The 72,089-nt window shown below is 35.1% G+C and overlaps 6 protein-coding genes across 6 annotated transcripts; all 6 read right to left on the bottom strand.

Annotated features, from left to right (window-relative positions):
- Positions 1–578: 578 nt before the first annotated feature.
- On the bottom strand, positions 579–1,082 carry LOC131619723 (AT-hook motif nuclear-localized protein 28-like). Its single transcript, XM_058890790.1, has one exon. The coding sequence runs from the start codon at positions 1,080–1,082 to the stop codon at positions 579–581; it is 504 nt and encodes a 167-aa protein (XP_058746773.1).
- Positions 1,083–26,115: 25,033 nt separating this feature from the next.
- Positions 26,116–26,544, bottom strand: LOC131619722 (AT-hook motif nuclear-localized protein 17-like). Its single transcript, XM_058890789.1, has one exon. It carries the CDS (start codon positions 26,542–26,544, stop codon positions 26,116–26,118), a length of 429 nt encoding a protein of 142 aa, XP_058746772.1.
- A 6,615-nt stretch (positions 26,545–33,159) lies between these two features.
- On the bottom strand, positions 33,160–33,663 carry LOC131619721 (AT-hook motif nuclear-localized protein 17-like). Its single transcript, XM_058890788.1, has one exon. It carries the CDS (start codon positions 33,661–33,663, stop codon positions 33,160–33,162), a length of 504 nt encoding a protein of 167 aa, XP_058746771.1.
- Positions 33,664–41,644: 7,981 nt separating this feature from the next.
- LOC131619720 (AT-hook motif nuclear-localized protein 17-like) lies at positions 41,645–42,148 on the bottom strand. The gene has a single exon (XM_058890787.1). It carries the CDS (start codon positions 42,146–42,148, stop codon positions 41,645–41,647), a length of 504 nt encoding a protein of 167 aa, XP_058746770.1.
- A 9,471-nt stretch (positions 42,149–51,619) lies between these two features.
- On the bottom strand, positions 51,620–52,009 carry LOC131619719 (AT-hook motif nuclear-localized protein 21-like). Its single transcript, XM_058890786.1, has one exon. The coding sequence runs from the start codon at positions 52,007–52,009 to the stop codon at positions 51,620–51,622; it is 390 nt and encodes a 129-aa protein (XP_058746769.1).
- A 5,016-nt stretch (positions 52,010–57,025) lies between these two features.
- LOC131619718 (AT-hook motif nuclear-localized protein 28-like) lies at positions 57,026–57,451 on the bottom strand. Its single transcript, XM_058890784.1, has one exon. The coding sequence runs from the start codon at positions 57,449–57,451 to the stop codon at positions 57,026–57,028; it is 426 nt and encodes a 141-aa protein (XP_058746767.1).
- Positions 57,452–72,089: the final 14,638 nt, after the last annotated feature.

Below are 72,089 nucleotides of genomic sequence, written 5' to 3'. Positions count from 1 at the left end.
ATTAGGTTGGAGCATGTTATTTACAATCTTGCCACCATTTTACTTCAAGCATAATTTACTTTCTCATGAAAGGGAGAATAACGTTTAAGTTTATTTATATTTATATAATAATATAATATAATTGTTGATATTTAAAAATAAACAACTTTAAAAAGAGAAAAAGTACATTTAAAATAAATCTAAACACATAGAATAATTAAAACAACAAATTTAAAATATATAGTTCAGCTTGACTCTCATAAATAAAGTACAATTTTATTTCATTTCATACCATATAATTTCCTTCTCTTAGAAATTGTTCTTATTTTAGTAACAAAAAACAATTGTTTTATATTAGTCTTTTTTTTTCTGTTCAACAAAAAGGTCAATGTATTTTGATCTCTTTCGATATAAGACTTATAACATTGACTACAAAACTCCTCATATTCTAAAATATAATTTTCCATTCAATGCCCAAAGTTTATAACTTTGACTTACAATAGGATCAGACAAGAACATTAAGGACAGAAACAATAGAGATATTAATATCTCTTTATACAATGCTCAAAGTAAATAGAAAAAAACATTGGAAAACAAAACTAATCATAAGTGTTAGTAAAGTTGTTGGACTCGTCTTCTAAACGACCATTATTGATCACTTGCAGCCTATCATTTGGCATCTCGTGAAGACTTCCACCAACATTACCAAACCTATGAAAATTAGGGTTTTTAATAAGAGCCGCGGTAATCAAAACTTTGCTAGCAGCCATAATCTTTCCTTTAACAATTCCACCATAAACGTGTCCCTCGTCACCGTTGGAGACAAAGATAGAGAAATATGAATTAGACGAGGCAATATTCAACAATGAGGGAGAAGCCTGACAAATATAAGGATTTATGTAAGTTCCCGTGAGAGATATTATATTGAATGGTCCTTCAACGGGGAAACCAATAACACGTGTTTCTGGAAAGAGAAAGGTAACATCAGAGACTAAACCAGAGCCACTCAACACGGTGAGTCCTGCTTGTCGAGATCGAGCTAAGTTTATAAGAGACTTCACAACATCTCTTCCTTGAGGGATCTCGATAACAATATGCTCCATTAGAATATTTTCTAGTTTAAATTTTGAGAGAAAGAGAGAGGGGGAGAAAGTGTGTTTTTTTGTGAATAAGATACTCTCAATGTGATAGGGTATTTATAAATGGTTTTGAATGTTGCTAACACACATCCTAGGTTTTGGAGATACTACCAAATGTTTAAGAAAATACTAAAAAAATTTAAAGAAAATGAACACCACAAATATAGCCATTCTGGATTAGGAATTTATTTTATGTCATGATATATTATTAATAATATAAAATGGAATATAATTGGATTTTACATTATCTGGAAAATATATAATAAAGGATAATCATATATTTTCAATGCCTATATGTGAAAGTCAAACCAATTATATTTTTTCTTAATGTTTTGATTATTTTGTGAAATAAGTTAGTCTAAATACATTTAATCTCCAGAAAATGAAATACATTGATTGGTACTCCTACTTTTGAATTTTAACTATACTGAATGAAATAAAGTTTTAACACAAAATAATTATTTATTGTTTTGAATGTGACAACAAAACTCCTCATTTGTAAAATATAATTCTCCATTCAATACCCAAAGTTTAAAACTCTGACTTACAATAGTATCATTCAGACAAGACCATTAAGTGGTTGATATGGGCTTTGGCTAATATGCATAAGGATTTTCCTTATGCACCATGTCTACGTAAGCCATTGGATCATGTTTTTTTAATTCAGTATTGAGTATTGAGTGGTGAGTATTGAGTATTGAGTAATAACAATTGATGTCTAGAATTTGATCCAAGGGTCCATAATAATCTATGCATGGTGCATAGATTTTTATCTATGCACAGTAAATACACCCGTTGATAGGATATCTATAAGTGGTTCCGAATGTTGCTCATGAACACCATTAATAAAGTTGATAGAGAGTAAAATTAGTGGTTCCAAATGTTGCTCATGAACACCATTAATAAAGTTTAATAAAGAGTAAAATTATATAAATTAAGTTAGTTTATTAGTTATTTTATTATGGATTTTTTTGTTTCAGCTTTAAAAAAAATAGATTTTTTCTTTGTAATTTTGAAAATAGATTTTTCAAAACCGTTTTTTAAAATATTACAAGTTTTTTTATATTCGTTTTTTATAAAATGAAACACTAATTTTGACATCTTATAACATAAACATACATTATTGAAGACCAAAAATTAGTCAAAATCGCAATTTTTTCAAAAAATTGTATTTCAAAAATGATTTTTATGAAAATCTATTTGAAATAGCTTCAAAATTAAGTAATTTTTTGAAATTTTGATATCCAAATTTTTTCCCATAAATGGATGAAATACCTAAAATCACATTTTAAGAATAACTATTCAAACAAAAATTTTATTTGAAAAAACTTTTATAAAAAGTTTCTTTGTAAATTTTTTTTTTCACAACATTTAAAATTTCTACACAGCAACAACATTTAAAATTGTTTAGATTATAACATTCTTGCCTTAGTTTTAGTTTTATTACCACACTGCAGAAGAAACAACAACCGATTCAAAAGACTAGCTCCAATAGCTACCTCTCTAGCACTTCCAAAATCACTACAAACAGAAACAATAGAAAGTATCCCAACAGCACTCTCACTTAGGGATGTCAATTGCATCTGTTAATGGGGATTCCTGTGGAGAATATCTGTGCGGAGATCCAAAGTTGGAGATTTTTTTCCCCGTGGGGATGGAGATGAAGAGAAATGTTCCCCCGATAAAACTGTGGGGCGAGGATTGGGAAAGTATCCTCCGCCCCGTGGATTCCCCGACTCCGACCATATATTTTAATTTTTATACTTTATATATTATATATATATTATATAATTTTACATGGAAAATATTAATGTATTAGAAAATGAAGAGTCATTAGAAGTTATAGATTTGTCACACATAATCAACCACTTGCGTTGGACGACATCGGTACTGTGGTAGTAAATTAGTGGAAGCACGGTAGCAAGAAGTTATGTTACTATTTATTTAATTTTTTTACATAAAAAATATTTGCAACATCAAGTTCTTTTGCTTTTTATTTATTTATTAATGATGCAAGATGTATTTTGATCTTTTTATAAAATAAAGATGAAAATATATGCGTTTTAAAAAAACGAAAAAAATAACAAAATACTAGTGTCATAGTTTTGATCGAAAAGTGTAGAAATTTTCTTAAGATTCGATCTTCGTGGATATCCGTGGGGATCTGTGGGGATGGGGATGAGGGGAAATATTCCCCCGTGGCGGGGATTGGGGATGGGGATGCGGAATAAATTTGGGGGTGGGGCGGGGAGCGGAGAATCATCCTCCGAACAATCTCTGCCCCGTTGATATCCCTACTCTCACTACACTCCTCATTACCAATTTACCTAAATACAAATATTGTAGAAATTGAGAAAGTATCCCAACCGCACTCTCACTACACTCCATCAATGCATCATCATTCCACAATTAACCTAAAACAAATATTGCAACAAAAACTCAAAAAGAAATTGAGAATCAGAAATTGGCGAAAGAGAACAGAGCAATAGAAAGATATGAAGCAGAGGAAGAAAGAAGTTGAGAATCAAAAGCAATTATACCTGAACTTTCGCCGCGGATGAAGTAAGAGAAAGAGATGGAAGGAGTAAGCGATGCTCTCTTTCTTTCTGCAAGCTGCAAACCCTATTCCTCTCTTTTTTAATTTATTTTTTTAATATATGGACTAAAACAACTATTGGATGTCGTTCCCCATACTCCATAATGCCCACATTGTAACATCCCAATTTTATTAGCTATTTTATTAATTATCTTATTTGGTGTTTTTAATAATTATTTATTTTATTTAATTATTTGGTATGATAGTTATTTAGTTGGTGTTTTGTGCTAATTAGACCATTTGTAATATGATGAGGTAATATGTTAATGGACTTAATTAGTAGAAATAGAAGGATGGGTAGTAAGTGGGTTAAGCCCAATTAGAAAGAAAAGAGATAGTAAGAGTTGAGTTAGGTCATTTTTCATAAGATTGACTTTGGTAAGAACAAGAGGAATAGAAGATAGTAGAAGAGAGAAGAGGATTTTGTAGAAACTTGAAGATAGAAGGAGATTAACTTGAGGTAAGGGGGAGAATCCCATTATCTCGAACTTATATGTATGCAATGTGATAGTATACTAGTTAATCATCTCAGAATTTCATAAAATTGTTAAATGTTAGGGTTTATGTGAAACCAATGTGATTTTGTGAATGGTTCATGTTCAATGTGTTGTATGGATGACCCATATCTAGAAACATGAATAGGAACCCATAATATGTGATAATTTGTTGTTGGAATGAGTTTTGTTGTGTTAAAATTGGATGTGGGTTAGTGGTTGTTGTATGAGGGGGAATGGGGAAGGAAAATGGTGACTTTTGGGTTTTTATGCAGCATTAGTCGACCTATATAGAAGCCAGGGTCGGCCTGAGCTAACCCGCAAATGCAAAAATCTGAGTTTTTCAGCATGAGTCGACTCATGCGTCGGCCTGAGTAAACCCGCAAGTTATCCAATTTTTGGCAGATATTGTAAAGACCATAACTTTTGACCCATAACTCATTTTTATGCGCCGTTCGAAGTGTTAGGAAGCTAATGTAATTAACTATATGATGGGGATGGAATAATTATCACTTGATGAATTAATTATGATGTTAATATGTGGATAACATGTAATTATGTAGATGTGCGTTATGGATTGATGAATTGCGGCTAAGATTAGGGGATGTGTTATGTGATATGATATTCATGATATGCTTGAATGAATATGTGCCATTCGAAGGTGTTTTATTGGAAATGATTATTTGAAATATGTATGTATCGAGATGTGAATTGATTGATGATAATGCAATGCATGTTATGCTAGTCTTGAATACATGTGATTTATCTATGAGTGTTAAGTGATGCATTGTTTGGTATTGAAGTCGTGTAGTTGTTTACGGTGATTTCCGGTAAACAACCGCTAGTCTTCCAAACTATAATAAATATGATTTGGTTACTCGCAGGATCGACTAGATTGATCCTAGGACACATAGTCAAGAAGATTGTTATCAATGTTTATTCGAACCATATTCATTATTTGTCTTCTTCAATAAGCGTTGTTCGATTAAAGAACAAATAGTCTTGACAATCACTTTGTTATATATAAATGTGACTTCAATGAAAAGATAAGTAACATAACATAGAAAATTAAAAGGACTATTGAAACGTAAAGAATCTTAAACTGCAGAAATGTAAAAGACTTTGAAAGTAAATAGCATGAAAGTAATTCGAAAGTAAGTGACGTTAAAGTAAAGATACAGAAATGTAAATGGCAAGAAGTAAACGAAATGCAGTAATTCTGGAAGATAAAAACAAAAGATAATACACATGTATTAAAATGGTGGTGTCATACGTACATTTTTTCAGCGAACTCTTTCTCTTAACGCTTGATACTTGAGTAAATATGTGAGTGATTTGTACAAAATGAACACACGGAATCCTAACATTAAGACTCCTATTTATACTAGTTTCGACCTTAACGGTCCTATACTAATCTGCTGCCACGTTTCTCATAAAAACTCCTAGCGATGCCATCTGTTACTTGGACAGTTACGAAACCGTCTTCGAATTTCAAATCTTCCCGCCTGAGTCTGTCTTCGACGCGTGGCAGTGTATTAAACAAACACTACGAAAAAACACGCTAAGTAGTAATACTTGAATATATTTACAAATTTGTCTAAGTCCCCGAAGACACATACTTTTCGCTAGCTTTCAGTATTCATTATCTTCATAGTGAACTTAGAAATATTTACTCTCGAAGCATGACCATCAGTAGTCATTCTTTTATTTTTAAGGGATGGCCATCAATAACCATCTTTCCTTCGATTTTCTACCTCTTCGAAGGATAAATACTTCAAAACGAAATCTTCAGCTAACAAATTGCCCCCAATAAATGCCTGTTTCGAGAGTCAACAGAAATAGGCGTTTCTTGTCATTATAAGATTTCGTTCTTTATTGATCTTTGAGAGTTCCAAGACTGCTGACTAACGTCATAATCATTGATGACCCTGTTTCCGAAACGTCTTGTCATTTTCAAAGATGTCTTCTCATAACTTACATTCCCACGTTTTAACCTTACTTCTTGATCATTACTCCTACATACTAGGAGTGAAGCTATCTCTTATTCGACCGCCGTTGGATTAAATCACCAGCCGCCACGTGTTCTTTGGATTTTACCCAAAAGATTTAAAAAAGGTTTCCGTTAAACCTTTAAATACTTGGTCTTATACTTCTACACAACCTTCCACCTCTATTTCTTCATCTTCTTCAAAAGAAAACCAAACATCTTCAATCTCTTCAAAATCTCGTTCTCTTAATCGGAAATTTCTCTATGGCTTCATCTTCAAATGTTCTTCAACCTGCTCTGAAGCTCCAATCAACAATACGGTCTGGGGAACAAGAGCACGTTCAAAACCCTAACACCGAAGAAATATGCGCTATTTACGCTTCCCAGGTAATCATTCCCTTTGAACTTTCTGGAAAATCTCTCGCTTTTATGGGTCCATTACCAGGTGAAAATATCCCATCTCTGAATAAATTCTTCCCTGCTTATTACAAGACTAGACCATTAGTTAGCAAAATTAAGATAGATGAAGATGGTTGTTCTCCCCCAGGAAAATCTGCTAACATGGAAGAAACTCCCACTGAAACCCCTTTAGCTTTAGCGAAAATTAGGGTAAACTATATGACCAACTCTGTAAAAGTGTTTAGATCAATCCCTTTGGCCAAGGATCCTGATTTGTACTATGCCTGGTTAGAAAAAGTAGAGAAACAGAAAGAATCCTTCTGGAAATCGTTAGGAATATACGATTTGATTCAACTGTCCAAGACAGGTTTAGAATACAACCAACCCATGTTAGTAGCAGCGGTTCACTTTTGGGATGCTTCTCACAACACTTTCCATCTCCCCTGCGGAATGGTTACCCCTACTCTTTTTGATGTGGCTGCGATTACAGGACTTCGACCAACTGGCGAAACCTTCGATCCTAACGAAATGGATAATGATACTATTGGTTTTAATGACTCACAAGTCACTTATACTGCATTCATCCAGAAGCATCATATTACCACCGAAACGGCAGTATCCGATGAAGAACATATTGCTTTTCTAGCGCTATGGCTTTCACGATGTGCCTTCTGTTCAAGATCTATTCAAGTTGCAAAGAGATATCTTTGCATGGCTAATCAGTTGCATGCTGGAAAAAAGCTCAACCTCAGCCAACTGCTTTTAGGGTCTCTTTATGAAAACCTCAGCGAAGCTGCATCCCTCACCAAGAATTTCAAATCTGGTAGTTTACTTTATGCTGGCCCTTTCTGGCTATTACAACTGTGGCTTAATGCTACATTCGAAACTCATCTTCCCTTTCGAGGAAACGTCAATGAGGAAGATAGCAAAATCAAGAATCGAACTATAGAAGGAACCAGGTTAGCTTACCTAACTCCAAAAGAAGAAATTGGAAAGCTTCGTGAACACTTCTTGGCGTATTCAATGATGTTTGCCCGGCGTAACCAGTTCGATCCTTCTATGGCCCCCTTTGTACACAGAACAATAGGTCCTGAATGGTTTACTCGAAAATTTCCACCAACATCTCAGGATCAACAAACTGAGTCTATGGAAATTTGGGAAGCCTTTCTGACTCCAAGGTTATTTTCCCATCGTCTTCGACCATCCAAAGGTCAATGCATTCTCATGTGCTACCAACCAAATTTGGTCTCGAGACAGTTTGGGTTGGTTCAAATAAAACCCAAGTGTTTATATGAGAAAAGAAACCATATGTGTTTCCATACCTTGTACTTGACTGAAGAAGAATGTAAAACAAAAATCAACAAATACGTTGGCACCACCAAACTTCCTCCTGTCTCTTTCGAACCTGCTTTTTATTCCACACCAGACTTTCATCAATGGTGGACGGATTATTATAGCTCCCAAATCTTTGATGCTGATAGCCTTGCTCAAGCACTAACTGCAGCTTTTACTGATGTGCAGGAGAATTTTCAAAAAGGTACTTCAACTCATATTAAAGAAATCCAAGCTTTTCAAAAATTCTTTGAAACTATCTACAGGCCTGATGATCTTAGTCGGACCGTTCGTGAGGCTGCAGTCATTTTGCGCGAAAAGTTTTCCGCCAAACTGGATAAGTTGAAATTGCCCTCGTATGTTCGACCAGAACTACGTTATGAAGTGGCTTTCAAACTTAATCCTCCAAAATTCCCTCCACTACCAAGTGCTGATTTTGGTGTGGCTCTAAGTCCTCCTTTCCCAGACTGGTTCGTGTGTGGGAATGCTCTCAAAATTCTTCAAGAGAGTACCAAAAAACGCGCTGAACGAGTGGTTCCGACTAAGCATACCTTGGATACTTTCAAAGGACATCTTCATATAGATCTTAAACATGTTCGTGTCCTGACCCCAATACCTGAAGGTTTGGATTAAGACAATCTTTTCGACTGACTTTTCTTTTCTTTGCTGATATACTGATTTCAGTTTCAACTACAGCTGTTGCACGAAGGAGGAAGATCAAGGAAGCTTCTGCCCAAAAAGATTCTGGGACATCTCAGAGCAACAAACCAAGTGAAAGTGATTCCATCGTTACCGGCAAGAAGCCCACGGTACATACTCATCTCATACTCTTGATTTTGCACAATCTGTGAGTAGTATCCATCTTACTTATTGTCTATTTGCCAGAGCTCGAAACCCCCAACAGGTTCGAAGCGGAAAGCTTCCCCAACAGCTGCCTCAGATGGCGAAGATAAATCTCCTCCCCAAACTAGACAAGGACAAAAGAAGAGACAAAAAGCTGTTACCCCTTCGAGAAAAGGGAAAAGAATAAGCCCTTCTAAAACTGTTTCTCCTGGTGATAAGGCGTCCTCTGAAGAGTCTCCTTTGAAAACTGCTAGCAATGCTTTCGTTGTGGAAAGTCATAATTCAAGTCCAGACAATATCCCAACCAAGGTATTTGGGTTCCACCCCACAGATTATCTTATGATCTTAACCAAATAATTAAACTGACATTTACCTTGTTATTGCAGGAAGACGCTGGCACTGCTACTTCAGGTTTCAAGGACCATGGCTTTACCATTAATGTTGACAAACTTTACAGTAATTGTCAAACTTTAACTTTCGTTAACTAAACTCTTCAAAAGTTTATTTTTATGACTAACTTTGCTCTGTTTAACATAGGTACCTCTCAAAATCAAACTCATGTTCTTTCGCCAGTCTTTGAAGACGTTAGGCCAATTGCTACCATATTGCCTAATGAACCAGTCGAAGAAAGTCACTCTACTGACGAATCCCCACCTACTCATCAAAACAAAAATTTGGAAGAAGATCACCCATTCTCAGGCAGCGACAATGTGAACCCCCAAACACATGACAGTGAAGATACTGCGTCGGAGCGAGATGCTATGGAGGAAATTTCTCAACCAGCAAAACAAGATCCTCAAGGGACTTCGACTCTTGAGACGAAAACCATTCCTGAGACAACTTCGACGCTTGCCCCCATGAAGCCTACTCCTTTGGAGCTGGAACAACTTAAGCAAACTGATCCTCTTAGTTTCTTAAAGGCCATCATGGATGCGAATACTTCTTCGCCTTCGGAGCTTAATGTCTCTCCAGTTGCAACTGTAGAATCTGGTGATAAAGAAGACATTCCTAGCCTCCTCCGACAAATAAAGGAGAGATTCTTTGGGGTCAATCTTGTAGATGTCCTCAACCGGGAACCTATTAAGAGTCACAACTTAAATCAACTTCTAAAGAAGGTAGATTTGCTTCAAGTTTCCACAGAAGTTTCAGAGGTAATTGTTCTGTTAGGCTCTCTACTCGAGCAACTCCAGGCCAACATTCTTCGAAGGCAAAATGTCGAAAAAGAGCTATCTGAGACAAAGGCCTCTCATGACTCTTCATGGAACTCTGCTGTGGACGCAACGAAACAAGGTGAGGCCCTCAAGCTCAAACATTCAGAAAATCAGAAGGCCTTTGATGATTATGAGAAGAACATCAACTCCTGGAAACAAGAGATAAAGGCACTCGAGGGTAAGATAAAAGAAGCTGAACGTTGTCAGGCAGCCATACAAAAATCTAACCAACAAGATTTGCTCGAAGTGGTGCAGTCGGGCATTAGACATTTCGAGACTGCACAGAAATTAGTGCCAAAAATCGAAAGTTTGAAGAAACAACGGGCACTAATCGAGCTTCGTATGTCTTCGTGGGAGACTCAATACTTGAAGATCAAAACGGATCTCCCTGAAGATTTTAACTAGATGTTTTTAATCCTGTTACTTGTTGCACCTTTGTTTTGTAATCGAGACTACTGTAGACTCATAATATTTGTATGCTTGACTCCCATCTATATCTATAATGTTTGCCAGCATTTCTTTTTAGCGAATCTAAACATTTCTGCCAAAATATATCTTTAGATCCTCTACAGTGCTTTTTATTTAATGCAACATGTAGAATCCTGAACATCTTTCGCAGCGTTCTTGCCTCTAGACTTGACGTTTCCACTTCTTCTAGCCATAATCATTATTAAAAAGTGACGTCACTTTCTCCAAAACGTCGGTTTTAAGACGTGCGTGCATCAGTTTAATGATTACTTCTCAACTTCCAAGGGCGGGAAACGGCGGAAGCCATAACTTCTTTCTTTGGAAAACCAACCGCAGTCCAATCACTCATTAACAATTAAAACCCACCCTTCAGTATTCCCAGTCTATATAAAGGGTCAAATATTGGTCTTCATTTCTCCATTCATGCGTTTTCTCTCCAAACCAAACACAGAAAAAAGAAAACACACAACTTCTCTTTCAGAACAACTTTCTTATCTTGCAATGGCTGAACCCCTCTTCTTTAACGACATCAAAGCCCTCATCAGAGGCGAGTTCAGACTCTCTGAGGATGAACTTGTTCGCCATTTCATCAACATCGAAACCCTGTTTGTCAACCAAGAACTGGACTTCTATTTTGAAGAAGTCTTGGAGGGTGCTATTTACCCCAACATGGTGGCGGAATTCTGGATGAATGCGTCTTTACGCATAGATCCTGAAGGTAGGACCACCATTGATTCTGAGATTCGACATGCTCGTCTCAGCATTACTCCCACCACTATTGCCAACCTGATAAAATGCAATAACTCTGGTGAAACTTTTGATGACAACAGTTTCAGCATGACTACTCATCTCATGTTGAGAACTCTCATGGACAACGATCGCTTCAGTGCCAAAGTCATCAGGATCTGGCACCAGATGCTCGTGGGGAACTTCCAACCTCGGCGGATCGATGAAAACAACATCATGGTTGAAGACTTGGAGTTCATCCTCTGTGGTCTTCGAGGGAGGAAAATTAACATTCCTTTAATGATCTTCAAAGGACTTGTTAAAGCTGTCTCTGCCGGTGTTGACCGTCGAGGGAGTGTGACTTGTCTTCCCTACGGGAGACTCCTCAGTTACATTTTTCTGAAGAAAGGTGTAGTGAGGCAGGATGCGAAGCTCTGGAGCCACGGACATGTTCGAGGCTGAACCTTCTCCTGTGTTGTCTTTGGACAATTTAGACCAAAGGATTAACTAGCAAGTTTTTACCTTAGGTTTAATCTTTTTATATATATATGCCTTCCTTTCTTTTTGTAACCTCAGATCCTATTCTTTGGATCTTTTTGTAATGAATGTACTTCTATGCTTGAAATGAAAAGAATATTTTGGTGTCTTCTTTGATTTTTCTTTCCATAATTCTTTCTGATTGTGAAGCCATTTTGATCAATGTGAAGTATATTTTTTGACACATGCCTGACCATTTTGGCTTTTCGTAGTACCCTGAGTATCTACGTCTTTGCAATCCTTACTTCGTGCATACTTGGTTTATATCTCTTCAAATATTTCCCGTTTACTCTCAAGATCCTATGATCTTCTGCTAATTCTTCAATTTCGTAAGCATTGTTCGAGAATACTTTTAAGATTCGAAAGGGTCCTTCCCAATGTGGGGACCATTTACCAAGTGCCTGATTCTTTCGATCTATAGGTAAAATAACTTTCCAGACTAAGTCATTATTAACAAAAGTTTTACCTTTCACCTTTTTATTATAAGCTCTGGACACTCTTTCCTTTTGCCTTTTTATCATTTCCAGTGCTCGAAGTCTGTCTTCGTCCAAATCTACTAACTCATTCATCATTAACTCCCAGTATACGTTGGGAGGAATGTCTGCTTGTCTTTGTATTCTTACTGATTGCAAACATATCTCAATTGGGAGTACTGCATCATGTCCAAACGTCAACTGGAAAGGAGTTGTATTTGTGGCTTCTTTTGGAGATGTCCGACAAGCCCAGAGCGCTTGATCTAAAGTCTTATGCCAATTCTTAGGTTTCTTTCCCACATGTTTCTTAATAAGGCCAATTATTATTTTGTTTGCTGCTTCAACCTGTCCATTTGCTTGGGCGTAATAAGGTGTAGAAGTAAATAACTTGAAACCTATTTCTCTGGCAAAATCTTGCATTTTTCGTCCAGTAAAGACTGATCCCTGATCAGTTGTTATACTTTCTGGGATTCCAAACCTATATATAATGTGTTTCTGAATAAACTCAATCACAGCCTCTTGATCCACATTTACCAGTGGTATTGCTTCGACCCATTTTGTGAAATAGTCTATTCCTACCAAAATGTACCTTTGACCTTTAGATGACTTGGGGTGAATTTCTCCAATCAAATCTAATGCCCATCCCCTGAAAGGCCATGGTTTTACTATTGTACTTAATTCGTTCGCTGGAGCGTGTTGGATACCTGCATGTTCTTGGCACTCTTGGCACCCTTTCGCAAACTCTATGCAATCCTTTAACATCGAAGGCCAATACATCCCATAACGAAACAAGAGCCATTTCATTTTGTGCCCTGCTTGATGTGCACCACATGCCCCACTATGTACGTTCGACAGAGCCAAATATGCTTCTGCTTCACCCAAGCATTTCAACAATACCCCTTCAGGAGTTTTCTTGAATAATTCATTTCCCATCAAAAAATATGACAATGCTCTATACTTGATTCTCCTGTCTGTATCCGTCGAAGGGTCTTTTAGGTAGCTAATAATTGGACTCCTCCAATCTGTGTCTGCCAATGAGTCTATATTTAGTACTTCGAATTGTTCTTTGTTGGCATAACCCAATTGTGAGTTCTCTAGATCACTTGGCAAAAGTTTAGTAAACATTGCTCTTCCTCTTACTTCAATCAATTCCTCCAACTTTTCTTTTGATACTTTATATCCTGAAGCTAATTGTGCCAAGTCGTTTGCTTCCTGGTTATTCACCCTTGATACGTGTTTTAATTCCACATATTCGAATTTCTTGAGTAGCCTATTTGCGATGACAAAATACATGATCAAATTCTCTTTGATACACTTGTACTCCTTTGTCAATTGTTTGATGACCAATTCGGAGTCTCCTTTAATTTCGACTCTGGTTGCCCCCAATTCTAACAAAGCCTCAAGTCCAGCAATTAATGCTTCGTATTCAGCTTCATTGTTGGAGCATAATGGACCTTCGATTTTAAACTTGAGCTTTGTTGGAATTCCATCAGGAGAAATTATCAATATTCCAACCCCAGTACCCTCTCTATGCGTTGAACCATCGAAGTATAACTTCCAAGGTTTTAAGTCCACATAATGCTGATGATTCTCAACCACTGCATGGTCGACAATGAAGTCTGACACAATCTGACCTTTCATTGCCTTGAGAGGCTGAAATATTAATGAATATTCAGTAAGGGCCAAAGCCCATTTGCCAATTCGACTATGTAGTATTGGCTTAGATAACATATGTTTAATAACATCACAATGAGATGAAACGTAAACATCAACTGGCTTTATATAATACTTAAGTTTGATACAGGAGAAATACAAACAAAGGCAGAGTTTTTCTATATCAGTATATCTAGTCTCTGCATCATTGAGTACTCTACTTAAGTAATAAATGGCTCTCTCGATGCCATTCTCATCCTCCTGGGCAAGCATGCTGCCTATTGTTTTATCTGATGCTGAAATGTATAGGCGCATGTGCTTCTTCCCATTTGGGGGAGATAGAATTGGTGGACAAGTCAAGTATTGCTTTATCTGATCGAAAGCTTCTTGATGTTCAGCACGCCATTCGAATTTTCCTTGCTTAAGCCGAAGTAGAGGTGAGAAAGCTTGCGTGCGTCCACTCAAGTTAGAGATAAATCTCCTTAAGAAGTTTATCTTGCCCAATAATGATTGTAGTTCTTTCTTCGTGGATGGGGACTTGGTTTCCCTAATGGCTTTCGTCTTGTTCTGGTTAATTTCTATGCCTTTTTTGTGGACTACGAATCCTAAGAAATCACCTGCCTGCACAAAGAAAGCACATTTAAGGGGATTCATCTTCAAGCCATATTTCCTCATTCTTTCGAATGATTGGCTCAGATGATCGAGATGACTCATACCCGAGGTAGATTTTACCACAATGTCATCTATATATACTTGCATGAATGTTTCTATAAAGTCATGAAATATAGAATTCATTGCTCTTTGATAAGTTGCCCCAGCGTTTTTTAAACCAAAAGGCATCACAACCCATTCGTAAGTGCCTATTGCCCCTGGGCAACGAAATGCTGTTTTGGATACATCATCTTCTGCTATAAAAATTTGATTGTATCCCGAATATCCATCCAACATGCTCAAATACTCAAAACCTGCGGCTGAGTCTACTAGCATTTCTGCTATAGGCATGGGATACTCGTCTTTAGGAGTAGCTGCATTAAGGTCACGAAAGTCTATGCATACTCTTAATGAGCCATTCTTTTTAATTACAGGTACTATATTAGCAATCCACTCAACATACCTTGTAGTTCGGATAAATTTGCACCGTAAGAGTCTTTCGACCTCTGCTTTAATCTTCGAGTGAATCTCTGGCGCGAATCTTCTGGGAGTTTGCTTTATGGGCTTCTTCCCTTCTTTAATTGGTAATTTCAGTTCGACTAAATCCCTTCCTAGACCAGGCATCTCATCATAGTCCCAAGCAAAACAATCTCTGTTTTCTTTCAGCATTTTGATGACCGTTGCTTTCAATTCTGGTTCTAGTTTCGCGCTGATATATGTTATCCTTTTTTGATCACTGTCTCCAAGATTTACTTCTTCAAGTGGATCTTGGGCCAACATCTTTATATTCGACGCCATTGGGTCTTTTTCGAACCCCAAAGGTTCCTCATCGTATATTGCATCCAACCTTTGGTTTGGTTCTTCTCTTATGATCTCTTCGTCTGGAGTCGTGTGTTCAGGGAGTTCGAAACTCGCACGTATCTCCAATTCTGTTATTCCTTCTTTGGTTGAAACTGCATCTATCTTTGTATCTGATAGTTCGGCTTCGAGAGCCGCCTTTCTTTTGTTCTCGGCCACATAGGCCGAAATCTTTTCGAAGAACGAAGACTCAGACATGATTAATGTCATCGTCCCAGCCTGTTGGCCGTACTGTCGGATAATTCTCCAATGGTGCTGTATCTGGTGGACCATCCATGATCTCTCTATCCCATTGGAATCCATTTGGGTGTAAAGTTAAATAGTACAATGCATTTTTATTTGGGGTATACATCTCTTCTGCAGCGTGACAAGGGCCTATGTTTGCCAAGTTCCTGTCGAAGTTGGTTTTGTTCACCTGGTTGACCTCAGCCATGTAGTAACTCTGATCACCTTCGATATTCTCCACTATACCATCTTCTCTCCAAATTGTCACCCTCTGATGCATTGTTGAGGGCACAGCTGCTACCCCATGAATCCATTCCCTACCAAGCAAAAGGTTGTAGTTTGCCTTTGCTGGTATAACCATGAACATGGTTGGCCTGGTAACTGAGCCTACTGTCAAATTGACTTGAACTACTCCCAGTGTTTGTCCTATTTTGCCTTCGTAGTTAGATAAAACCATGTTATGTGGCCTTATATCCGTATCGAACATACCAATTCTTTTTAGCATGTATTGAGGCATTAGGTTCACTGCTGCTCCCCCATCAACTAGGACTTTATTTATGCCCACGTTCTCAATCTTAGCCCTGATATAGAGTGGCTTCAAATGATTTCGCATACCCTCATCAGGCCTTTCGAAGAAAGCATTCTGTTCTTCTACTGCACCATTATTCAGCACATAGTAACACACAGGTTTGTGTTTTGTCATTTCTTCGATATCAGCCTCTTCACAGTCTTCTACTTCAGTTTCCTGATTAAACTCGTGAGGGAGTACAGAGACAACATTGCAATTCAAGTTTATAGATGACACTCCATCAGAGTCAAAATCATTTGTCATTCTATCCTCTTCTTTCCAAGAATTTGAACGCATCTTGTCTTCTTCATCCAAGAGTTTTTCAGCTTCGAACAATCTGCGTTCTACCGGAGGTTTGTTTGACTTTGCCCCCTGGTATGGGACTTGGTTGCTACTAGAGTCTCCAGCTTCTCTTGGCCTGTATTCCTTCTGAGCCTTTTTTATTCTCTGATGCCTTCTCCACTGGGACCGAGACATAGGATTTTTTCCTTTATAATTCTCCAATCGATACGCCTCTCGATTTGATCTTTGAAATTGTTTCCTATATGCCATTGCAGTTCTACCACCTTGGTCCCAACTTCGCCATTTGTTGGTTCTTGCATCAGCTTGTACCCACCTATCCCTTGGCGCATCTGCAGGGATTCTGAAAGTTACCCTTCGAGTTCTGGGGTGTGGGCTATCAGGCCTCTTTGTTGGAGTCCGTATGTCGAAACCGTACAGGTTGGGACGCAACCCCTGAGTTTCTTGACTCATGTAGCAATACACACGTTCGAATGATCGTGCTAGCATTTCGTCATAGACTGCCCCACATCTTGGGCAGAGAGCAACTTCAGTGTTTTCTTTGTGGCATCTGACCAAAAATCCTACCAAGCTTTCCTCCATCTTTGGGTACAGTTGTAGTAGGGGATTTGGCTCTCTTCCTGGGTGTTCCCACCTTTCGCGTCGAACCCTTTCGAAGTTGGCTTCGACCCTTCGATTCAGCATGATCGAACACCTTGGACACATCCATTGCTTACCACCATTTCTCTCGTGGCAATTCCAGAGATATTCTTTGAGGCTTTCGGTTCTTGGAGGAACTTCGATGCCCCCATTTTTCCTCGTCAGCCATGTCTCTAGTTCGCCAAATTCAGACACTGGTCGTCTGGCGCTAACCATGTTAACCGCTGCTGGAGGAACTTCAGAGATCTGGATTTTCTGGAGTTTCATCCTGAGGTCTTCAGTGGCCTCACTGTTTTCTTCAGTTATTTCTGTCTTGGGAGATTCTTCAACAACAGTGTTGAAGACTGTTTCACCTTTTAGGCTTTCAGTAGCCTGCTTTCCATTGAACATTGCTTTAGTCTCCACAACTTCGACTTCAGAAGCCTCCACCATGTTGATATCTTCTACCTCGCAGAGGCTAGCGTCAGCAATGTTTAGGGGATTGGTATCGACCCTCATATGACTCTTGGTCTTGTCAGCAAACTTCAACCTTCCATCATTGAGAGCATTTTGAATTAGATCCCTGAAAAGAAAACATTGAGAAGTTTTATGGCCTAAAAACCCATGATATTTACAAAAACCTCTTTTCTTCCGTTGTTCCAACGGAGGAATTTTTGAATTTGGAGGTAGTATCATTTGGCCATCTTTTACCAATAAATCAAATATTTCATCACACTTGGTAATGTCAAATGTATAAGTTTTCTTAGGGAACCTATCATTCTTATCGTTTTCTACTGGATTTTTTCCATTGGCAGGATTTAGCAATTTGCAGGCGTAAGGTGGCGCTTCTTTCAATTCAGCTAAGTCTATTTCGACTTCTTCAGGGCTATACGAGTCATTGAAAGACTCATCATCAGCGTCCTCGGCTTCGACGTACGCTACTCTTTCTTTCTTATAACTTTTATTCGCCCTAACTTTTTCTGCCTTCAGTCGTTCGACTTGTCGAACCCTGTCTGCTAATTGGGCCATGTCCCTAAGGTACTGGGTATCTAGTTTCTTTCTTATTGAATAATCTAGACCACCTGCAGCCATTTCAACAAGTTCATGCTCTGGGACTGTTGTAAAACACCTTGATTTCAACAGACGGAACCTATTTAAATAATCATCAATTGTTTCTGTGAATTTTCTTTTAACACTGGCCAATTCTTTCAAACTTATCTTAGTTTGACCCATGTAGAATTGCTCATGGAAAAGTCTTTCCAAGTATGCCCATGCATCTATCGAATTTGGTGGCAAAGTAGTAAACCAAATGAAGGCATTTTTTGTCAGCGAACTAGGGAAATACTTGATCCTTAAATCCTCGTTTCCCGCTAAGTCTCCTGCTTCTGTCAAATATCTAGCAATATGTTCCACCGTTGACTCATTAGTTTCGCCTGAAAATTTTGTAAATTTGGGTACCTTAGTGCCCCTAGGCAATTCTGTCTGCATGATATAATCTGATATAGGGGATGTATAGTTTGGACGTCTAAGTCCGGTACTAAGGCCATTATTGGCCATAACCCTTTCTATCATGACAGTTAAGTTATTTTCTGTAGCCAGATTTTCTCTTCTGACTCTTTGAACAACCTCATCTGGGTGTTCGTTCCTACCCACAATCCTTAATCTGGGTCGCTCCTCCTCCGTTTCTTGTCGAACGGGGACGGTTCTTTGATTTGAAGCTTCTAAGTTAATTATTGGAGTTCCTTCGAATATCTCTGTTCTTCGTGAGGGGCCTACATCCCTAGTGGCTGTCCTAGATGACGGGACTATGTCTTGTACACGTTCTAAAATGGGCCTCTCTTCTTGATTCGAAGGCTGTTTGTCTTTCCTTTTAGGTGGCGTTATTCCCATGAATTCTGCCATTCGATTCATTTGAGATGATATCTTTTGGAAAGTCTCCATGTTTTCTCTATTTGTAGTAGTAACATTTGCCATTAGTGGGCTTAAAACTGAAGTCAATTCTCTGGCCAAAACCCCTACCATATCATGGTTGCTTGCATCCATTTCTTGTCGAAATGCTGCTTGGTTGTTTGTGGTAAAGTGAGGCACCTGAGTAGAGAAACCAGTGTTATGTGCACTTCGACCCACTGAACTAACATTCGGTGAAAATGTCGCATTGTTAGTTGGGGCATATATAGATCCTGCCCCTCGTACGCCTGTTCCATATGGGTATGGCATTCCATATGAACTATTTGGCCTCCATTCGAAAGCAGAATTCGTGCCTTGACCATGCAAATTATTTGCAGCATTTGTCGAGGCAAACAATACGTCCTCTGCGCTTGTGGATGAGGGTGCGGTTGTCGACACTGAAACTGGAATAGTCCCTGAAGGCCCTGTATTATTTTCAGGCAAAGCCTGGGAATTATCTGCAGGTCTCGATCCATTTGGACCCGTTGCATCTCGTGTTCCTTGAGTAGAAGTCGAATTTGCCGCTCCTGATCCTGAACCTTGTGGGGGATCTTGATCACCCCCTGCACTGGCCGTAACGACCATTTTCTTGTTGTACCTTCGTTTGGGAATCGGTTGTGCACTGTTCTTTAATTTACCGTTCCTAAGGTTCATACAAGATCTTGATATTGTCTAGACAAAAATAAAGCACTTGATTAAAACAATCTGCTTGACAGCGTCCCACTGGGCGTGCCAATTTGTTTACGGTGATTTCCGGTAAACAACCGCTAGTCTTCCAAACTATAATAAATATGATTTGGTTACTCGCAGGATCGACTAGATTGATCCTAGGACACATAGTCAAGAAGATTGTTATCAATGTTTATTCGAACCATATTCATTATTTGTCTTCTTCAATAAGCGTTGTTCGATTAAAGAACAAATAGTCTTGACAATCACTTTGTTATATATAAATGTGACTTCAATGGAAAGATAAGTAACATAACATAGAAAATTAAAAGGACTATTGAAACGTAAAGAATCTTAAACTGCAGAAATGTAAAAGACTTTGAAAGTAAATAGCATGAAAGTAATTCGAAAGTAAGTGACGTTAAAGTAAAGATACAGAAATGTAAATGGCAAGAAGTAAACGAAATGCAGTAATTCTGGAAGATAAAAACAAAAGATAATACACATGTATTAAAATGGTAGTGTCATACGTACATTTTCTCAGCGAACTCTTTCTCTTAACGCTTGATACTTGAGTAAATATGTGAGTGATTTGTACAAAATGAACACACGGAATCCTAACATTAAGACTCCTATTTATACTAGTTTCGACCTTAACGGTCCTATACTAATCTGCTGCCACGTTTCTCATAAAAACTCCTAGCGATGCCATCTGTTACTTGGACAGTTACGAAACCGTCTTCGAATTTCAAATCTTCCCGCCTGAGTCTGTCTTCGACGCGTGGCAGTGTATTAAACAAACACTACGAAAAAACACGCTAAGTAGTAATACTTGAATATATTTACAAATTTGTCTAAGTCCCCGAAGACACATACTTTTCGCTAGCTTTCAGTATTCATTATCTTCATAGTGAACTTAGAAATATTTACTCTCGAAGCATGACCATCAGTAGTCATTCTTTTATTTTTAAGGGATGGCCATCAGTAACCATCTTTCCTTCGATTTTCTACCTCTTCGAAGGATAAATACTTCAAAACGAAATCTTCAGCTAACAGTAGTGTAAAGTTGTGCACTGCTGGAAAAGATGTGATTATGTAGTTTAAGAGATTGAGGATCGTCTTATTTTCATAAGTCTTGTTTGTGGCACACTTACACTAGCATGAGTCTTTGAAAGAGGCAATGTTGAGTCATCTCGTGGAGATTATTTACTTGTCTCAAACCTAACGAGTATGGGATTTGAAAGCTTAACGAGTATGGGGCTTTGAGGTGGTTATCTAGTTCGAGAGATGGACAATCGGCTTGCCGGAGATGATAATTGAGGGATCCACATGCATATCGCATAGAGTCACACTTGAGTCGCACGTGTCGGTGTGAATTGTTGTTGTGATTGATTATGTGATATGATTAATGGATATGATTTTGGTTGATATGCATATATGTGGTTGTTGTGATTTGATATTTTATTCTTGATTGTATTTCCTCATTGGATTACAATTGTTGATTTCGTAATTGGATATGATTACTTGAATTATGGAATTTATTCAATTATGAAGTGTGATGAAATGATAATGCTATTGTATGCTATGTTCATTGTACACACATATATATATATATATATATATATATATATATATATATATATATATATATATATATATATATATATATATATATTCGTTATGATGCTTGTTCTCACTCTTCTGTTTGAATGATGTTCATTGTGACATCGTGCAGGTTCTGACGAGTAGTGAGCTTGTCCGAGGATTTAGCCGATGAGCTTCTGAGTTTGTTGTTTTTATTTAGGTAGCAAAACATATGCTCTGATCATGTAACACTTGGGGGAATTTTATTTTGAACTTGTGCTTATGTTTGAATATTGCTATGTTGTTTGTATTTGAAACGATAACTTGGATATGTTGTTGAAGGTTATGAAGCCTAGATATTTGGAATTTCAAATAGCATAGTTGATTATGTTATTTTGAATTGGTAAATGAATATAGTATGGGATATATTCATTGAAATTTCTTGATATTTATTACTCTACGTGCGATGTGCATAATTTATAAAAGCATGAAGTATCAAATTGTGTTACAAGATGATTAGTGCATGTTTGGTATGTTTGTTTTGGGTTTTCATTGCGGTGAAAATAGCATGTGATGCCCTTTTTACTTTATGCATGATAATACTCTGAGAATGTTTAACTGTAAATTTGGGGTTAGAAAAGGGGTGTTACACACATTGTGACCAGCCATAACACCAATCTTTTACTTACACAAACTGATCACCCACCCAACACCCTATAAAACTTCATTAAATGTTCTACTACACCATCAATATTTACCAAAACCACATCCAACCAAATTGCTATCTCTTGCCAAACCTTCTTTAAAAACAAACATTGCACCAATAAGTGATCCAACATTCAATATTTGATAAACAAAACAGACAAACCTTGTCATTGCCCTCTGTTATGATTCCTCTTCTAACTAATTATCCTTTGACACAATTCGATTCGTAATGCACCTCCAGCTAAACCGTTGGATTTTTGACGGAACAATCGTCTTCCAAACAGCTTCCAGAGCTTTCAAATTTATGTCCGATAGGGCAACCATAATTCTACTGCATTTGATAACTTTATACCTCTAACTAACCGAATGCATTTGATAACTTTATACCTCTCACTAACCGATTACTTGCCATCTTCAGCTTTGAACCATTTGAACTTATTTGACAAGTGTGGCTCGGGGCATAAGAAACAATTATTTTTAAATAGGACTGACCAAATACATATGAAGATTCAAGGCAAATGAAAGACTGCAATGTTTTTTAAAGTTAATAGTAAAAAACTAGCTAGTAAAATTATTATGTTTTTAATCAAATATTTTTTGAGTAAAATCTCTTAAAATTAATTCAAAGGTGAATTTTAATTTAATTTTTAATAAATAATTAATTTATAATACTAAAAAAGTGAAGAAATATTATATAATATAAAATTAAAAAATATTAAATCCCCATTACAATTTTTATGCTTTTATAAATAGAAAACCATTTATTAAATTAGTATAATGGTTTAAACTTTTAAATTGATGATAAAAATGTGTTTTTTACAAGAAAAAGTACATTTTTATTTATTAATTTGTTGTGATTGATAATATTACGGATTTAAAAAATAGTACATGTTTTCACTTGATGTTCAAGGCTTATTTTTAATCTTTGTCATTATACTATTGGATAAATATATTAGATAAATAAATGAAGAAAATGCTTACTGCCAAATTATTAGAGAATTTTACTTGATACCACCTAAATTAAACCTGGAACCCCTTCCTCTCAAATAGTGTCATTTGACCATATTAATATTAACTTTGGCACAATTATAAAGTCATTTCACTGTTGCATTATAACATTTTGAATTTTTTCAAAAGTTCTCAAACTTTCCAATTTATTTTCTGTTGTATCGGATTTATGAATAGTAAATGTATATTTTTATCGAATTTTAAAAGAAAACACGCATTTTTATAAGGTTTTTTTTTTAAATGTCCGATAAAAACTCATGTGTCTCATACATATTTACCTTTTTTTAAATTGATAAAAATGCATAATTCGTGCCAATTATTTAAAAAAAAGCAGGTAAAAATTCATGTTTTCTACCGACTATTTTAAAAAATCTGATAAAAATGCATGTTTTCAACCGGCAATTTTAAAAAATAAAAATAAAAAATGCATGTTTTCAATTAGTTTTTTATTTTATTTTAAAAATTGATAAAATTACATGCATTTTTATGGGCTATTTTGAAAAATCGATAGTGTAAAATGTATATAAGAGGACCCGGATATTTCAAAAAATCAGAAAAATCTTGATGATCTTTGTTTAAAAAAAAAACAGTTGTACATACTTTATCGTTTTTTGTCTTTTAAGTGAGGGCTAGAGGATCAAACGAGATGATTGCGTCTAGGAACTGTGATAGAGCTGCAACTGCTGCATCGAGGGTTTGTGCGAGGGAAAATGATGTAGAGGACTCGCATATCCATGCAGGGAAAGTAGCCACGACCGGTTCCCACAATAGGCAGTTCGTGACCGAGTAATTTTACGCCCCCTACACTATCCGATGTAGAGGATCTAGAGCTCATGAATGGACCTGAGATACTGATGATGAGCCCAATGTTGTGTTTGTTGAGGATGTTCAGGCACAAGCTGAGGATGACAAACCGATAATGGGCGAGAATACGATGACCCATCATTGTGAGAGGCCTGCTATTGGTGATATGTAGGTTACTCCTTCGACGGATATAGAGGCATCAACTACTAGTGTTATGGAGGTTACTCCTCTTGTTGATACACAAATTACTGATCCTGCTTCAAGGGAGCCACCTATACATACAAATGAAGGGTTTCCTAGAGGGCCTAGTGACATTTTCGTGCTCACTGTATATGTCGATCATGTGGCATGCATATTATGGCAAGGAGAAATATATATTATTGTTATGTTAAACCTGTTCATCGTTATTATTGATACATTGAATATAAATTATACTTTTTTACTTTGTTTCATACATGACTGACTGCCGCTGAAGGTACCCCCACTCACGGGAGGAAGCAGAAGAAGTTCTTAGATGTCTTGATGTCTAATGAGATCAGTGAGATTGTGGATAATTGCGGTCTCATTTCACTGGTGGTATGTTCGCCAACAATACTTTTAAAACAAATTTTTCCATTATATAATTGACACGTCTTAGGTTATTTCAAAGGTAATGTTATAGTCTCAATCACCAAATATCAACATCTTTAAGTCAGATTTCGAGAAATCTTGTTTCCTTATAATGTTTCTAATTTATAAATTCACTCCTTGATTATTCAACACTCTTAAAATAATATTTTAAATTTCATTTCAACACTCTTAGATAACATAATAATTGTAGGTTTGCTTGTTTGTTTTTGGATAAAAACTTTATTTAGTTTTAGCAACTATATATTATTATATATTAATTTAAAAAAATTTATTCTTTTTAGATGGTTTATTAATTTTTAGTTAATACAAATATATTATTTAAATTTTGGTCATTATTCATTTATTTTATTCCTTGCATAATTAATCCATATTTAAGATATTAAAATTTAATATTCCACCAATTATAAGATTCGATATTAATATAAATCAATTTTACAAGTCAAACAAAATAACAATTGTAAATAATAAAATAATATATATTTATAAGACTAAAATAGGATACAATATTAAAAAGACTTGGAATGTTAAGGAAGAAATCATTAGTTAAAAAAAGTTAAAAAGAACTAATGTTTTTCAAAAGTAAAGAATATATTGAGAAAGTCGAGCACAGTATTAAACTTTATTCTTTTTATTTTATTTTTCAATAGATATTTTTCTTTTAAAATATTATTAATTAAGTTCCTTGAGAGTTATTTTTATATAGGCTTAAGAGATCCTAATTAAAAAATATTAAATATTCTATTTTATTATTTAAAGTTTTTTACTAAATTTATTATCATATATATATATATATATATATATATATATATATATATATATATATATATATATATATATATATATATATATATATATATATATATATTCAAAATTCAGAGTAAAGTCAATGTATTTCGTTTTTTTTCTTCAAGATTATATATATTTTTAAAACAATAGTTGAGTTTAAGTGTGTTTGGTTGTGTTGTGAAGAGAATTGATTTTGAATAAATTGATTCTAATTTAAAGTGAGTCAAAAATAAAATAATTTATATTTTGATAAATTCTTGATAAAGTTGGTTGAATATAGAATTTTAATGTAAAATCACTTTTAAATTTAAAAGTTACAAATTCTAATTTTGAATAGAATCAATTTCAAAAAGCATGATCAATTCTATTAGATTACAACCAAAATGTTTAAATCAATTATAAAATTAATAGAATAGAATATTTATTTATCATATAAAATTAAACAGAAACTTAAATAGATATAAATTGTTAGTTTATGGTTCAATTTTCGACATTAGTATTTATTTATATATATAATAATATAAAAAATTATTGATATTAATTTTATTTTATTAAAAACATTATTTTTTATAAGTCATTATCTTCTACTCAACTAAGAAGTCAGTGTATTTTTGATCTCTCTCGAGCTATAGGACTTCTAACTTTAACCACAAAACTTCTCATATTGTAAAATATAATTCTCCATTCAATACCCAAACGTTTATAACTTTGACATCACAATAAGTTGAAACATAGATCATACAGAAACATTAAGGATATTAACAATAAGCATATTAATATCTCTTTATTCAATGTAAAAGTAAATAGAAAACAACATAGGAAGACAAATATTTTTCAAACTAGTTCATAATTAATCATAAGAGCTAGTGAATTTATTGGACTCATGTTCAAAACGATCAGAATTGATCACAGACAATTTATCATCTTACGTCTCGTGATGAATTCCATCGATATTGCCCAACTTATGAAAATCAGGTTTTTTAATAAGAGCTGCAGTAATTTTAACAACGCCTGCAGCTATGATCTTTCCTTGAACAATTCCACCAAAAATGTGTCCTTGGTTTCCGCGGGAAACAGAAATGGAGAAATATGAATTTGACGAGGCAATACTCATCGATGAGGAAGAAGTTTGATCAATATTAGGGTTTATGTAAGTTCCCCTTAGAAATACCATATTGGATGGTCCTTCGATGGGGAAACCAGTGGCCCCTGTCTCTGGAAGGAGAATGGTAACATCAGAGACTAAACCAAAACCACTTAACACAGTGATTCCAGCTTGTCGAGATTGAGCTAAGTTAATGAGATCCTCCACCACATCTCTTCCCGGAAGAATGTCAATAACAATCAACTCCATAAAAAAATTTGTATTTTTTATATTTTTGAAACTTCTAGCTTAACTTTTGAGAAAAAGAGAGAATAGGAGGAGGTTGTTGAAAAAAATATTTTTTGTGTGTAAGATTAACAATGCGATAGAGTATTTATAAGTGGTTTTGAATGTTGCTATCACCGACCCTAGACATCGGAGATAGTAAACAATGTTCAACCAACTTTTTTTTAATTATTTAAGGAAATGAACACCACAAGGATTTTTTTTTTTTAATTTTAATTTATGTCATTAATTATATATAATAATATACATTGAATATAATTGAATTTCTTATTATTTGGAAAATATATAATAAAAGATAATGATATAATGTCTATGCCCATATATGAAAGTCAAACAAATTATTACTTTATTTAAAAAAAATGTTTTGATTATTTTCTGAGGTAAGATAGTTGAAAAACATATAATCTAGACAAAACAAAATAAATAGATGTTGCTCCTACTTTGAATTTTGACTATACTAAATAAAATTAAATTTGTTAAAAAATTATTATTTTCAAAGGAAGTATTTATTTATTTAAAAGTAATAATTTACTTTTTTCTTTAATTTTAACCCTTCTAATACCTTTTTTTCAAACTTTTGTAAAAAAAATTGTTTCTTTAATTTTATCCCTTCTAATATTAATTTATTTTATATTCTTATTATTTTATTTGCCATATAAAACTGATCCTTTTAATATTTATATATTATTTTTAAAAAAATATTAATGATTATAAATTTTAATAATTTATTTAGATTATAAATATGAATAAATATTGACGTTATTTAATTATTGAATTCTGGACCAATACATTCCACTCTTTTAACTCAAGTAGTATATATGTCCTTGATCTACCTACCTTCCGTTACATAGAGTATTTGATTTTTGAACTTTCAATAATTTGAATATTTCATTCATTTTACAAAAAGTAAAACAAAATAATATATAACTTTAAAATTTTAAAGCTTATTTGTTTTAACATTTTAAAATAAATGATTTTTATAGTGTTATATATTCTTATTATAAAAATTGTAAGAATTTTGAAAAACAAAACTTAAAATAAAAAATTGATTTAAACAGTTTTTTATACAATGTTAATTTGAACATTTCATCCTTTTAGTGGAACTGTTGTTGTATATCAATTTTTTAAAAAAAGATTACTTAAATTTAAAAAAATTTAATTAAATTTTGATATTTTTTTTTTTTTAAGAACTCACCAGAGTCACGACAAACCACAAGGTTCAAAGAACAATTACGTAAGTATTTAAGAAATTCCCACCAATACAAAAAATTATTTTTTCGAGATATATCCTTTTAAAATATTACCTAAAAGTTTAGGTATAATTTTAATTTTTATTGTTTTACATTTTTTCAACTTTATTAAAAAATTTACAAAATATTCAAATTAAGAGTTTTGTTTATTTAAAGGCAAAATTTCTAAAAAAATGACAATAAATTTAATTTAATTGTATTTGACCACCATTAATATTTTACTTTTATTTTCTTTTGAAAAAAATCAAACATACCCATTCATTTTAGCATAAATATACAATTTAAAAAATATAAAAATGTAATTAGCAATGAGTTTATTTATACATTGTATTTTATTTCTTATAATAGTTAATTTCTCAATAGGCCAAAAACAAAACATTTTAATAGAGCCTTTTATTTTATTTATTTTTAAAAAAATATCATTCATTCTCATTTTTTTTTATCTCAATGAAAGAAAAAATATAATTATAAAAAAAAGTTAAGCTTAAGAATCTTTTACCTTTGCAATAATCCAATATTTTCTTTCTCATTTGATTTTTTTTTTTTTTTGCCATTAACATCAGCATTAGGCCACCATGTTCTAATATAATTTTTGATTTAGACTTGAATGACAACAAATAATATTCTGTCCCTTCTGAAACCAAGTAATTTTGATATTCACATTACAACATTTGTTTTAAAAAAAAAAAAACCACAAAATACATTTAATTAAAAATGATCAAAATACTTGCATGTTTAATTAACATTCTGGAGGAGTTTTATGTCGATGTCATATTTTCACCTCTAATCAAATGAGGCATAGCTCTTCCTTCCCCTCAAATTTCAGTCCACACCACCAAAAGTGAACATTTTCTTCATTTCTCTATAAATTCTTTATGACCTTGTAATACCTGAAAATTCTAGTAACTCACACGCGATGTCGTACTGGGTGTGATGACATCCACAATCACACTGAATAAAACATTAAAACAGAAGCGCATAAAAACAGTAAAGAACGCAACAAATTGTTCACCCGGTTCGGTATACAACAATACCTACTCTGGGGGCTACCAAGTCATGAAGGGAATCCAATATAAGCAGAATTAATTCGGAGTTAGACTCCCCCGTTTACAACTCCTCACTTAAGACCTACCCAATATAATTCCAATCTATTCATAAACTTGAGTATATCCACTCACCCCCCCTCAATCACAGTAGTGATTACAAACAAACATTAAACAAATTAGAGAGAAGACACACTTCAAAGACACACCTTGATCTGCTTAAAAGCTTCAATCAAGAGACACACACTCGTGCTTAAAAGCTTAGAGTGACAAAGTACATACACTCAAAAACACCCTACTCCAAGAAAAATCATCTACGTGATAATTGCTTGGATCACAAGTAACAAGAAAAACACACACCGTGGAAACACAGAGAGCATAAAGATCTTCGCGCTCAAAACTCTACGGCTGAAAGTAGGATTTGCAGTCTTCTTATAGTCAGCAGGCAGCAGGACTTGGGCCATGGGCCTTCCAAGAACCAAATTAGGGTTAACCAAGTTAACCTAATTTACACGTCATCAGGTTATTAGATAATGTGCTGTTAATGAAATCTACTAGAAGAAATATTCAGCACACAATACAAAGTTTCCTAAATTGTAGATTGAGAGAAATCAGGAAACATAATAATAAAACATAACAGCTCCTGCTATCAGACATATAGATGTCATGACATCAGTCATGACATTGACTAGCAAAACATGTATTAGCTTAACACATATGCAGCCTGCATAACACCATATAAAGCATGTCATGACATTGGTCAAGACATTAAACACCCAGGTATGTTTTACCACAAATGCATCCAACATGAAAACACCTACAATACCCACAAATAACATAGGTCTAAAATAATGTTATACATGAAAGTTGGTTGGTAGTGATACATATAATACAAAAGACGGTGGTACATAAACTATATAAAGGCCCACAAAATAATAAGAATGGCGCAGCAAATACACAAAAGAAACATCATCTACAACAGGCCTTCAGGTCGCTTTACCTTTTTCCTTATCTTGTCTTGAAACTCCTGAAAAGGATAAACAACAATATGGGATGAGATACTAATTTAAGTGGGTTCCCCTATCTTATAGATCCATTTGGCTCTACAAGGATGCTAGTTCTAACATTTCTATACTTGCGTGGTTTTATAAAAAATGGAGTTCAAAGCACAACGACTTCATTTACATGTGGGATTCGACTTCCTACTTAACCTTGGCAGGAGAACCAAGGAGCTATAGATTTAGGCCCGGTAGAATCGAATCTATGAATAACCAATCTACTGCCCGAGGTTGATGTCTAACTTTTAGGACCAATTTCCCTCAGAGAAATAAAAAAAAGATGGTTTTCGGTCCTTCTGCTTTTGGATCTTACTGCCCTCAAGAATTGACTAGGCCGCTTCTGCTTTTGGGTTTTACTACCCTCAGAAGTTGATTGGGAAAAGCGGTGTCTCATTTTTGGAATCAATACCCTCATATAAATAACTTTGGAGGAATAAATGGGGTCTCACTTTTGAGATTAGCTCCCTGAGAGAATTAACTTACACGTTCCCATCCGTCTTACCTTGTGGCTTACTCTCCTATGTTTCAAACTACAAATTTTCTAAAACATAAGAATTGAAATTTCACTTAAAATATCATACGATCTCGGTAGTTTGTCGGTTTATAGCAATTGTGACATTCCACTTTTGTTCGATCTTTTACCTTAAGGTTCCCTCCCACTCTTGCGTTACTTACTTTTTAAGCTTATTTAGACAACATACACACAAGTATTCATCTATTTCAACTAGGGTAACCATGTCGATTGAGCTATCACATTAATAACTGAATAATTATGCTACACTTATCGGATACAATCTCCTCACTTCAAAGATTTCGTATTTCATTTTCCATTAGTGGTGAGTATCCAAGTGTCTTTGTCAACCTCTTTTAACGAAACAACATCTAAAATGCAATGCGTATAACTAGCATCGACGAATTTCTAAAAACCAACTCAAAATGGGACACTTAGGGGGTGCAACACGGCCTGCCCGTGTCAGGTGACACGACACATGTTACCCCTTGGTCATCTCAGATCCCTGACACGACCTGCCTATGTCACATGACACGACTAGTGTCAAATTTAGAGCCCCTCCCCATAGAAAAATATGTGGGCGACACGGCCAATCCATGTCACACGACACTGCCCGTGTTAGGCCTAAATTTTTTGGGGTTTATCATTTTTGAGAATTTTCACACAAAGAATCCCTAAAACCTGCATGAGACTCATTTTACAGCCACCAAACACAAAAATACAGACACAGTCATAAATCAATTAAATTTTATAAATGCTAAAAAAAATCTAGTAAAACACTATAAAATTGTGTAAAAATACACCAATCGAATTCTTCCACACTTATATTTTTGCACTTCGAACAAAATTTGTTCCAACACTAAAAAATTTTAGGAATGAAGAATTGCAAACAAATGCACATCTTAGACATTATGGAGAATTGCAATAATGAATAATATCAAATGAAGTTAAACATGAATAGTAGAGAAAAGAAACCATAAAGTCCATAATAATGGTAGAATTCTTGTAGGATACAAATAAAGTCTTCTCATTTGTTCAAGTGTTTAGGTTATTGTTTGCATACTCAATACTTCACCATCATTCTTATTCTGAGTTCTCCATTTCGCCTTCCCTTTCTCAAGCGCTAAATGTTAACTGAAAAGTCAAGGTTCTTAGTAATATTCATGTATTTGTGTGGAGACTCCTTCTAAAAATATTTCCTCTTTGGTATGAGCTTAAAAAGCACACTATTATTAATGGGTCTCATGATCTTGTTGTCCTTTTTGTTTCCACAATGAAGAATATGTTGCACTTTTTTTTTTTTGTTATGTTCGTCTGCTTCGCGCATTTGGAGTCAGGTGTTGGCTTGGTTGGATTATGATGGCTTTCCTGTTCCTACATCAATTCTAGACTATTTTCACAACTTTGATATTTTGTTCACAGGAAAAATTATCAAGGTTTTGCTTTTCAATTGTTTTGAGTCTTTTAGCAAGGATTGCTATCCGCTTTAAAGAGTCAAATACATAATGAGAATGACTTAGTTAATTTAGTTAAACTTCGCTCATGGGATTGGTTTGGAGTTAGTTGTAATATTTCTATCCACTCTAGTTCATTACATTGATTTGATAACCATTTATTACTTACTAGCTCAATGGGTGTACGTTAATGTTTGCATGATAAATCTTTCTTTCTCTTTGTATTGGGTTGAATATCCTTGTATTCTCTTCAATATATTTTATTTATTATAAAAAGAAAAACTCAAAGACTTCTTTTTATATTTCTTCATAACTTGGAAGGTTGCTTAGCAAAGTAGCTAAACTAGTAATCATCATAGGAGGAATCATAAAGTGTCAATCAACTCATTATTTTAACAATTTTTTTAGCGTTGAACATAAATTAAAAATAATTGACAAATTTACTTTCACATTTGATTGGATCTCCAATATAAATGTCATCCTAGATAATGGAAGAAATATTTTTTTGTATCAAAGATTCTTCTTTAAATGTGAGATTTAGGTCAAGATCCAAACCAACAACCAAAATTGTATTTTGAATTTGATCCAGAATAAAATCATACACTTTATAATTAATATTACTAAAACTATTTTTATGCAAATATTTCAACCTTTTCGTAAGAAGCTTTAACTTTTTATTAAGGACAAACATTGGAAAACCATAAAATTTCATCTTCCAACACTATTTAACAACTCCAATAAAAAAAATTCAAAAAAAAAAATATTCCTACAATATTGGCGCCACCCGAGGTGGCTTATAAAAACCACCATGAACTAAGGCGCCACCCCATGTGGCGCATATGACCATCAACTTGCACTATGGCGCCATGGGATATGGCTCCTATGTGTAGGGCACCTCCCAAACTTAGTTACCAAGATAATTTTTCTCAAAACCTAGATTTTTGGGTAATTATTTTTTTAAACATGGTTATTTGCATTTTTTTTCTCACACATTTGAAGAAATTTAATAGATTAATAGAATCTAGGGTTATTGTCCATAAATTCCGTCGTGATTATTATCAAGTAATGACCACAAATTGTTTTAATAAGAGTGAGTCAAGAAAAGTTATTTCATGCATCAATCTTAATTTAATTTCAAATAGAAACATAGATCAGACAAGAAAACTAAGGGACAACAGCAAGATATTGAATTCACTTTATTCAATGTTAATAAGAAATAGAAAACAACATAGAAAAACAAGACTTTTTAAAACTAGTTAATAATTAATTATTGATGTTGGTAAAGTTTTGGGACTCATGTTCAAGATGATCGGTATTAATTATGGGTAGCCTATCATCTTGCATCTCGTGAGGACTTTCAACCATATTGCCCAACTTATGATATTCAGGATTCTTAAAAAGTGCAGCCGTAATCTTAACAACGCTTGCAGCCATAATCTTTCCTTCAACTTTTCCACCAAAAACTTGTCCTTGGTCGCCGTTGGAAACAAAAATCGAAAAATTTGCATTTGATGAGGCAATACTCAACAATGAGGGAGAAAGCTGATCAATATTAGGATTTATGTAAGTTCCCTTGAGAGATATCATATTAAACTGTCCTTCATCAGGAAAATCAATGACACGTTCTTTCGGAAGGAGAATGGTAACATCGGATACAAGACCCGAACCACTTAAAACGGTGATTCCAACTTGTTGAGATTGAGCGAAATCAATGAGATACTCAACAACATCTCTTCCCGAAGGAATCTCGATAACAATCAGTTCCATATAATTATTCATATTTTCTGTAATAAAAAATGAGTGTTTGGGTCTATTTTTTGAACCCTAGGTAGGACTACTTCTAGATTTTTGAATAAGAATCTAGTTTATATTTTGAGAGAGAAAGGATGGTGCACGATTTTATCAAAAATATGTTTCTTGTGATGAAAACACTATCAACATGATAGGGTATTTATAAGTGGTCTATGTGGTACTTAAATTTTGTCTAACCCAATGAAAAGATTTCTAAACAAATATAGGTATAATTTTAATTTTTATTGTTTTACATTTTTTCAACTTTAGTAAAAATCTCACAAAATAATCAAATTAAGAGTTTTGTTATTTTAAAACCGAATTTCTAAAAAAATTACAATAAATTTAATTTAATTTCATTTGACCACCATTATTATTTTACTTTTATTTTCTTTTTAAAAAACTCAAAAATATCTTTTCATTTTAGTATAAATATTTAATTTTAAAAAACTGAAAATAAGCAATTTATTTATTGTATTTTATTTCTTGCAATAGTTAATGTCTCAATTAATAGAACTTATTTTATTTTATTTATTTGTGATATATAAGTATCATTCCGTTTCATTTTTTATCACAATTTGAAGGGAAAAAAATATTATAAAACAAGTTAAGTTTAAGAATCTTTTTCTTTTATGATAATCCAATATTTGCTTTCTCATTTGATTTTTCATTTTTGCCATTAACATCAGCTTTTGACCACCATGTTCTAATATAATTTATGATCTAGACTTAAATGACAACAAATAATATTCTGTTCCTTCGGAAGCCAAGCAATTTTGATATTCACATTACAACATTTTTTTTGTCAAAAAAAAAAACATACATTTAAGTAAAAATGATCAAAATCATGAATAGGAGAAGAAGACAAGTATGGCTTAACCAAAGTTATTATGAATGGTTTAAACTTCCATTATCCGTTCCTTTTTCCCTCTAGGGCCTCCGGTTTTTTGTAAGGGTTGCACCCCTAGTGCGAGCTTTCAATCAATCAATTGCTTATTAAAAAAAAAAAAAAAGTAGATCCATAAGCTACTAAAGTTTTGAAGTAGAAATATTCATTTCCTAACATTAAATTCTTTAATACAAATTAGAAAAGTCAGCTATAGGACTAAAAGGAGAATTGCAACAGAGATTCAGAAGAGAAGGACACATAAGTTGAAACATAAAGACGTGGAAATATTGGAGAACACAACTTTAGAAAGGGACTAACAAATCCCTAAAAATCCTATAAATACATGTTCAGTTAACATTCAGGAGGAATTTTTTTCTATGTCAGTTTCCCTCTATAATCAAAGAGACATAGCTTCTTCATCTCCCTCAAATTTCAGTCCGCACTACTAAACGTGAACATTTTCTTCATTTCTCTATAAATTCTCTGTTGTGAAAAACGATACCAATAACAAAGTATAATAGGGAATTAGGGAAGAGAATAAGAACACAAGAATTGGTTATAACTGCTATTCTTTTACTTTCTCTTAAAACAAGATTACAAGTTTACAAGAATAACAAATAACCTCTCTCACCCTAAATTAGGATTTGCAGCTTAGCAATGATGAGAGACTAGTATGCTATTTATAATAAAACCTAACATACTAACTAATGGGCTTTTTCCACAAGGCCCATTACACAAGCCAACTTAATAAACAAGCTAACTTAACAAATTAGGGTTTAAACACTAAAACCTAATTTAACATGCTAACAACCCTAGCATCTTCGACACAAGCATGTGAACAACCTTCGACATCACGCTTAACCCTGTCGAACCAAGAAGCTACCATTCGGCCATACTAGAGTTCGATCCAATATCTCACAAATCTCCACCTTGGATCTAACTCTACAACATCAAGGGAACACACTAGCTTTCTTCATGCAGCTTTATCAACTGCATACAGTGGAAAAACTTGCAACTCGGCAATGTCTTGGTGATCATATCAGCAGCATTGTCTTCAGTCGAAACCTTCAGCACTTGGACTTCTCCACGCTCGATTACTCCTCTGACGAAATGCAGCCTCACATCAATGTGCTTAGTTCGCTCATGATAGGCTGAATTCTTCGACAGGTGTATTGCACTCTGACTATCACATTTAACAGTGATACTTCGACCTTGAAGTTTCAGCTCCTTTGCAAAACCTTCAAGCCACAATGCTTCTTTCACAGCTTCAGTTAAGGCAATATACTCCGCTTCAGTGGTTGATAGAGCAACAACCTTCTGAAGTGTTGCTTTCCAACTAATTGTTGTGCCAAACATAGTGAAAACATATCCAGAAATAGATTTTCTGGAATCCATACAACCTGCATAATCAGAGTCGACATATCCTTCGATTACTGCTTTACTATCTTCACCTAAGGCTCCACCATAAATTAGGACTCTATTCAGAGACCCATTTATGTACCTTAAAATCCACTTCAATGCTTGCCAGTGAGCCTTTCCAGGATTCGCCATGTACCTGCTTACAAGACTTACTGCATATGCTATGTCGGGTCTAGTACAGACCATAGCATACATCAAAGAACCAACTATATTAGCATATGGGATGCTATTCATATAGGCTCTTTCGACATCAGTATTGGGACACTGATCAATACTCAACTTAAATTGAGGGTTTGTTGGAGTCACAACTGGCTTCGAATTCGACATACCAAACTTTTCAAGAATCTTCCGTAGATATGCCTCTTGAGATAGGCATAACTTCGACTTCTTTCTATCTCTTCGAATGTCAATTCCAAGAATCCTGGAAGCAGCTCCCAGATCCTTCATATCGAACTCCTTATTGAGTTCAGCCTTCACCCTCATCACATCTTCAACATTGTTGCTTGCTATGAGAATATCATCCACATAAAGCAGCAAAATAACAAATGAATTACCAGGTCGAAATCTGAAGTAAACGCAGTGGTCGAACTGACTTCTAATGAAACTTATGCGTGCCATGAACTTGTCGAATCTCCTATTCCACTGTCGAGGAGATTGTTTCAGCCCATACAAAGATCTCTTTAACTTGCACACATAATCTTCCTTCCCCTTTTCGACATACCCTTCAGGTTGCCTCATCAGGATCGTTTCATCTAGATCACCATACAAGAACGCAGTCTTCACATCCATCTGTTCCAGTTCAAGATCGAACTGTGCCACCATGGCAAGCAACATTCGAATGGACCTATGCTTCACAACAGGAGAGAACACATCATTGAAGTCGACACCTTCTTTCTGAGTGAAACCCCTTGCAACTAACCTTGCCTTGTATCTTTTCGACGTCACTCCTTCAATTCCTTCCTTAACTTTGAAAATCCATTTACAGCTGACTAACCTTGCCCCAACAGGTTTCTTGATCAGTTCCCAAGTATGATTATCATGAAGAGATTTCATCTCATCATCCATTGCCTTTAGCCATTCAGTCTTATTTCGACTCCTCATAACTTCCTTATAGTCTCTAGGTTCTTCGTCTAGAACCTCACTTGCAGAGATTAAGGCATAAGCTATAAGATCTGCATATCCAAGTCTCTGAGGTGGCTTGATGACTCTTCTCGACCTATCTCTCGACAATAGGTAGTCATCGTCAGTTTCCTCAACTTCAGCATCTTCTGCTTCTTCTTCGACTTCATCTGGGATATGCAATTCAGCATCAACATGCTCCACCTCAACAGGAATCTCTACCTGTTCCAGCTCTTCTGCACTTCGATCATCATTATCAGTTTTCTTAAAAGCCATTTCAACTTCATTGAAAACTACATCTCGACTGGTGATACACCTCCTGTGACCTGGCTCTAGGCACCATAGCCTATAAGCTTTGACTCCTTCAGGGTATCCCATGAACATGCATTTCAGAGCTCTAGGTTCGACCTTGTCTTGCCTAATGTGAGCATAGGCTACGCAGCCAAATACTCTTAGTTTGTCGAGATCTGGTGGATGTCCCGACCAAACTTCTTCAGGTGTCTTCATATCTAACGCTGTCGAAGGACATCTGTTTATCAGATATGTTGCTGTCGAAACAGCCTCAGCCCAGAACACCTTTGTTAACCCCGCACTAGTCAACATGCATCTGACTCTCTCCAAAATAGTTCGATTAAACCTTTCAGCCAAACCATTTTGCTGTGGAGTACCTGCAGTAGTTTTATGCCTTGCAATACCAGAGGCAGCACAAAAACTGTCGAATGCCTCATTGCAAAATTCAAGGCCATTGTCGGTTCTCAACCTCTTGACCTTTCTGCCAGTCTGATTTTCAACCAGAGTCTTCCAACTTTTGAAATTCTCAAAAGTTTCATCCTTAGTCTTCTGGATGAATACCCATAATTTTCTGGAATAATCATCTACTATGGATAGAAAATACCTTGCTCCTGAATGTGATGGACACCTTGCAGGCCCCCAAAGATCAGCATGGATGTAATCAAGGGATCCATGTGTTCTTTGTTTGCCTTTGTTGAACTTCATTCTGCAAGATTTTCCAAGTATACAGGGTTCACAAAACTTCAGCTTTTCGATTTTGTCTCCACCAAGCAGATTTTGTTTCCCTAATTCGACCAGACCCCTTTCACTGACATGGCCCAATCTCATGTGCCAGATTTCTGTTTTCGACAAAGGTTTCGTGGATGCAACATTTGTCGAACCACTTACAACTTCAGCCTCAAGGGTATACAAGCCTTGTTTCTTCATGCCTCTCAAGACTTCCTTCGAACCCTTCATGACTCTTAGGATACTTTTCTCTCCTTGGAAAACATATCCTTTCTTGTCGAATTCACCAAGAGAAAGCAAATTTCTCTTCAAATCAGGAACATACCTGACTTCAGTCAACAACCTTATTGACTCATCATGGAGCTTGAATCTCACAGATCCAACACCTGCAATCTTGCAAGCCTTGTTGTTTCCCAGCAATACTGATCCACCATCTTGATCACATAATTCCTCGAACAAGTCTTTGTTTGGAGTCATGTGCCAAGTGCAACCTGAATCCATAATCCACTCCTTCTTAGAGTCACTGCTTGAAACCACAAGAACATCAGATGATTCGAAATCATCTTGAACAATGGCAGCGTTGCCATTATCCTTACCTCCATGATATTTCAAGCGTTCAGGGCACACCTTTCTTGTATGACCCTCCTTCTTACAATGGTAGCATCGAATGCCAGATGCTTCGCCACTGTAAGTCTTCGACTGGCTTTTGCCTTTCTTCTTGTCGAACTTACCATCCTTTCGTAAGAGTTTTCCTTTAACGGCCAAACCTTCGCCAACAGTCGAAGGTTTATGCTCCTTTCGTTCATTCAAGTCCTTAGAGTATAAGGCTGATTGAACTTCTTCAAACGTCAGGGACTCCCTTCCATACAAGAGAGTTTCTTTGAAGTGAGCATGTGATCGAGGCAAAGCGCACAATAGTAACAGCGCTTGATCTTCATCATCAATTTTCACATCAATATTTTCAAGATCAAGAATCAGCTTGTTGAACATATCCAACTGCTCAGCCAACACTTTGTCTTCAATCATCTTGAATGAATACAAAGCTTGCTTCAGGTAGAGTCGATTTACCAGCGATTTGGTCATGTACAAACTTTCAAGTTTCACCCATAACCCTGATGCCGTCGTCTCCTTTGATACCTGCCTGAGAACCTTATCACCAAGGCTCAACAAAATTGCGCTGTGTGCCTTCTCAATCATAGTTGTCTTCTCCGCTGCCGTTAATGCAGCATTCATGGCCGCCTCTCCCTTCAACGCTTCCAAACAACCCTGCTGAACCAGTAGGGCTTTCATCTTCAAGCGCCACAGACCGAAATCATTCACTCCGGTGAACTTTTCAATCTCATACTTTGTTGAAGGCATCTTCTCCACGCTCACCGCACCAATTTGTTGTGAAAAACGATACCAATAACAAAGTATAATAGGGAATTAGGGAAGAGAATAAGAACACAAGAATTGGTTATAACTGCTATTCTTTTACTTTCTCTTAAAACAAGATTACAAGTTTACAAGAATAACAAATAACCTCTCTCACCCTAAATTAGGATTTGCAGCTTAGCAATGATGAGAGACTAGTATGCTATTTATAATAAAACCTAACATACTAACTAATGGGCTTTTTCCACAAGGCCCATTACACAAGCCAACTTAATAAACAAGCTAACTTAACAAATTAGGGTTTAAACACTAAAACCTAATTTAACATGCTAACAACCCTAGCATCTTCGACACAAGCATGTGAACAACCTTCGACATCACGCTTAACCCTGTCGAACCAAGAAGCTACCATTCGGCCATACTAGAGTTCGATCCAATATCTCACATTCTCAATGAATTTGTAACACCCACACATAACTTAAATCTAGAATAATGTCATACATGAAAGTTATAGTTGGTAGTGATACCTAACAAATGCCTAAACGGCAAGGATAGTCATGTTCCATACTAGTTTTAACTTTTTTATACTCGCGTGATTTTATACAAACCGGAGTTCGAAGCTCATCGACTTCATTTTCAAGTGGAACTCGACTTCCCACTTAACCTTGCCAGGAGAACCAAAGAGCTATGAATTTTGGCCAAGTTGAATCAAATCTACGAATAACCATTCCGCTGCTTGAGGATATTGTCTCAATTTTAGGATAACAGAAGGATGGTTCTCGTCACTTGCGTTTTGGGTCTTACATCCCTTAGGAATTGAATAGATCACCTTCGCTTTTGGGTCATATTAATTTTAGAAATTGACTGGAAAAAGTGGTGTCTCACTTTGGAGATCAATATCCTCATAGAAATAACTTAGGGGGAAAAAGTAGTGTCTCTCTTTTTAGATCAATACCCTCCTAGAAATATCTTAGGAGAAATAAGTGGTGTCTTAATTTCTAGCGTCAACAAAATTATCTAAAAAATGACTCGAAACGGGGAACTGATCAGGGGTGCAATGGGGCAATGCCTGTGTCAGGTGACACGACCCGTGTTACATCAAGGTCGTCTCTAACCCCTAACACAGCCTGCCTGTGTTACATGACACAACTATCAAGTATTATTTTTGTGAAAGTCTCGCATTTAAGACCATCTGAACAAGTTAAATGAACGCATTTAGTATGTGATAAGTTAAATTTTATGGTAATTTTTAGTTTTAAATTTATGGCCCTTATTAACTTTTTGTGTGCAAGAAAAGTCCTAATTCATTCTACAAACTAGATAGTTAGGCCTTAAATGAATTAAACTTAGAGATTCTTAATCTGAAAGAAATTTTAAGCTTCCATAAGTATGAGTAGGTAGTTGCTGTCTGTATAAAGATTAGGTGTAGGCAGCTTTGAATATTTTGTCGCCTCTTAGTCTGAATATTAAAGTTTTATCATTGCTTTCTTAGCTTTTCGGTAGATGGTTACACACTCCAATCGAATAAAATCAGTCTAAGACAATACATATGTAGTGAAGACAAGAGATAGACAAAGAAAACTACACTGACTTTCAATGATTTCAACACATAGTCTCATACATACATTATTTTAAAATTCAACCTAACAGATTAGAAATTCAATCCAAAATGAGAGTAAAGTTAATGTATTTCTTTGTCTCAAGATTATATAAATTTAATATAACTCTAATCACATAAAACATATAAAACATCCAATTTCTTTGTCTCATCTTGACTTTTATAAATATAGTTTAATGTTATCTCATTTCATACCATATAATTTCCTTCTAAGTAAAAAAAAAAAAAACAATTATTTCTCATAAGTCATTCTTTTTTATTCAAATAAAATGTCAATGCATTTTATCCTCGAGCTATAAGACTTATAACTTTGATTATAAAACTCCTCATGTTATAAAATGTCTAACACCATTCAGTCCTCCTAAATGTTTATAACTTTGATATGACAATCAATAGAAACAAAGATCAGACAAGAAAACTAAGGGACAATAACAACAATATATTGAACTCACTTTATTTAATGTTAACAAGAAATATAAAACAACATAGAAAAACAAGATTTTTTTTAAACTAGTTAATAATTAATTATTGGTATTGGTGAAGTTTTGGGACTCATGTTCAGAACGATCAGTATTAATTTTGGGCAGTCTATCATCTTTCATCTCGTGAGGACTTCCAACAATATTGCCCAACCTATGATATTCAGGATTCTTAAAAAGAGCAGCAGTAATCTTAACAACGCTTGCGGCCATAATCTTTCCTTTAACTTTTCCACCAAAAACTTGTCCTTGGTTGCCGCTAGAGACAAAAATGGAAAAATTTGCATTTGATGAGGTAATACTCAACAATGAGGGAGAAGGCTGATCAATATTAGGATTTAAGTAAGTTCCCTTGAGAGATATCATATTAAACTGTCCTTCAAGAGGAAAATCGATGACACGTGCTTCTGGAAGGAGAATGGTAACATCGGATACAAGACCAGAACCACTCAACACGGTGATTCCAGCTTGTTGAGATTGAGCCAAGTTAATGAAACTCTCTACAACATCTCTTCCGGGAGAAATCTCGATATCAATTAGTTCCATAAGCCTTCTGTATTTTCTTTAATAATAAAACGAGTTTGAATCTATTTTTTTAACACGAGGACCACTTCTAGATTTTATGATGTTTCTTGTGAGGAAGACACTGTCAACATAATAGGGTATTTTTAAGTGGTGTATGTAGTAGTCAAATTTAGTCTAAGCCATTAAAAAAATTTCTATAAAAATTTAGGTATAATCTTGATTTTTATTGTTTTACATTTTTTTTCAACTATAGTAAAAATCTCACAAAATAATCAAATTAAGAGTTTTGTTTATTTAAAGGTCAAATTTCAAAAAATTAAAATAACAATAAATTTAATTTAATTGTATTTGACCACCATTATTATTTTACTTTTTTTTCCTTTTGAAAAAAATCAAACATATCGGTTCATTTTAGCATAAATATACAAATCCCTAACAATCCTATAAATACATGTAAAATTAACATTTAGGAGAAGTTTTTTTTGGATGTCATTTTCCCTCTATAATCAAAGAGACATAGCCTCTTCCTCTCCCTCAAATTTCAGTCCACACCACTAAAAGTGAACATTTTCTTCATTTCTCTATAAATTTTAAGAATTATTTGTAACTCCCTCAAATTTTTGTCCACACCACTAAAAGTGAACATTTTCTTCATTTCTCTATAAATTCTCAATGAATTTGTATAACCCACACATAACATATATCTAGAATAATGTCATACATAAAAGTTAGTTGGTAGTGATACATAACAAATGCCTAAACGACAAGGATAGTCATGTTCCATAATAAATTATAATACAAAATATGGTACATGAGCTATAAATGTTCACAAAATATTAAGAGTGTCGCAGCGGATACACAAGAGAAACACCATCTACACCAGGCCTTTAAGTTACTTTACCTTTTCCCTTATCTTGTCTCGAACTTTCTAAAAAAGATAAACAATAACATAAGGTACCTCATGCATTTTAGACTTTAGGCAACGAAAAATTAGCCTATGGCTCAAAAACCATAGTCTAAACGTTTAACTGCCACGGTTTTCTGTGTAATGAATAAAAAGAGATTCATAATAAGTAATATAATATAGTTGATTTTATTTAAATTGCATAATAGTCAATAATTTACGATCGGGACTTACAAATATACAAAATGATGATATTGTGTCTTCAAGTTTAGGAAACATTTCACACATGTGGTTTAAAGTAAAAACCAAATGGTTTTGACCAATATAAAAAGTAGTAGCCTGAGGAATAGGCAACACTTATTGCACGTAGCCTTAAAAAACCATCATTGGAAACATGTTTACAGAACCGTGGTTTATTCATATATTTTAGAGGGCGGTTATAGTTATCTGTGGGCGAAAGTGATAAACTGTCGCCTGAAAGAATAAGCAACAACGACATACTTCACGCCGTGAAAACCGTAGTCTAAACGCTTTGGTCGCGGTTTTTCTATATACAACTACGGTTTTTCGTCTTTGTCTAAACTCATTTTTGTTGTAATGGGTGAGATACTAATTATAGTGGATTTCCCTATCTTATGGGTCTATTCGACTCTACAAGGAAGTTTTAACTTTTTTATACTTGCGTGGTTTTATACAAATCGGAGTTCGAAGCTCATCGGCTTCATTTCGAGGTGGAATTTGACTTTCTACTTAACTTTGGCAGGAGGACCAAAAAGCTACGAATTTTGGCCATGTTGAATAAAATCTATGAATAACCATTTCGTTGCTCGAGGATAATGTCTCAATTTTAGGACCATTTTCCCTCAGAGAATTAACAATAGGATACAAGCACAACGTCTAAAACACAATGCGATATAACTAGCATCAGAAGAATTCCAAAATATGACTCGAAAAGGGGAACTCAGGGGTGCAATAGGGCATGCATGTGTAAGGTGTGATGAGATTGATTGAAAATATACATGTTGTACTCTTTATGGTGGAGTATGATTGTCGGTGAATTCAATGAAAGTTTAAGTATTATTTTCAATCAAGATGGAGATTGTTGGGTTTGGATGAAAATATATATGTTGTAGAAGTCCCACATTGCTTCGTTTTGTGAAGAAATAGGGAGTCCAAGGCTATACAAAGGATTCGAGTTATTCGTTACAAGGTGCATTAGTCCAAAGCACTTTAAGCTTGTATTTGACTTTCTTTGCTCTCTTATGCTCTTGGAGTATTGTGAGATGTAGTTAAATATTTGTTTTGGAGAGTGTGGGTGTACTGTGGACCTGGGGTGTTTGAGGGTATATTCTGTGTTGTAAAAACTGTAACACCCCGATATCCGCTGCACGCATCAACCGTGTCGGCCAACCGAGCATGTTACCGACTTAATCAATAATCCCCCCTAGGTCCGCTTACCGGCTGCCCAGGAAATATTGTTTTTGCCTCCCGCAGGAATCGAACCATGTACCTAGGGGTTAAGTACATATTCATAGCAATTCCTGCTACCAATTGAGCTACTAGCTCAAGTGGTAGCAGGAATTGCTATGAATATGTACTTAACCCCTAGGTACATGGTTCGATTCCTGCGGGAGGCAAAAACAATATTTCCTGGGCAGCCGGTAAGCGGACCTAGGGGGGATTATTGATTAAGCCGGTAACATGCTCGGTTGGCCGACACGGTTGATGCGTGCAGCGGATATCGGGGTGTTACAAAAACTTTCACATAGTGTTATTCTCTGGTTTCTATTGACAATGGCCGTGGTTTTTTCTCCATTTGGAGTTTCCACGTTAATCTCTTGTGTTGTTATTTTGTTCATCTTTTTTCTCTATGTTTGTTATTTTCCTAACAACTGGTATCAGAGTTTTTGGTTTGATCCAGTGATAGGAGTTCTTAGTGTTAGATAATTGGTATGATAATCTTGGATATCTTCAAGAATCGTGTTCGTTCACTTTCCGAACAAAGTATTTCGACCCTATTCTTGTCTGGGTTCACGAAATCTTTGCGGGGATAATTCTCGAAGAACAATCTGTTTCTGACAATAGAGAACAGATCAGAATGTAGAGAGGAAGTCTGTAATTTCGTATCTCAAATCGAGACCAAAAGACTCCTTATATAGGAGACCAATAATAGAAACAAACAGACACACCTTTTCGGAAAACAGTTATGTCTGTTGGAACGGGTGCAACTATTCAAACGAATCGTTATGTCCGTTGGGAACGGGTGCAACTATTCAAACGAAACGTTATGCCCGTTTCTATTATTCATATTCAATTACGCGTTTGGCTCGACGAGCGTGCACTCCGCACTACCCTAACTCGTTTCAAACTTAACGCATAATTGCATTGGCCTATAGTAAATCACATTACTACCAAAATGCATTGATGATACTAAAATCACCAACAAACTCCCCCCATTTTAGTATAATCCTTGATTTACTTTACAAGTATAACGATCAAACAAATGCATAGAAGAAAATGTCTTACGATTGAATTTTCATCTTAGTACAAATACACATTCCAAATATTCGAAAATTGGGGTGTCATAATGATTGAACCCGTCAATCCATTTGAATATCTAAAGATATAGTACACATATGTTTCTTACAATATTCTACTATTCATACTTGACACTTTACAAGCCATGTGTCCTTACCCATTAATAAACATATAGGAAGCCAAGTCCAAGCTTATTGAAGCGGCAAAACTTCATGCTTACATAGGTGATCCTTTTAATCTTGCACCTGCATTAGCAATTTTTCAAAAGAACCATTAAGAAGATATACTTCAACCTAGCCATCACTTGCAGGTCTGAGCACATACCTTGGGAATATAAACACAATTGCTCCAATCTTTAACTATGATCTTTCCTCATTGAATTCTGCTTCTAACGTTGTATTAGAAGGGAATTGGGTATACCATAACTAATAGATTTAAATGGACTTTAATCTCATCCCAATTACCGACTTCTTCACTAAGTCTCTTGCCAAACCCTTCGTCAAGTGGTTAGCTAAGTTTTGTTGCGACCGAACAAACTCAATAGATATCACCTCATTCATGATTAATTCCCTAATCATACTATGTCTAATACCCAAATGTCTAGACTTTCCATTGTATATTTGACTATATGCTTTAGCCAGTGTGGCACTACTATCACAACGGATATAAATTGGTGATATCGGTTTAGGCCATATCGGAATCTTATATACCAAGTTCCTTAGCCATTCTGCTTCTTTACCAGCAGCAGCTAATGCTACAAACTCAGATTCCATTGTGGAACTAGTTATACATGTTTTTAATCCCCACTATTTCACTTTGATTTGATCGAAAATGGTGTTTATCATTTCAAGATCTTTTCATCTTGAATGTCGAATCTAGAAACCTCTTTGTTTATAAAGTTCCATTCATCTCATTGATAATGATCAACATATAATTAACATGGAGACAAGAAAATCACAATGTTCTCACACAACTTTGTGTACCAACACTTGTCACAAGAATTAGATGAAGAAATATTTCTTGGTTATGTTCAATTCTCGCAAATTTTCACTTGAATTTCTATGTCGAACCTTCCTGGTCAACTTCATCATTGACATGTATGACAAGTTTGATCATTTTCTTCTTTGATAACCTTTGTCTTCATCAAAACTAGATATAAGATATTCTTCACAATCTCCCCCTTTTTGATGATGACAAATTCTTTGAATCCTTGTTTTGATAAGATTGAAAACTCTCCCCCTAACTTGTGTGTCTCCCTTTAATTGGTGAACTTTGCAATGACAAAGTCAAACTTTGTATGTCATTATTTTGGTACATATTTTAATCCTTACAAGGATTTGACAAACTTGCACACCTTTTGTTCATTGCCACGAGGCAAATAACCTTTCGGTTGTTCCATGTAAAATTCCTCATCGAGATTTTCATTTAGGAATCCTGTTTTGACATAATTCAATTCATTTCATCTTGGATAACATTATTCCAAGAGTCCCTTGAAATTACATCTCCATTGTAAATCTTAGGATCATTTTCCACTTGAAGAATAATAGGAATCTTACAAACAAAATTTTCACTATTTTCTTCTACTAGATAAAAGAAATATGTCAACAATCGATTTTGTTTGGTCCTAAATCCTTAGCCTTTTAGACTTTCTGCTTATTCTATGTTCGATTTGTTTTTCAACAATCATTGATGAACTTTCGGTTTGTATTTCAACAATCCGCGGAGAACCTTCCTCACGAGGTTCTTATTTATATGAATCTCGAATTCCTTATCTTCCGCGATAAGGTTCTCAAAATTCTACATCTCGTTATGAATCATCTTTGAATGATCTTTATATGTCTTATAATAAATTTCATCGAACACAAACAATTAACATAGCATATAGATCATAATTCAATTGTATAATTTAAAATTGTAACTTTAAATGAAAGATTCAATACTGTATATATCACATATTGTACCGATTGAACTCAATACTGTATATATCACATATTGTACCAACTGAACAAATATAATAACAAATTTACACAACATAATAAATTAAGTAACCTCTTTATGGCACTTATAAGAAAATTCATGTTACTGTTTCAACAATTCAAAATTCAAAATAAGAGAACCCTTATTTTGAATCGGTACATGACAATTTATATTGGTTTCAAGTAAAACAACCGTTTTATTTTGAATTGGTACACGACGTTATCATTATGCATAATCTGTATTTAAAGCTATATATATGCATAACATTTATATGGTTGTTCTCTAATATAAAGCTATTCATGCTTTATCTAATATAAATATTTTCTTCTCTGTGTATGAACAAAACAACCATTTGCATGTATATAATTTAACTACTACTTGAAAGAAAACTTTCTGCAACATGTACGGATTTAATTCTGTTAGGACATTTGAGAAGTTAATTTCATAAGATGCATTAAAGCAGAATTATTCAACTATTATTTTCAAACATTTTATACTCTTAAGATATATCGATTTTCTTATATAACATGTATAGGATAAAGTTTTGCACATGCCAGTTCCTTTTACTTAAAACTATCATGTTTTATTGACAATGCATTCATGATTCATGTAATCAGATTCTACTCACAAATTTTAAAACATGATTTCCAATTCACATTTTAAATTTTGATTTAGGATTAAACATTCATTATAAATTATCAGCACACATACATTCAACTTTTCTTCCAAACACATCAACACATGACACTAACTTAATCTATAAAACTAAAATCTATTTTATATTTAAATTTAAACTAGGATTCATGCATGATGCATAGTGAATACTGTCTTTATCAATAAATAGAGTAAGAGGGACTCACCAAATAGAAAAGTGAATAGTAATCACCATGATAAATAATCCGGTTTATGATGTAAATTTTTCGTGTGTTCACCCATATGTAAATTGTCTTTGAAACTTGTCCAATTTTCCGAAACTTTTAGTCATTTCCTTGACGGTGCTTCCTCCTCCAGCCATGATTATCAGAAAAGAGTACTTTGTTCGTTTGTTAGATAATTGGTATGATAATCCTGGATATCTTCAAGAATCGTGTTCGTTCACTTTCCAAACAAAGTATTTCGACCCTATTCTTGTCTGGGTTCACGAAATCTTTGCGGGGATAATTCTCGAAGAACAATCTGTTTCTGACAATAGAGAACAGATCAGAATGTAGAGAGGAAGTCTGTAATTTCTTATCTCAAATCGAGACCAAAAGACTCCTTATATAGGAGACCAATAATAGAAACAAACAGACACACCTTTTCGGAAAACAGTTATGTCTGTTGGAACGGGTGCAACTATTCAAACGAATCGTTATGTCCGTTGGGAACGGGTGCAACTATTCAAACGAAACGTTATGCCCGTTTCTATTATTCATATTCAATTACGCGTTTGGCTCGACGAGCGTGCACTCCGCACTACCCTAACTCGTTTAACTTAACGCATAATTGCATTGGCCTATAGTAAATCACATTACTACCAAAATGCATTGATGATACTAAAATCACCAACACTTAGTATGCTCTGTGATTGCAGCTTTGTCTGATCTTCCACATCAGAAAAGAAAGGTAGCGTTGTGAATGAAATTTATGGCCCTTATTAACTTTTTATGTGCAAAAAAAAGTCCTAATTCATTCTACAAACTAGATAGTTAGGCCTTAAATGAATTGAACTTAAAGATTCTTAATCTGAAAGAAATTTTAAGCTTCCAAAAGTATGAGTAGTTAGCTGCTGTCTGAATATTTTGTCGCCTCTTAGTCTGAATATTAAAGTTTTATCATTGCTTCTTAGCTTTTCGGTAGATGGTTACACACTCCAATCGAATAAAATCAGTCTAAGACAATACATATAGAGTGAAATAAGGTAAAGATAGGGTTGAATTTGAAAAAGACCTAGTATGTTCACTAAAACTCAATCTAGATCCAAAGTTTGTAAACAAGTTTATAGCCAATACTATGCATAGGAAGTGCTAAAAAAACATCTAGTAAAATATATAAAACATCCTATTTCTTTGTCTCATCTTGACTTTTATAAATATAGTTTAATGTTATTTCATTTCATACCATATAATTTCCTTCTAAGTAAAAAAAAACAATTATTTTTCATAAGACATTATTTTTTAATTAAATAAAATGCGTGTCAATGTTATTTTATCTCACGAGCTATAAGACATATAACTTTGATTATAAAACTCCTCATGTTGTAAAATGTATAACACCATTCAGTCCTCCTAAAAGTTTATAACTTTGACATGACAATCAATAAAAACAAAGATCAGACAAGAAAACTAAGGGACAATAACAATAATATATTGAACTCACATTATTCAATGTTAACGAGAAATATAAAACAACATAGAAAAACAAGATTTTTTAAACTATAGCTAGTTAATAATTATTTATTGGTGTTGGTGAAGCTTTGGGACTCATGTTCAGAACGATCAGTATTAATTTTGGGCAGTCTATCATCTTTCATCTCGTGAGGACTTCCAACAATATTGCCAAACCTATGATATTCAGGATTCTTAAAAAGAGTGTTATGAATGAGAGGGACAAAAGAGTCACTGCAGTCAATAAGTCACATGATGAGAAAGGACAGATGACAATTGATCCCTATTGTGAGGAGCCAAGACGTGGAATGAGGCCCAAGATTCCTAACAGAAAATACACTGAGCACTTTGTTAAATAGATCAATCATTGGCAATGATGAGGAGGAAATTAGTGGTGGAAAACCTGACTCTCTTCTCTCTCCAAGCTTCTATGCTTTTCTATCTTTCATTATATTCCTCTATACTGTTACTGCAAATGGCTTAGCCATATTTCTCATTTAAAGTTGTACTGTTGCATTGATTTTAATAGCAGTTTTACAGTACCATTTCCTCTATATTAATCTCTATTTTATCCATACACTACATTTGGTGCTTTCATTGTCCTCCCTATGGCTGAAAACACTCGTAATGGTTCAAAAGTGGTCAAAGTTACTTGTTTGGGCGGAATATTGGTACAACACTGCCTATCAATGCAGCATTGGTATGAATCCATTTAAGGTTGTGTATGGTAGAGACCCTCCGATTCTCATTAAGTATGACTCTGCTGTTGCTGTACCGCCCTCCCTACAAGCCTTGTTAACAGAAAGAGATCAAACCTTACAGCTTGTTAACACCAATTTGCATCGTGCTCAGCAGATAATGAAGAAGTATGCTGATTCAAAAAGAAGATTTGCAGAATTTCAAGTGGGTGATATGGTGTTGGTCAAGCTTCAGCCCTATAGACAACACTCCATAGCCTTGCATCAGAATCAAAAATTGGGACTTAGGTACTTTGGTCCTTTTCTTGTTTTCCAGAAAGTCGGCTCTGTGGCTTATAAATTGTTGTTGCCGCCTTCGGCTAAGATTCATCCTGTATTCCACATTGTCAATTTGAAAGCATGCAAGGGAGATCACTCGATTCAATACATGCCCTTACCTCTATTGACCACTGAAACAGGACCTATCCTACAACCAGAAGACATCCTACAATCTAGGAAATTATTGATAAATGGTAAGGAAGTTTCACAAGTTTTGGTGAAATGGTCTGGTTTATCTACCGCTGAAGCAACATGGGAAAACTGGCAGGAATTTTCCAACAATTACCCAAACTGTAACCTTGAGGACAAGGTTAGTTTTAATGGGGAGGGTAATGTTATGAATGAGAGGGACAAAAGAGTCATTGCAGTCAATAAGTCACATGATGAGAAAGGACAGATGGCAATTGATCCCTATTGTGAGGAGCCAAGACGTGGAATGAGGCCCAAGATTCCTAACAGAAAATACACTGAGCACTTTGTTAAATAGATCAATCATTGGCAATGATGAGGAGGAAATTAGTGGTGGAAAACCTGACTCTCTTCTCTCTCCAAGCTTCTATGCTTTTCTATCTTTCATTATATTCCTCTATATTGTTACTGCAAATGGCTTAGCCATATTTCTCATTTAAAGTTGTACTGTTGCATTGATTTTAATAGCAGTTTTACAGTACCATTTCCTCTATATTAATCTCTATTTTATCCATACACTACAAAGAGCTGCAGTAATCTTAACAGCGCTTGCGGCCATAATCTTTCCTTTAACTTTTCCACCAAAAACTTGTCCTTGGTTGCCGCTAGAGACAAAAATGGAAAAATTTGCATTTGATGAGGCAATACGCATCAATGAGGGAGAAGGCTGATCAATATTAGGATTTAAGTAAGTTCCCTTAAGAGATATCATATTAAACTGTCCTTCAAGAGGAAAATCGATGACACGTGCTTCTGGAAGGAGAATGGTAACATCGGATACAAGACCAGAACCACTCAACACGGTGATTCCAGCTTGTTGAGATTGAGCCAAATTAATGAGACTCTCTACAACATCTCTTCCGGGAGAAATCTCGATATCAATTAGTTCCATAAGCCTTTTGTATTTTCTTTAATAATAAAAAGGGTTTGAATCTAATTTTTTAACACGAGGACCACTTCTAGATTTTTTTGATGTTTCTTGTGAGGAAGACACTGTGAACATAATAGAGTATTTATAATGGTGTATGTAGTACTCAAATTTAGTCTAAGCCATTAAAAAAATTTCTATAAAAATTTAGGTATAATCTTGATTTTTATTGTTTTAAATTTTTTTCAACTTTAGTAAAAATCTCACAAAATAATCAAATTAAGAGTTTTGTTTATTTAAAGGTCAAATTTCAAAAAATTAAAATAACAATAAATTTAATTTAATTGTATTTGACCACCATTATTATTTTACTTTTATTTCCTTTTGAAAAAAAATCAAACATATCGTTCATTTTAGCATAAATATATAATTTAAAATACATAAAACTATAATTCGCAATAAATTTATATATTGTATTTTATTTTTTCTAATAGTTAACTTCTTAATAGGCCAAAAACAAAAAAAACAAAAAATATTTATTTTGAATATAAATATCATTCATTCTATTTTTTTTATCACAATTTGAAAAAAAATTATAAAAAAAAGTTAAGGTTAAGAATCTTTTTCTTTTGCAATAATCCAATATTTGCTTTCTCATTTATTTATCATTTTTGCGATTATCATCAGCATTTGGCCACCATGTTCTAATATAATTTTTGATCTAGATTTAAATGATAGCAAATAATATTATGTCCCTTGTGAAACCAAGCAATTTTGATATTCACATGACAGCATTAGTTTTGTAAGAAAAAAAAGAAGAAGCAACAATATACATTTAATTAAAAATGATCAAAATAATGAATAGGAGAAGAACACAAGTATGGCTTACCCAAAGTACTCTTAGAAAGTAGATCCATAAGCTACTAAAGTTTTGAAGTAGAAATATTCATTTCCTTACATTAAGATTTGTTTTGTTTCTTTAATACAATTTATAAAAGTCAGCTATAGGACTAAAATGAGAATTGCATGCAGAGATTCAGAAGATAGGGACACATAAGTTGAAACATAAAGACGTGAAAATATTGGGAACACAAATTTAGAAAGGGACTAACAAATCCCTAAAAATCCTATAAATACATGTAAAATTAACATTCATGAGAAGTTTTTTTCGATGTCATTTTCCCTCTATAATCAAAGAGACATAGCCTCTTCCTCTCCCTAAAATTTCAGCACACACCACGTGGTATGTTAATTTTTCACATTAGACTTTGGCCCGATGTAAAATGTCTCTGAATTATTACATCGTCTGGCTTTACATCGGGTCCAGACCCGATTAAAAAGTACTTTTCGCCCGATATAAAAAGTACTTTCTGCACTAGTGCACTAAAAGTAAACATTTTTTTCATTTCTCTATAAATTCTCAGAATTATTTGTATCTCCCTCAAATTTCAGTCCACACCACTGAAAGTGAACATTTCTTCATATCTCTATAAATTCTCAATGAATTTGTAACACTCACACATAACATATATCTAGAATAATGTCATATCATACATAAAAGTTAGTTGGTAGTGATATATAACAAATTCCTAAACGGGAAGGATAGTCATGTTCCATAATAAATTATAATACAAAGTATGGTACATGAGCTATAAATGTCCATAAAATATTAAGAGTGTTGCAGCGGATACACAAGAGAAACATCATTTACACCAGGCCTTAAAGTTACTTTACCTTTTCCCTTATCTTGCCTCGAACTTTCTGAAAAAGATAAACAATAACCTAAGGTACCTCATGCATTTTAGACTTTAGGCAACAAAAAATTAGCTTATGGCTCAAAAACCGTAGCCTAGAAGTTTAACTGCCACGATTTTCTATGTGTAATGAATAAAAAGAGATTCGTAATAAGTAATATAATATAGTTGATTTTATTTAAATTGTATAATTGTCAATAATTTACGATCGGGGCTTACAAATATACAAAATGATGATACTTTGTCTTCAAGTTTAGGCAACATTTCACACATGTGGTTTAAATTAAAAACCCAATGATTTTGACCAATATAAAAAGCAACAGCCTAAGGAATAGGCAACACTTATTGCACGTAGCCTTCAAAAACTGTCATTGGAAACAACTTTATAGAACCGTTGTTTATTCACATATTTTAGAGGGCGGTTATAGTTATCTATGGGCGAAAGTGATAAAACTGTCACCTGAAGGAATAGGCAACGACGGCATACTCCACGTCGTGAAAACCGTAGTCTAAACGGTTTGTCCGCGGTTTTTCTATATACAACTACAGTTTTTCCTCTTTGTCTAAGCTCATTTTTGTTGTAGTGGGTGAGATACTAATCATAGTGGATTTCCCTATCTTATGGGTCTATTCAACTCTACAAGGAAGTTTTAACTTTTTTATACTTGCGTGGTTTTATACAAACCGGAGTTCGAAGCTCATCGGCTTCATTTTGAAGTGGAATTCGACTTTCTACTTAACCTTGGCAGGAGAACCAAGGAGCTACGAATTTTGGCCATGTTGAATAGAATCTACGAATAACCATTCCAATACTCAAGGATAATGTCTCAATTTTAGGACCATTAATTTGCCCTCAGAGAATTAACAACAGGATACAAGCACAACGTCTAAAACACAATGCGATATAACTAGCATCAGTAGAATTCCAAAATATCACTCAAAATAGGGAACTCAGGGGTGTAATGGGGCATGTCTGTGTCAGGTGTAATTAGATTGATTGAAATATACATGTTGTACTCTTTATTGTGGAGTATGATTGTTGGTGAATACAATGAAAGTTTACGTATTAATTGCTCTTTGCTTCATAAAATCTGGCAGGCCAGAAACGACTTGTTGTACAAGCATAAAAAGGCTTGGCCTGTGGAAACCGCGACGGAGGCGCTGGATTGGGTGGATGATTTTAGCGAAAGTGTGTCAAGGAAGGGCAGATTGGTGTTGGACACTGGTAATGATGACAAGAATCCTTTGGTAATACAATTCTTCCAGGTTGATGTCGATGTTTTCGAGGAAGGAATTGCATCTTTTGGTTGTGTTATTAAAAATCAGTATAATGTTATTTCCTTGGCTGCCTGTAGTAGAAAATTCATCACGGTGGAGTTGGCCATTGTGGAGGTTTTGGAGATTCGTTGGGGGCTGTCGCTGGCTAAGAGGATGATGATGGATAGTTTTGTGGTTCAATCAGATACTCTTGAGGTTGTGGATTGTATTAATGGAATTAAAGATTATACGGTTATTGAATCGGTGGCCTCGGACTATGGGGATCTGCTTGGTAATTTTAATTTTTCCTCTGTGGTTTTTGTTTCTAGAGATTGTAATATTAATGCCCATAACTTAGTCAAGTGGGGTAAGATGTTAGGGTCTAGAACCTAATTAAGGGGTCTTTCTGATGGGAACCCACCGACGTCTGTTTCGAGTCTTTCTCGTTAATGAAAATTTCTTTCACATAAAAAAAAATTGTCAATCAACTCATTATTTTAACAATTTTTTAACATTAAACATAAATTAAAATAATTGACAAATTTACTTTCACATTCGATTGGATCATCAATAAAAATGTCATCCTAGATAATATATGAAATATTTTTGTTAATTTGACCAACCTTGGTCATCTTTGAAATTTTGTTTATAATTTTATTCACCTTTTGTTATATTTCTTTGTGTGCCATAAAGTTTTGAATTTTGTCTCCAAAACTCTTCTTTAAATTTGAGATTTTGGTCAAGGTCCTAACCAACAACCAGAATGGTATTTTGAATTTGATCCGGAATAAAAGAACTATCACGCACTTTCGAATTAATATTACCTAAACTATTTTTATTCAAACATTTATACCTTTTAAACTTTCTATTAAGTGAAAACATTGGAAAACCATAAAATTTCATTTTCCTAAATTTCTTAACAACCTCAATAAAATTTTGATGAGAATCACACATTTTAAGAAATTTAATAGATAAACATAATCTAGGGTTATGGTCCATAAATTCTATCATTGATTTTTATTTTTTTTAAGCAAAAGGGCTTCAATAAAAAGCACTAGCGATGCTACAACCCAAAAATACGACAAGAGAAAAAATAAGAGGACACAACCCTCAAACAATTTATTTTAGTGAGAGTGAAGCAAAGAAATGTTATTCCATGCATCAATCTTAATTCAATTACAAATAGATCTATCAAGTCTTATTTTAGTGAAGGTGCATTTAAGACCATTCGAATAATTAGTAATTTTTAGTTTATAATTTCTGACCCTTATTAACTTTTTGTTTGCAAGGAAAGTGCTAATTCATTCTACAAACTAGATAGTTAAGCTTTAGTTATGATCGGAGCTACCTTGACGTATTTCTATCTCATGTGATGTGTGATTGATCAATTAAACTTAAATGATTAAACATTAGAGATTCTTAATTTGAGAACAAAATTTAAGCTAGCCATCATAGCGGTAAGAGAATCACAACAAAAGTTTATCAAGAAAAAATAGGATTAGGAAGTTAAGAGTTTTTGAAGAGAAAATTCTTTAAGCAAGCAATGCACTTTGATTCTCATTTGATTTTTCTCTATCGCCATAAACATGCAGCATTTGGCCACCATGTTCTATTATAATTTATGATCTAGACTAAAATGACACCAAATAATATTTTGTCCTCTTCAGAAACTATACATTTTTTATATTCACATTGTAGCATTTGTTTTATCAAAAAAAAAAAAATTAACAACAAAAAATTCAATGTACTTTAAAAGTATTAATCATCATATCGTAAAATGTATTTCACCATTCAATCCTCCTAAAAGTTTATAACTTTGACATGACAATCAATCGAACCATAGATTAAATAAAAAAACTAAGGAACAACAAGAACATGATATTAAACTCACTTTATTCAATGTTAAAAAGAAATAGAAAACAAAATAGAAAAACAAGATTTTTTAAACTAGTCAATAATTAATTATTGGTGTTGGTAAAGCTTTTGGACTCAAGTTCAAAATTGATCACTATTAATTATGAGCAACCTATCATCTTGCAGGACTTCCAACGATATTGTCCAACCTATGAAATTTAGGATTTTTAATAAGAGCAGCAGTAATCTTAACAGTACCTGCAGCCATAATCTTTCCTTCAACAATTCCACCAAAAACCTTTCCATTGTCGTTGTTGGAGACAGAAATGGAAAAATATGAATGTGAAGAAGCAATACTCAACAACGAGGGAGAAGCCTGACCAATATTGGGATTTACATAAGTTTCCGAAAGAGATATCATGTTAAATGGTCCTTCAACGGGAAAACTAATGGCACGTGTTATCGGAAGGAGAATGGTAACATCAGAGACAAGACCAGAACCACTCAACACTGTGATTCCAGCTTGTTGGGATTGAGCAAAATTAATGAGATACTCCACAACATCTCTTCCCGGAGGAATCTCGATAACAATCACTTCCATAATTGTATTCGTATTTTCTTTAATAATAAAAGAGGATGGTTTGAGTCAATTTTTAAACCCTAAGGACTACTTCTAGATATTTTTATAAGAATCTAGTTTAGATTTTGAGAGAGAAAGGATGATGAAAATTCTTATCGAAAATATGTTTTTTTGTGAGGAAAACACTATCTACATTACTGGATATTTATAAGTGGTCTACATTTTATTTACCTCAATTTGGTCTAACCAATTAATAAAATTTCTAAAATAATATAGGTAAGATTTTAATTTTTATTGTTTTGAATTTTTTTTAATTTTAGTAAAAATCTGACGAAATAATCTAATTAAGAATTTTGTTTATTTAAAGGACAAATTTCTAAAAAGTGACGATAAATTTAATTGCATTTGACCACCATTATTATTTTTCTTTTGTTTTCTTAAAAATATCGTTTCATTTGAAAATTTTCTAAAAAAATGACAATAAATTTAATTGCATGTTTCTTTTATTTTTCTAAAAAATATCCATTCATTTATGTATAAATATTTGAATTTTATAAAATGAAAAAATATAAATATGCTTAGCAATAAATTTATTTGTTTATCGTATTTCTGAAAAGTAACTTTATTTCGGAGATGCATCTCCGAAATCAATATTTTATATTTAAAAAAACACGTTTTCGGAGATACATTTTCGAAAACACTTTTTTTTACAAAAAAAATATCTTTTCGGAAATGAACTTCCGAAACAAGGGGTAGTGTGGTAAATTCACCACTAGTGGGCAGGAAGGTTAGGAGGTGAGTGAAGAAATTTTCTTTAATATAAACTTTTTTTTGTTTCATTTATTTTTAATATAAACATCATTCATTCTCATTTCTTATCATAATTTCAAAATAAATATAATTAATATGAGTCTTTTTCTTTTGCAATAATCCAACATTCTCCTTCTCATTTGATTTTTCTTTATTTCCATAAACATGAAGCATTTGGCCACCATGCTCTAATATAATTTATGATCTAGAAAGAAGTTACACCAAAATCAGCCTCAATAAGGTAGTACCTCTGAATTGAAAGATATCTTGAATTAGCTTATGCAGCTATCCATTGCTAATTAGAAAAATACAGATGCGATGCGTCAATCAAGAATCTTGACGCGCGAGTGGGGCAAATCGCGAAGCAGCTTGCTTAACAACAAGGAGGAATGTTTATTGCCAACCAATTCAAAGGAGAATTGCAAATCAATAACAACCAGGAGTGGGAAAGTGATTGAAATAGGAGTTGATGAGAATTTAGAAACTGAAAGAGTTGTTATTGATTCAAAAGAAAAACAATAGCGGGAAAGAAAGCGAGAAGGAAGCTGAAGAAAAAAATAATGAGGAAGAATTAGTTAAAAATAAAAATAAAGAAAAATAAGAGAATGAGAAAAAAGTGAATGATGAGCAGAAGACAAAGACTGAGAAAGTTAGAGATGTGAAAGGAAAGATGACGAATTCGCCAGTGTAACATTTACTGTATCCGCGTGCTCCTACCAATAAAGACAAATAGAGGAAGTTTGCTAGATTTTTGGATATACTCAAGCGATTACAGAAAAATATTCCATTTTCTAAAGCACTTGAACATATGCCAACATATGCTAAGTTCGTGAAGGAGATTCTCGCGAAGAAAAAGAGGTATGCGGGTGAAGAAACCATGATCACTTGGAAGCGAGTTATAGTGCAATTATTCAGAGAATCATTTCGCAAAAAGAAAAATATCATGGGAGAGTTACGTTACCTTATTAGAGTTTGACCTAACTCATCCTTACAAAACGGGCTGGTAAGGTGAGGAGTGTCACTCTATATAAACTCTTTCAAAATTGCTCTATCTCCAACCAATGTGGGACTTTAGATCTTCCTAATACGCCCTTCACGCCTAGTATTATTTTTGGGCTTGGTGCTTGAATATTAACAGTGGGCGGCCCATGGTCTGATTGATAGGCTCTGATACTATATTAGAATGAGTAGTGTCACTCTATATAAACTCTTTCAATGCTCTATCTCCAACCAATGTGGGACTTTAGGATCTTCCAAAAATATACCTGTCACCATAGGAAACATAAATGTTCGAAAAGCAATGATTGATCTTGGTTCAAGCATAAGTAAAACATCACTCTATTAATCAATCTCTCATTGTCTCTTTAACAAAGCATCACTCGATTCTTCCTCACTCACCAAAAACGAACTTCACAAACAAGAAATTTCAAATCTAAAGCAAAGTAAAACCGAAAAATAAAAATAGGGAAAAGGTATTCTACCAATGATGAAAACGGATAGGAGAATTGATGTTTAAGGGGTGATTAATGTGAGATTCATTGGCAGCGGAGACGGTTGCTTCAACGGTTTCCTACGACAACTATGATTTCGACAATAGTGGCTCGTCCGAGCGGTGGTCTAATTTTCGAGGCGTGAGTAGTGGTGGCACGGCAGGGTTTCTTGAGTTCTATTCTTCTTTTAGTTTTTATCTGCTCTTACTTTTTTTTTGTTTTACAGGTTTTGGTTGTTGTTTGGTGTGTGATATAGTGATGATTAACGAATATTGTGACGTGAGTTTCATCTTCATCTTATGTTTTCCATTTTTCTTTTTCTGAATAGTGTTATTGGTTGTTGTTGTTGGATGATTGTTTTGAATAGAAGTTTGAAGAGAAGAAGGTGAATGGAGGTAAAGGTTGAAGATGATGAGTAAAAAAGGGTGGTGATGGTTTTATGATTTTTGTAAGAGTGTCTCAAGGTGTCGATAGCTTATTTTTCGTGTACTTCCTCATTCCATTTACAGAAATTCTATTCTTACACCAAGCCATACACTTACACCATATGTATGGACGATACTGTTCATGTACGGACGACACTAATCATGTACGAACAACTACTATTCATGTACGTACAGGACTGTTCACGTTACTATTCATGAACAGTACTTTACAGTAGTCACCAAATTTGGTTAATGCTGTGTAAAAACTTGGTTAATGCAGTAATGAAGTTGGTTAATGCAACATCCAGGTATTTAAAATAATTTTTAGCTGTCACCAAACTTGGTTAATGCCGTAATAAAGTTGGTTAATGCAACATCCAGGTATTAAAAATAATTTTTAGCAGTCATCAAATTTGGTTAATGCAATTTAAAAACTTGGTTAATGCAGTAATGAAGTTGGTTAATGCATATCCAAGTATTAAAAATAAACGTCCGTACATGAATAGTATTAGCCCGTACATAAATAGTAGTCGTCCGTACATGAACAATGTCGCCCGTACATGAACAGTACCGTCCGTACATACGGTATAGGTGTGTGACTTGGTGTAAGAATAACATTTATGTTCCATTTATTGTGAATTATGATTGTATTTATATATTGGAATTAGCATGTGAGGTGTGATTTATGAGCGTGTGAGGTGATTAGAGGTGAGTGCAAAAAGTGTGATTCAAGGTGATGAAAGTGAGTTTCAAGGAGGGAGGGAAATCGTGTGAATTTTCAGCATGGCATGAGGTGATGATGAAAATGATGATGGCATGGTGCTTGGATGGTATTTTATCTTATTCCATTTGTGTTTTACCTTTGACTTTTATACATGAAGTAATGGTATGTAAAGCATGTAAATGGTGTAGTGGTATGTATTGATTTTGGACTCTTTACTTTCGTGTATGATAACATGTAGAGAATCTCTTTGTCCACTCAAACACCTTCTTATAAAACACTTATGCAAACTCCAAAATACTCCAATATTACGGATATGCACATTCGAATGCATATTTTTTCTATAAAAATAAAAAGAGATTTCGTATATGCATCTTCGAAGTCTATCTTTTTTTTTTGAAAAAAATGTGTCTTCGGAGATGTATATGCGAAGTCACCTTTTTTTTTGGAAAAAAAGTGAATTCGGAGATGCATTTCCGAAGTCACTCCTTTTAGTCCAGCGCTAACAGACCCTTCCCCCACTCTTCATTTGTATTCAAAAACACCCAAAACTCATTTCTTCTCAAAAATTGCATTTTTCCTTATTTTAAGTAATAATCCACTAATTGAAGACACAAAAGCTCCTTTGAAGAATCCTCAACTCATTTCAAGTCATCTTCAAAGCTCTTTCAAAACTCCAACATTGTGTAAGTTTTCAAAATTTTTAATTCATTGCTAAAATTGATTTTTAAGTTAGTTATAATAAATAAAATTGTATATGTTGGTGTTTGGATGTTAAAAAATAAATTTTGGATGAGTTAAGGAAAGAAGTAGAAGCTCTACAAAAATGGTTGTTCTCAAGTGCATATCCAAAATCCCCTCTAACTAGTTTCAGATATGTGTAGCAACCTGCCTAAAATTTAGAGCTTAGAGAGTCGCCACCTATTCTACCAAGGCGAATAGGAAACCTATGCAGTCAAGAGATCAGGGTAAGATACTATATTCAGGTCGAGGGAAGGTGTTAGGCACCCTCAACCCTTTCCTATTGGCTTTGAATCTAAGGTAAAGGTTTGTGGCAAAAATTATCGAAGTTTATAGGTAAGGAAATGAATAAGGGGAAAATTGAGATTTTAGGGAAGGGGACTCGCCTTGTTGCCAAGTGCCTACGTACCTCCTTATGGAGGATCAGAGTCTACGTAGTTCGGGCAGGATTGTACGCCTTAGAATTTGATTTGAATGGTTTGAAGTTGATTTGAAATTGTCTTGAAATGCGAAGTTCGAAGGTATTTTGGATTACCTTATCGTAGTTGTGAACATCGCAATGTTTGCAGGGATAAAAATTCGTAGTAATGTGGTTTAGTGTATTTTGAGTGTTTTAGGATTTTGGGCGTACAACCCTGGTTTGATATGGCACTATTAACCGCAATGATCAATAGATTCGATCACCATAGTTAAAAGATTAGAAAGGAATTGCTGGCAATTTTAATCGATTGATTCGACTATCACTTTTAGCAAATTGAAGTATTTTAATTATTAATGAATTTGTATTTTTATACTGTTACCTCTCATAACCGATTAATACGATTACAAATAATAACAAATTGATAAGGTATGCTAATCATCATAACCAATAAGATGGTTAAAACCATTTAGCAAAATAATGTTTATTTTAATTTATAGGATTTGATTAATTAAATTAATCGATTATTAATCATCGCGACCAATAAATTTAGTCAAAACGAATAATAAGTTGAACCCTAATATCTTTGGCCGAATGGCTAATGGGATTGAGCAAACCCTAATGCACTCGCAATTTTAATAGGGTTTTTATTGTGATTTTATAAGGATAATAATTAATACTAAAATAGATTAAATCGATATAATCGAGATAATCGGGAGGAAATCCTAAACCCTAGTCTAATCCTATTTTATTATTCTAAACCTAAAATAAATTGATTAAATTAAATCTATATTAACATTTTTTACAATTAAATAATCATATAAGTTATATAAAAAAATATAAAGAAAATAAATAAAAAAACCTGGATCGGATCCTGTGTGGCAAGCTTGAGAAGGTCTATGGTATGTGCCTCCATCCTGGTGCGTTAGATATGGATCTGGCATGATCCCGCGGTTGATGTCTAGAGGCGTATGGTAAGCCTGGGTGGCTGCAGTGCACTAAATCTGAAGATCAGGAGACTTAAAGAAAATGAAGAAAATATATGCAGGAGGTGGGATTCGAACCCCCATCCCAAGAGTTACAAGCGCCCCATGTTACCACCCAGGCTACAGTCGTTGGTTGTTCACCTTATGACCTTATGTTTTAATGTACAAAACGAGCGAATAACAACAAATAAAAACAAAGGAGCGCGCAGCCCCTTCTTCTTCCTCTCCGCCATGCTAATCCTCACCCCTGCGAATTTCACTTTTATACAGCACAGCAAATAAATATTAAAAGAAATCATATGATTCATCGCATGAATTTACAGATTCAAGGTTTCAACACCATGGCCAGGGGAGTCCGATTCTGTGCGTTTCGGGCGGAGGTGAGGATCGCGGCCTTGGTTCGTTTGATCAGACGGAAACCGTCGTGGATCCGCAGAGGGTGGAGCGCGGCGGCGGTGAGAAGGGGAGTCCGATGGTGGCGTTTGCGATGGGCGTGCTTTGGTGGTTGTCGCCGGCGATGATAGATTGTTGCTGCAAGCGTTATTGTCTTAGGATTGCCATTGTGATGCTTATCTGTATGTGAAAGTATGTACAATGAGAGTGATAGGCATATCTGTTAAGCACCAACGTGAGAATGTTCCCCTAATGAATAAAAATTCCCCTCCCCGGTGTTAGAAAACTTTTTTCTATTTATGTTAGTTAATTTAGGGTTTTTTCTTTTACACCTAATGGGCATATTGCCCAATTAACCCAATAATTATAAAATTAATAAACCTAAATAGAAAAATACTATTAATCCTAATATTACTAAAGAAACAAATTCTTATATTAAAATTAATAATTTGTTAACAATGGTAATTAGAATTAATAATACTTAACAATCCGATAAAAATAGGTTATGCACCAAGAATTAGCCAATTATTTAAAATGGACTTTCAAACGATCAAACCTTATGGTGGACTGGATTGGGCCAAATGTTTGGGCTCAGATATTCCCCAATCCTAACTCCTATTTTAATTCAGGATATTTCATAAGAGCGCGGGTTTGACAATAGGAATGTCAAACCCCATGACTCTTAATTTTGACTCCTGATAAATAGCATGAATTGATCGGGCAAATTTTGGGGTATGACAACTGCCCCTGTTCAATCTTCTTAAACCTGAAGAGTCAGATAGGCACGTCTGCCTATCATGATCCACAGGTAGTAGATGATTGAACACTGAAATGCCCTGAAATTTGCATAGGAAGAAATTCCGCAGGAGATGGGCTTATAGATGCCACCCAAGGTGAACACCGTTCTTCTAAGTGTGAAGCACGCGCCTTTTGGAAGGAACCAGATGGTTGATTTTTTGTAGCATAGCCTAAAGAGGCAACCTGAAATTTATGCGATGTGTATGATGCATGCGATGCATGATGCAGTGAGTTTCTCAAAAAAATAAATAAATGAGAGCGGTGTATGTATATGCAATATGTATGAATGAGGTGAGTTAGTTGAAATGATGCATGATTGTTAGTTACGTTAATCGAAGTATGTTAGTAATTCTGAAAAGAAAGATAGCACCTTTGATTGTTGATGATGTTTTGGAAGATATCACTGCCGAGGGACTAACGTGATAAACCCAATTGAAGAACCGTTTGAAAAATCTTGTATGCCTGGAAAAGCTCCTAGAAAGGATGGAATACGTCTTGAAGAAGACTTCTTGGAAAGGTTCCTGAAAAGGAATAGCGAGGACCTTCTGTTGGTTGTGTAATTGGCTTGCTATGGTCAGCAAGCTTCCGCAGTTTGTGAACCCCCACTTACTATAGTTCTAGTAAGTTTCCGTAGTTTGTGAACCCTTACTTACCATAGTTCTGGTAAGTTTTCGCAGTTTGTGGACCCCTACTTACCATAGTTCTGGTAAGTTCCCGTAGTTTGTGAACCCCCACTTACTATAGTTCTAGTAAGTCTTCGTAGTTTGTGAACCCCTCATTTACTATAGTTCTAGTAAGTCTTCGTAGTTTGTGAACCCCTCACTTACTATAGTTCTAGTAAGTCTTCGCATTTTGTGAACCTCTCACTTACCATAGTGATGGTAAGCTACTCGCAGTTTGTGAACTTCTCACTTACCATAGTGCTGGTAAGCTACTCGCAGTTTGTGAACCTCTCACTTACCATAGTTCTGGCAAGCTACTCTCAGTTTGTACCTCTCACTTACCATAGTTCTGGCAAGTTACATCGCAGTTTGGACCCCAATAGGATTGCTTGCTATAGTTCTAGCAAGTTCACCTGCACCAATAGGATCACTTATCATAGCTCTGGCAAGCTCACCTGCACCATTCGGATCATTTGTCCTAGTTTGGACAATTCACCTGCACCATTTGGATCATTTGCCCTGGTTCGGACAAATTTCCTGCATCATTTAGATCACTTGCCCTAGTTCGGACGAGCTCACCTGCACCAAAGGAATTGCCTGCCATGATTCTGACAAGTGTACCTGCATGAAAGAGATTCACCTGTTTTTAGACTCACGACTCGAGGGTCGGAGACTGGGCTGTTGTCACAGTCATACGGGAACTGACTACCAGACGGGAACCGGATTTTGATGTAATAGTCAGACGGGAACTGACTACCAGACGGGAACTGGATTTTGACGTAACAGTCAGACGGGAACTGACTACCAGACGGGAACTGGATTTTGATGTAACAGTCAGACGGGAACTGACTACCAGACGGGAACTGGATTTTGATGTAACAGTCAGACGGGAACTGACTACCAGACGGGAACTGGATTTTGATGTAACAGTCAGACGGGAACTGACTTTGAAAATGATTTGGATGGCCAATAAAAATTGGGTTTTTTGTGATATGTGAATGCGTTAGATGATATGCATATGCTAGTGCGTATGTACGTATGCTGATGCGTGAAACGAACAGCAAGGTTGCTATCATCGATGAGGTTACCGGAAAACATCAATCAGGTGATTGGAAAATAAATCTCAGTAAGGTTACTGGCATCGGTAAAGTTACCGGGTAACATCAATCAGGTGATTGGAAAATAAATCTCAGTAAGGTTACTGGCGTCGGTAAGGTTACCGGGAAGCAGGTGGACAATGTAGCTTAGTACCAGAGTTTTGAATTGGATGTTTGGATGTATGGGGTAATGCTTATGCTTATGCATATGTTGATTGATGTAATGTGTGGAATGAAGCAATGTCTTCTGTAAGATTACCTGAAAAGGTCTTTTGAATGGAAGTGAACATTTGTCTTAAAGAAGACTACCTGAAAAAATTCTTAGAGTAGATAGAAATTTGTCTTAAAGAAGACCACCTGAAGAAGTTCTTAGCAAGGAATGGAGAATGTCTTTAAAGACGACTACCTGAAAAGGTTCTTAGCAAGGGCTGAAGTTTGTCTTAAAGAAGACCGCCTTGAAAAGTTCGTAGAGTATCTTACAGAAGACCACCTGAAGAGGTTGAAAGATGTCTAAAGAGACTACCTAAAAAGGTTCGTAGAATGTCTTAAAGTATACCACCTGAAGAGGCTCGTAGAATGTCTTAAAGAAGACCACCTGAAGAGGCTCGTAGAATGTCTTAAAGAAGACGACTTGAAGAGGTTCCTAAAAGGAAGACAAATTGTCTTGAAGAAGACTACCTAAAAAGGTACTTAAAATTTCCTGAAGAGGACTACCTGAAAAGGTACTTAGGACAAGAATGTCTCGAAGAAGACTACCTAAACAGGTGCTTAGAAGAAAAATGTCTTGAAGAAGACTACCTAAACAGGTTCTTGGAAATGGTGATAATTTGTCTTGCATAAGACAGCTTGAGGAAACTCCTAGAAAGGATCGTGAGATTCGTCTTAAAGAAGACCACATAAAGAGTTACGGTGTAATGTATCAACCAATGTATGTAATGCATGATTTGTTCATATTTGTATGATGCTCCAATGATAGGTTATTAATAACCAAAGCGTATATAGTTCGCTGGAGTTGCAGGTCTGTTTGTTAAGATGGGGTGTGATGCTAGCGCGATTTCCCAATACCTGTTTTGTTTGAGCTTGGAAGATCGTAGTTAGGAGAAAGATTTGTTCGATGTTGTAAAGTGCGAGAACGCCCTTTTCCCTTTTGTTGTGTGTCTTGCGGATTTGATATCCATTGCCCCAGTATTTCATGGAGAAAGATGCTTATGAAGGAAGTGCCCCAGGGAATAGCCTTGTCATATGCTTCGATGTTTAGATTGAAGGGTGTGCCCCTGATCTCCAGGTCATGGAAGGTTATCCATAGTGTTCTATCCTTTGAATTTGAATTCTTCCCATGTCTGACATGCCCCTGTTTGAGATTGCTTTGAGATGTGCCCCAAGTCGATTGAACCTTAGGAAGACTGCCCCTAGTTAATTGGATGTTCGATTGTATGCCCCTGTGCTCCTTGAAATTTTTGCCCCTGTTTAGGAGAACCCCCTAGATGTGGTTCCCCCGACTCCAGGGTCTTTATTAGAAATGATCACCTTTAATTAACCCATTTCGAGATTTCCTCGATGCTAAGTGTATACTCGTAGATGGTGTTGTACTTTTTGAGAAGTAGCTCCAATGGAATGCGTATGCAAGTTTTGAAATCGAAGTCCGTTATAAATTAGGACTGGATGGTTTTGAAAAGAATGCTTGAAGAAGCATAGTGATTAGAAGTAGTTTTAACAAACATAGGAGTCAGTATAACAAATTCCTGCTTAATATGCTTTCGTAGTTAACCTTGCCTCAATTAGGACTTTTAAATGTTGTAACTTGGCCTGGTTCATGTTTTAAGAAACAATGGGTATAAGGCTCAAAATTTTATTTATCCCACCCCTTTCTCCTTGATGTTCTCCAGATCCTAAAAATTCGCCTAATCCAATGGATGTGCTTTGTTTGCAAGAGTATTGTTTCAGTACTGGTGTTACGCAGAAGCCTTAGTAGAGATCCAAGCATTGATGAAAATGTTGTAGAGATCCAAGCATTGATGCAAAGCTTTGACGATTTAGCAATCACAGGATTATCCTTGGTATGTCGCCTTTGTTTTTATCCCTTATTTTTGCATGAACCAATTCCTTTTGAATTTGGTCCATCGGGATGCCCTAAATTTTGCCTAAGTCGTTTTTCTCTTTCGTGGAATTTTTCATTTTGACTTAGCGGGCGCTTTTCTCCTTTTTGCTTTTGAATACTCCTTTTGAGATTAATCTTTGGATATTGAATGTTGTGACTGCTATGTTGATTTTGATTTGCAAGCTTCACCTTTGATACTTCCTCGATCTTGAATGGTGTAATGAGGAAGAGGATTGTTACGAATGTTATCTCCATTGCTTCCTCAATCTTGGGTGAATGCGAGGAAGAAGATATGCTTGAACCTTATGCTTGGATTGACTGATTCTCTTGACAACCAAAATACATCATTGAGTTAGTTGAAATCTACCCTGCCCCTGGTTAAAATCAAGGTTCTTTTGAAAAGTAGAAACAAACTCCAACTCCTGGCTCGAGGGGGTAACGAGGGATTAACATCCTTATATCTCCACTGTTTGGGAATTGAAGCAATGCCTGTACATCCTCGGCTCGGTCTTACCTTGAAAGCATATGTTTAGCTGGACTTAGTTATTTGTATTCGTCATTCTCCCTCAAGTTTGTTAATACTCTTAGATTTGAAATTTGAAATAGAATAGAAGTGTACGAGTGAAAACTCGTGGTAGTGGGTGAATGAATTGACTCCAAAACCTGCATGGTCATCCCATTAGAATTGCTAATCCGAAGGTACAGCTTTTTATCTTGAGTAACACTTAGCGGTTGTAAGGGTTGAGATAGTGAGCATGGTAAACACCTATTGATCATAGGGATAATCTCCTTTGTAGATCCACTTACCTTGTTTCACTCCTTAGATTCTTAAACTTGTAGAAGTGAGGGCAACCTCGAATTTTCTTTGGACATGTCAAACCTGGCGGGAATAAATCGTTAGCGGTGAGTTTTCGTCGTATCGGAACTTCATGAGTTTCCTTTGACTGAACCTCTTTTGCTTCTCCTGAGGACAGTATCACCTATGACCCTTTTTTCCTTTGGTGTGGGGCTGACATATGTCGCATTCCCTCCATTGTAGTCATGCATTTCTGCTTAGGGTATTGCCCCAGTTGGACTGACCCTTGCCCCAGGTTACCGTAGAGTGTTAAGTGCCAAATTGTAGTTATTTTGTGTATGTAAATAGTGGCACTTATCAATGCTTTTTGTTAATACCGTTTGAATAATCCCCCGTTTTTGTGTAATTACGTTTACTTTACGAATACTTGTATTTTCATATACTTTTATACCGTTTGATAGTTTTGTTGTATTTTTGTAGGTATTCTTGCGTTTTCGGAGCCTTGAGGAATAAAGTGTCGAAGACACGGCTGCGAGAGCCTTGAGGAAATAATTCTGCTGTTTTGGTGCAGGGCGCTTCGCGCGCTGTAGGGCGCGTCGCGCCCTCTTTGCAGTTTGAAGAGCTTAGTCTGGCAGAAGTTAGGGCGCGTCGCGCCGGATTTGGGCGCGTCGCGCTCTAGGGCGGTTTGGTAAATTTATACAGGGCGCGTCGCACTGAAGTAGGGCGCGTCGCGCCCACTGCGAAACTCAGTTTTGTATAAATAGTTAATAACAGATTTTTTAGGTTTTTCATCACCTCTTCTTGACAAGTTGAGCTCTGATCCTTTTTTGGTAGTTTAGAGGCTTAGGAAACACCATTGGGTGCGACGTCATGTGGATTGATCATGGATCTGACTCGATTTCATTGTACCGGTGAGATCTTTCCGGTTCATCTTCTCTCTTCCCTTTGTTTCATTTCAATGGTGGGTGTTGTATGTATGTTTCTACTCTTATTGTATGTATATTTGTGGATCTTGGGATCGTTTATATATTCGCTTTACAAATCATCATTGTTGTTGTTCTTGATCTTTTGTCTTAAATGCTCTGGATTTGTGTTGTTGCAGACATGGACACCATAGATCTTGATTAGGAATGATAACTGTTAGTTTCTGGGTTGCAGACATGGATTCAGGACTAACAATCGTAGTGGGTATCGAGTCTAATGCCTCCGTGTTGTTTGTGTCGGTGGAGAAATCGCTGATGTGAATAGTACGGTTGAGCTTTCGTCGGTGTTGCAGACATGGACACCGATGTGGCATCTCGAGTGATGCCCGGTGATGTTGATGCGTATTGTGAGTGTCGAGCGATCGATCTTCAGATTTAAGTATTCGACGGGTAGAACGAAATGCAATTCCATAACTATTTCTGTTAGACTATTGAGATTATTTATCTGCTTTTATTTACTTTTCCCGCATTTACCTTTCCGCACCCATTCATGAAACTTAGAACGCGAGATAGTCGAACGGCAGTTCTTCTCACCAATCTCTGTGGACACGATAATTCCCGGATGAATACTTCCAAATCTTTTGTTGCTTGCCGCTTTACCGCTCCAACAAAATGGCGCCGTTGCCGGGGATTGGTTGAGATTAATCGCATTGCGATGGTTTTATGTTTTAAGTTTCGTATAGTTTTGATTAAGTGTTTGGGCAGGTCATTTTCTTTAGGTTGCGTTTGAGGCGAAAGCATTGGCGTACCGCGAGGAAGTTTCTTACCATTCGCGAAACAATAAAGGCGTCGAGCTAACGACGTTAAACGAGCGCTTGTTGGGAGGCACCCCAACGGTTTTATTTTTCTGTTTTTCTGTAATTGAGTTGTGTAGGTGTTAAGTGGTGGCTCACTGGAAAATCTGTCTTTTTAGACTGGTCTGGTTTTTCTGGTGTAGCGCGCGTCGCGCGCTCATGGGTGCGTCGCGCGCTGGGTTGCTTTTGGCCAGTGACCTCTTTTTAACGGGTCACTCGGCTCGCCTTTTTCCCACTTACACCAAGGCTTTATAGTATAGTATTTTATCGATTTATTTTTAATTCTTTTGTTTGTGTTTAGACTCAAATTTTGGCCCGGTTACTTGGAGTCGCATTTGATAATTCTCCAATTTTGATTAATTCAACATGCCAATTGTGCGGTAATGATTGTTCAAATTTGTACGTGGCAATGTACTCGTTTATCGCTTTCTATAGCATAGCATGTTTTGGAGACTTTTCATTTGTACAATTTTCATACTATTCATTCTTTTTGCATAACTTGCTCATGACTTGAATCACAATTAGTTTTTCCTTTTTACCATAAATGTGAGGTGGCTTTCCATTGTGTATATATGTGAGTGACCGACATTTCTTGTTTTAACTGGATATTATTATGTTTAATCTTTCGTATGTATTGATTTTGTGAATGCACGAAAGTGATCAAGGCACTTGTTTGATTTTGAGCACAACTACCATAAGCCAAATGTCATTTTACCTTGTGAGGGTGTGACCATTAGTAACCCCTTTTGAGCCTTTTTGTCAATCTCCATACTGTTTTTGCTTAATGCTTGTCTATGAGCGTTTGGTTTTCATATGTGTATGGATGTTTGATTCTTTGTTTTCTTGACCTTAACTATGATGTTTAGTTGGATTTTTACCTTGCCTTAGAAAGTAGGGAGTATTCACTTTATGTTATGGTTGAATTCAAGTTGGGGAGAAGGTGTTTGCCTCTTTATGTTGTGATTGATGTGAGGTTAAGAAAAGAAAAAGAAAAAGAAAAAAAAAAGTGAGAAAGAAAGAAAAGAAAAAGAAAGAAAAAAAGAGAAAAGCTTGAAAAAGAAAAGAACAAAAAGAGTTTTGAATAAGAGTGTGCTAATAAGTTTTGTGTTTGGTGTGAAATTTGTGATGAAGAGAAAAGTTGGATTGAAATTGTATTGTTTGAAACTTTGTGGAAGTAATTACTCCCTTAGGTTTAGGCAAGTTTTTGTTTCGATTAGCTTTAGGACTTATCACTTGTTTGTTAACCGAGCCACATTACAACCTTGAAAGCCCTTGTGATTCGTGTCGTTGCATTTTCAATACTATTTTTAGATGAACGCATAATTTTGTCTATTGTTTGCAAGATTGTTGGATGAGTGTTCAAAGTCCTCACCTTTCTGTGTTTTTCATCTACCGATGAGTTTTTGCTAGACGTGATTCGTGATTGAGCTTGTTTTTGTTTAGAATG

This window comes from Vicia villosa, linkage group LG7, assembly GCF_029867415.1.
Source record: "Vicia villosa cultivar HV-30 ecotype Madison, WI linkage group LG7, Vvil1.0, whole genome shotgun sequence".
Classification (NCBI taxonomy): Eukaryota; Viridiplantae; Streptophyta; class Magnoliopsida; order Fabales; family Fabaceae; genus Vicia; species Vicia villosa.
This window is presented reverse-complemented; position numbering and strand designations above follow the sequence as displayed.

What these genes read in the sequence shown, in the direction of transcription:
- LOC131619721 (XM_058890788.1), bottom strand. Translation starts at nt 33,663, where the DNA reads ATGGAACTGATTGTTATCGAGATTCCTTCGGGAAGAGATGTTGTTGAG.
- LOC131619718 (XM_058890784.1), bottom strand. Translation starts at nt 57,451, where the DNA reads ATGGAAGTGATTGTTATCGAGATTCCTCCGGGAAGAGATGTTGTGGAG.
- LOC131619719 (XM_058890786.1), bottom strand. Translation starts at nt 52,009, where the DNA reads ATGGAACTAATTGATATCGAGATTTCTCCCGGAAGAGATGTTGTAGAG.
- LOC131619720 (XM_058890787.1), bottom strand. Translation starts at nt 42,148, where the DNA reads ATGGAACTAATTGATATCGAGATTTCTCCCGGAAGAGATGTTGTAGAG.
- LOC131619722 (XM_058890789.1), bottom strand. Translation starts at nt 26,544, where the DNA reads ATGGAGTTGATTGTTATTGACATTCTTCCGGGAAGAGATGTGGTGGAG.
- LOC131619723 (XM_058890790.1), bottom strand. Translation starts at nt 1,082, where the DNA reads ATGGAGCATATTGTTATCGAGATCCCTCAAGGAAGAGATGTTGTGAAG.